This window comes from Bos indicus x Bos taurus, chromosome 2, assembly GCF_003369695.1.
Source record: "Bos indicus x Bos taurus breed Angus x Brahman F1 hybrid chromosome 2, Bos_hybrid_MaternalHap_v2.0, whole genome shotgun sequence".
NCBI lineage: Eukaryota > Metazoa > Chordata > Mammalia > Artiodactyla > Bovidae > Bos > Bos indicus x Bos taurus.
Genome location: NC_040077.1, coordinates 25,344,859 through 25,414,125, shown reverse-complemented (window position 1 = coordinate 25,414,125; position 69,267 = coordinate 25,344,859). Strand labels below are relative to the sequence as shown.

General features: G+C 41.6%; 2 protein-coding genes across 3 annotated transcripts; both read left to right on the top strand.

Annotated features, from left to right (window-relative positions):
* The first annotated feature begins 27,158 nt into the window (after positions 1 to 27,158).
* On the top strand, positions 27,159 to 60,459 carry GORASP2 (golgi reassembly stacking protein 2). 2 transcript variants are annotated; one of them, XM_027557954.1, is made up of 10 exons: positions 27,159 to 27,459; positions 41,223 to 41,303; positions 42,783 to 42,986; positions 43,673 to 43,759; positions 44,423 to 44,553; positions 48,939 to 49,071; positions 50,741 to 50,864; positions 54,214 to 54,300; positions 57,437 to 57,547; positions 59,112 to 60,459. In XM_027557954.1, the coding sequence occupies exons 1-10, from the start codon at positions 27,397 to 27,399 to the stop codon at positions 59,456 to 59,458; spliced, it is 1,368 nt and encodes a 455-aa protein (XP_027413755.1). In that variant the 5' UTR covers positions 27,159 to 27,396; the 3' UTR covers positions 59,459 to 60,459. The 2 variants fall into 2 exon arrangements, with proteins under 2 accessions (XP_027413755.1, XP_027413747.1); XM_027557946.1 differs by lacking the exon at positions 27,159 to 27,459 and adding an exon at positions 27,739 to 27,998.
* Positions 54,307 to 56,140, top strand: LOC113902557 (small integral membrane protein 10-like protein 1). Its single transcript, XM_027557964.1, has one exon. The coding sequence runs from the start codon at positions 55,124 to 55,126 to the stop codon at positions 55,346 to 55,348; it is 225 nt and encodes a 74-aa protein (XP_027413765.1). The 5' UTR covers positions 54,307 to 55,123; the 3' UTR covers positions 55,349 to 56,140.
* Positions 60,460 to 69,267: the final 8,808 nt, after the last annotated feature.

Genomic DNA, 69,267 nt, shown 5'->3' with positions numbered 1-69,267 from the left:
ATTTACAGCTTCAGTAAGTATCTTTAGGGTCACCCACAGGTAAGGTGGCTTTTCGTCACAAGTAGTTGGTGGCTCAGATGGTAAAGAATCTGCCTGGTTCCATCCCTGGGTTGGGAAGATCCCCTGGAGAAGGAAATGGCAACCCACTCCAGTATTCTCACCTGGAGAATCCCATGGACAGAGGAGCCTGGCAGGCTACAGTTCATGGGGTCCCAAGAGTCGAACATGGCTGAGTGACTAGCACTTTCACTTTCAGCCAGGACATACAGCAGGGCCTAAGCCCGAGGAGGACACGGATGACCTCAAAAAGCATGGCCGCTTCACGGGCAGACCCCATGGAGTATGCGGATGAATAGATAGCCACAGCTACCCCTCATCCTCTGTCTTTCTCTGCCCCTCACTTTCCCAAGACCACTGGTCTCATGCTCCCTCTGTCTCTCTTTTTCATTCTCAGCCAACTTCCTCTGTTTCCCTAAGTTCTACAAGGCTCAGTCTGTACCTCATTTCTACAGGAGCAAATACCACAGCACCCACAGCTCACTGACATTTCAGCTCTAGTTTTCCAGACAGTTTGTGTGAGAATTCAGATCATATTTTCAAGCCAAGTTATGCCAATCAGGGAGCAGTGGATCATCTCCACACGGAGGCATCTGGGGCCATCAGGGGCTGGGGGCAGGGTCCTCCGCAGGCTGTGGGCAAGTGTTCTTCCAGAAGGGTGAGGGGTGGGCAGGCCTCCTTTAATGTCATTTCTCCACCAAGACCTGCCTCTCAAGAGGGAAAGTGTGATTTGAGGGTCACCCAACAGCCTAAATATCTACCCCATCAATCTTTGGAATTCAGGGAATTTTCTCCAGAAAAAAAATCCTGATACTGGAGGATGTGTTACACAAGCACAGTTTAGTGTCTAGCAAAATGGGACTTTGGAGGCCAGGGATATCTAACCTCACTCATCTCGTCAGCTTGACAGCACTGTATTATGAAGAACTGTGCCCTCATCATTCTGTGAGGTTTAGTTGTGAGGATGTGCTGGCTATCTACCTGGATGTGTTGAGTCACTCAGCATCATTTCTTTGGGGAAACCTACCCTTTTCTAGTCAGTGCAGGACTGGGGTGTCCCTTCTGGTGACCTGTCCCTTCATCCTCAGAGGTGAATATACAGTTGTGACTGAATCTATTCTAGCCTGTCCTCAGTGATTGGTGCAGAGGTGGATAAGCGACCCCCGCAGGACCACTCAGAGTCCTTTCTCTGATAGATATGTCCTGTTAAACTAACAAACCCTGAGGCTGCCAGATGCCCTCTTCCCCATGGCATGAGAAAGACTGCAGGGCTGAAGACAAGGGTGGTCCTGTAGAACAGGGGTCCCCAATATCTGGGATCTAATGTCTGATAATCTAAGGTGGAGCTGATGCAATAATAATAATAAAGTGTGCAATGAATGTAATGCACTTGAACCATTCCAAAACCACCCCCCTCCCCATCCATGGAAAAATTGTCTTCCAAGAAACTGATCCCTGGTGCCAAAAAGGTTGGGAACAGCTGCTGTAGAGCACAGAGATGGAAGAAGAAGGAGACAAGGAGGCAGAACCTTAATAATACAGTTTGACCTACTGGATCTAACTATGCCCAAAGAAGCCTTTTTTCCTTTTTTCCCCTCAAACTACCATACCCCCACCCCATTATCCACAGTTTCTCTGTCTGCAGTTTCAGTTACCCATGTTCAACCTCAGTCTGAAAATATTAAATGGAAAAGTCAAGAAATAAACAATTCATAAGGTTTAAGTTGTGTGCCTTTCTGAGTAGTATGATGAAGTCATGCTGTCTTGCTCCATCTGCCTGGGGTGGGAATTCTCCCTTTCTCCAGCGTATCCTGCTCAGTAGCCACTTAGCCATCTCTGTTTTCACTGTGTCTATGTTCAAGTCACTCTTATTTTACTTATAAGTTCCCAAGCACAAGGGTAGTAATACTAGCAGTTTGGATCTGCCAAAGAAAAGCCTGCAAAGTGCTTCAAGTGAAAAGGTGAAAATTATCCACTTCATAAGGAAAGAAGAAAAATTATTATATGCTAAGGCTGCTAAGATCTAGGTAAAAACCAACCTTTTCTCCATGAAATCATGACAAGGGAGAAAAAATGTAGGCAGTTTTGCTGTTATACCTCAGATTGCAAAAGTTATGGCCATCATGCATGATAAATGTTGTTAAAATGGGAAAGGCATTAAATTAGTACAGTAAGATATTTAGAGAGAGACCATATTTGCATAGCTTTTATTACAGTATATCATTGTAATTGCTCTATTTTTATTTAGTTATTAATCTCTCTACCTAATTTATAAATTAAACTTTATCACTGGTGTGTGTACATAGGGAAATACATAGTATTGTATATAGGATTGGGTACTATCTGTGGTTTCAGGCATGCACTGGGGTTCTTGGAATGTGTTAATATCCCTCAGAGATGAGAGACTACTGTAGTTTGAGCTGAATTTCCTGTCACATGCAACTTACAGAATTCAAACTAATAATCGCATTCATTTTACAGAGGAGACTGGGAGCCAAGAGAGTAAATGATTTGCCTACGATCACTTATCTAGTTAGTTATATGGCCAGTCAGAAAGTAGGTTCTAAAAGAATGTGATATGAGCCATCTCTCCTTGCTGGGTCAGAGAAAAAGACCCTGTTTAAAGCTATTTGGCTTCAGTCATTAGCTCTCTCATTTCATATCATTAGAAAATTTGATAAGCATCCTATAAATGTCTAAAAGTGAAGTTGCTCAGTCGTGTCCGACTCTTTGCGACCCCATGGACTGTACCCTACCAGGCTCCTCCATCCATGGGATTTTCCAGACAAGAATACTGGAGTGGGTTGCCATTTCCTTCTTCAGGGGATCTTCCTGACCCAGGGATCAAACCCAGGTCTCCTGCATTGTAGGCAGACGCTTTACCATCTGAGCCAAGTCTAAGCCACTGTTAGTATTCTTAAATAAAACAAGATCCTAACCACAGAAAACTCCCCCCATAATGACAATGACCCATTGGCCAATCTTCTTTTGAGACAGTTATTTAATTGCTTACTAACCCACAAAGTATACTATTTCGCAGTCTGCACCCTTGCTGCTTAAGAAGTAGAGTCAGGACTTGGACACCACAGTGGAGCCCGTGAAAATGCAGATTCTCAGGCCACTCCAGACCTTCAGAATCTGTGTTTTAGCAAGATCCTCAGGGAGTTCACTGCACAACAAAGCTTGAGAAACATGGATCTTCCATACCTGAGGATCCTTACCTTAACACACACACACACACTTTTGCCATATGCCTTTTAAAATTTAATGAACTTATACACACACACCCTTTGTCTGAAAATCAGGCAGCCCTTTTGCAATAAGGAATTAGTTTGGTGCATCATTTTCTTGCTGAACCTGTGTAAGCACATATTGGAGCCTTCCAATAAACCATAATTTTAATAGAAAGAAATATTGTTGAGGCTTAATGCCAAGATGCCAGGACTACAGATTAGAGCATCTTCTTTTTTTGACTTTTTGAAAAATGGAATCATATTTGCTCATCTCAGACCTTTCCAAAACCATCCCTAATATTCCTCCAAAACATTCTTCACAGTTCCTTAAAGATGGTCAGAGGGGTTCAGTGATTTCATTTGTGTTTTCAATACTCGTGCACTCCTCCAGGTCAGGTCATTCAGGCTCATTTAGAGTGTCTAGGTCAGTGGATTTCAACCGTGGCTGCACATAAGAGTCACCCAAGATAGCTTTAAAACTACCCATGCTTGAGCCCCTCCACAGGCCAATTGAATCAGCTCAGCAGGGCATTTCTTTTTTAAGCACCCCCAGGTAATTCTAATGTGTCACCAAGGTTAAAAGCAATTGAATATAGTGGGTTGTTTTTTTAAAAAAATCTAACACCCAGGGCCTGCAGAATCAGAATCTCTGTGGCTGAAGTTCAAGCATCAGTAGTTTTAAGCCCCCCAGATAACAGTCAGGTAGAGCCAGGATAGAGAACCACTGATGAGAAACTGTTCTCAATTTAAGCCAGATATTATGCATATTCTTCTGTATATGCAGCCTAATCTAATCCAAACTAATGCAAGTAGGGTTCACCATGTGGATAAATTCCCCAGGCATCCTTGAGCCCTCTTAGCCCAAGGTCCCTTGGCTAGCAAGGAAAAATGATCAATTCAAGGAAAAAGCACAGAAGACCAGTTCAGGAAAAATATATAGCTGTCAGATCAACTCAGTAGATTTTATTGTTATTGAGCTGAAATATTCCTCTAGCCAGTGCAAAGATGTTAAGATGGCCCTTTGCCTGACCAGAAGAAGATGATTTTAAATCTGACTGGATTCTGGTCCAAGTCCCTGGAAGAAGCTTAAGGGAGGCTGGGAGTAATAGAAAGAGGCTGGGTGGAGGGACAAGGGGAGGCTGCACCACCTAAGAGCTCTGCCACATGTAGGCTAATTACCCCCTATATAGATATAAAGATGTGAAGATGTAGGGATCAATTCAAAGTGTCACCCCGATCCCAAAGTTGAATTAGTGAGGCCTCTCCATGTCACCTCGAGAACTAACCTCCTGGCAAGGGCAACACACCTCATTGAGAATCTCTAATTACTTTTTTTCTTTTATTGATCTTGGCTGATCTATTCATTGGTTCCAACCTGCATTGAATGGAGACTGGTCCATTTAGTCTCCTCGTGGCTGAGGAGCTTGCTTAATTATTCTTGCTGTCTAGTTCATCACCTTTGAGCATTCTCTATGAAAGATGTCACTGACACCTCAGAGAAAGGAGTCCTTTATAGTACAGCATTTTTCTGGAGAGAATTTCATCTGCCGCATGGTGAAATACAGCTTGTCAGGCAGACTGGTGGAGCATTTTTTCATGCTCTGAGAGTTTTCTTTCAGCTGTTCGGTAGGCTGTGGTCTGGGTCATTTTCAAGATCTACTGAGCGCCAGTGAATGGCTGTGCCCACAGACCCGGCTGCATAAGCCACACAGCCCTCCTGTGGCCGTGGGCCCCCTTCAGAGGTCCTGTGTCGCTTTAAAAAGAGCAGTAAGCTGCCGCCCCGGGTTCAAATTCTGACTGACTCTGCCCCTGTGATATTGTGATGTATAGTAAGAAATATTTATGTTGGTCTCTGCCCCTGGTTCCTGACACAGTACTCCTGAAACCGTTATAATTTCCTGGGTAATAGGAGTGTCTTTTGTTCCAGTGAGTCAGCTCTGGATAGGCTCCTGGATGAATGCTGGTTATTAGACAGACCAAGCCATGATTAGAAGCCTGGAATTATCAGCCCCCACTCCCATTCTCTTGAGAAGCAAAAAGGGATGCCTATGTGATGATACTACCGAGTTCATAGAGTTTCCAGGTTGGTGAACATATCTGCATAAAGAGTTGATGCACTGCAGCTCCATGGGGATACAGACTCCTGTGTGTGGGAACCCCCCAGTCCCCACACTTATGTATCTCTTTATCCGGCTATTCTACTGTATCCTTTATCATCTCCTTTAAGAAAATGGTAAACATGTTTCCCTGAGTTCTATGAGGGCCTCTAGCAAATTAACCAAAGCTGAGGAGAGGGTTATGGGAACCACTTATTTGTAGGCAAACTGGACAGAAGTTGTGAATAACCGGGGACCTACTACTTGCAGTTGATAGGTGGGGTGGCAGCAGGCTCGCAGGACCACACCCTTAAAAACCGGTGGGAACTGATGCTGTTTCCAGCGGATAGTTTCAGAATTTGGTTAAGTTGCTGGACTCCTGGCTCACATTGCAGAGAATTGCTTGGTGTGGGGGAAAACTTCCGCAAATTTGGGGACCAGAAGTGAAGTGTTCTGTGTAAGAGTAAGAAAAAAAAGAAAGAAAGTGAAATCGCTCAGTCGTGTCCAACTCTTTGCAACCCCATGGACTGTAGCCTGCCAGGCTCGTCCGTCCATGGGATTTTTCCAGGCAAGAGTACTGGAGTGGGTTATCATTTCCTTCTCCAGGGGATATTCCTGACCCAGGGATTGAACCTGGGTCTACCTGCATTATAGCCAGACGCTTTACCACCTGAGCCACCAGGGAAAATTGGCAGGAGAGTAAAGAAAGACACAAGAGTAGGGGAGAACTGGGTTTTACCTGAGACAGAAAATTGGGTAGGTTTTTCCTTTTCAGCCCCTCACTCTGACTTGCCCCTCACTTTCGAGCAAGTCAGTTAACATCGCAGGGCCTTAGTCCACTTACTTGTAAAATAAGAAAAGAAAATTTAAGAAAGCTTTCAGCTTTAAAATACTGTTATTTACAGGGCAGCAGTGGAGAAACAGACATAGAGAATAGACTATGGACATGGGGAGAGGGGAGGAGAGGGTGAGATGCATGGAAAGAGTAACACGGAAATGTATATTACCATATGTAAAATAGATAGCCAACGGGAATTTTCTGTATGGCTCAGGAAATTCAAACAGGGGCTCTGTATCAACCTAGAGGGGCTTGGGTGGGGAGGGAGATGGGAGCAAGCTTTAAAAGGGAGGGGATATATGTATACTCATGGCTGATTTATGTCAAGGTTTGACAGAAAACAGCAAAATTCTGTAAAGCAATTATCCTTCAATAAAAAATTAATTTAAAAAACTAATTTTATAGTATTTTATAGTAGATTTTATTTTATTTATGTTCATTTATTTTATAAATGAAAACATCTATTTTTTTCACTGCACATGACCAATTATTTTTTCTTACTTAAATAGCACTCTTTCTTAATTAAATAGTATTTAAATACTAATTAATGTATATATTTTGCCAGAAAGAACACATACACATTAGCAGAAAGATTAAACTGTAAATCTTCCATATTCTCACCACTCTTAATATTTTGTATATATGCTAATAGACTTTTATCTAAGCATAAATATGTTAGAAATATTTTTGCAAAATCTGATCTGTGGTCTAGATCAGATAGATCACATCTGATCAGTGGTCTACTTTTTCACTGAAGACAATATTTAAAACATCTTTACTTCTCAAATATATACACATATATATTTATATGGTAATGATCACATAGTATTCTAAAAAAGTAGCAAATTTTAACCAAATTCCCATTTTTTGCTACTGTAAATATTGTTGTGTTGAACATCCATGGATATACACTTTGTCTCATTTCTTTTTCCTTAGGAAATTTCCTAGGAGTGAAACCCCTGAGTTTAAGAGTAAACTTCTTTTTAGGGATTTTTATACATAAAATATAGTATACATTTTATACATAAAATTATCCTCTAGTAAATTGTATAAATTTACATACCTCAAACAGTAAGAATTCACTTTCCCTCATTCTGTTTACTTTTTGTCTTTCATGCTGTGCTGTGCTGTGCTTAAGTTGCTTTACTCGTTCCAACTCTTTGCAATCCTATGGACTATAGCCCACCTGGCTCCTCTGTACATGGGATTCTCCAGGAAAGAATACTGGAGTGGGTTGCCATTCCCTTCTCCAGGGGATCTTCCCCACCCAGGGTTCGAACCCACACCACTTATGTCTCCTGTGTAGGCAGGCGGGTTCTTTACCGCTAACGCCACCTGGGAAGCCCTTGTCTTTCATAGGTACATCCTATTACTGGTAATTTAGCATTCTTTGATAAACAATAGGATCTGTTCTCTTTGTGTATTTTTCTTGGACATTTGTGTGTTTTCCCTAGAAACCTGTCTGTGTCCTTTGTCCATTTTCCCCTTGAGACTGTCTCTGGACTCTCTTATGCGTAGGCATAACTGCTGCCCCCTTAACATGACAGATGGATAAGACATGACAGGTAAAGGGGTGAACAGGAGGGAGTCACCATGGGAGGTTTGGAGCTAATGGATAGGCCCCTGTGCTCCCCAAAACCTCATCCTGTGCTCTTACCCCCTGGGTAGCCCGCACCAGAACACAGAGAGGGCATACACAAATAATGCCCCTAAAAATGTGGGGGAAACTGAAGCAGTTTTCCAGGTGTCTAATGGAACCTGGGCTGTCACAGCAGGGTCAGGGCACTGGAAGACCCAGAGCAGTTCAGGAGCCATCTTTGCGAAAAAGTCATCAGAAGAAACAATGAGTGATGGCGTGGGGTTGGGTGTCTCCAAAGTATCCAGCTGCATCACTGAGATCCACCATACATTTCTGCTTTTGTCATCTGATAAATGTTTGTTGAGCATTTCCTTTGAGCCAGGGACTGCCCTTGCCAAAATAGATAAGTGTCCAGCAGAACTATCATTACTTATGTAACTGTTTGGTCTTTGTTTCTTCAAAAGCATTCCATTTTCAGCATTCAGCAAACTAGGAGTATTTCGTTTGAAATAGGACCCATAATCAGAACAGTAAATGAAATAGGGTCTGAAATGGATGGAGAGGGACCCCTTCTCCAAAGGGTATGTTGTTTGTATAAAACCAGGTGATTAGACAGGACCTGGAGATGCCAGGAGGATTTGCAACAATGCTTTCAATGGTTTCCTTGGAGCCAGAGGAAGTGATATTACCCTTAGTATAGTGTTGGTTGCTCAGTCGTGTCTGACTCTTTGCGACCCCATGGAAGGTAGCTCGCCAGGCTTCTCTGTCCATGGCATCCTCCAGGCAAGAATTACTGGAGTGGGTTGCCATTCCCAGCCAACTTGCCAGAGGGGAATATGTTTTCGCAAAAGGCAAACTTATCAAGAGTTTGTGCTGACTGGTGATAGAAATAGTGTTAGCAGTGGTTGTGGAACATCTATTGGTTTTTACAGTGATGTGCATTATAACTTTTTAATGTGAAATCTCCAGACTACTGACATGAGAGAGATGGAAACTTGTGGATACTCCTTGTGGCAGCTGTTCAGTAATTCACTATGGCGGACTCAGATTTCAAAATCAGTACAGTTCAGTCCCTCTTTCTTGCCTGCCCCCAAATACCTGGTGCAAAAAAAAAAAAAAAAACAATAATTCAGTTACACGGAGTATCTCAAAGGTATGGAGTAGTGGAGAAGGAAGTGGCAACCCACTCCAGTGTTCTTGCCTGGAGAATGCCAGGGACGGGGGAGCCTGGTGGGCTACCGTCTATGGGGTCGCACAGAGTCGGCCACGACTGAAGCGACTTAGCAGCAGCAGCAGTACAATAAATATGTCCCACATTTCATGTGTCCCTGTGTTTATAAGGCAGGTTTCACCTTTCACCCTGGGCTTGTCACTTGCCAGGCCAGTTCTTCCTTTCTGTGTGTTTTATTCTATACAGGGGTGTGTGTGTTGTCGGTTGTTTCTGACTGTGACTCTGTGGACTGTAACCCGCCAGGCTCTTCTACCCATGGAGTTTTTTAAGTTGGTTGCCATTTGCTCCTCCATGGGGATCTTCCAGTCCCAGGGATTGAACCCACATCGCCTGCATTAGCAGGTGGATTTTTTTACCATTGAGCCACCAGGGCCAGCGGCTGAATGCCACAGCAAGCACCTTCCAGGCCAGGAGGTGGGGGTGGGGAACAGATTTTGCAGTATCTCTTGCCATCTTCCAAATAAATAATTGCCTTTCAGGAACATAGACCTTTGTTTCAGCAGTTCAGGAGAATTCATTCTCGGTAGAGAAAACTCATTTGCTGGTGACAGTGATTCAAGCTGCTAACTTCACAGAGAGTATTGCAGGAGCCAAAATCGTTCTCAGTTATGGAGGTCAGAGGTGAGGCAACTGTGCTTACAGGGCAAAGCTCTTTTATGGATTCCCTTGGCTTCCTGCTTTCTACTTTACAGCAGATTAACACCCAATGGCCATTTCTTAAAAAAAGAAAAAGTCAATTCCTCAGTTTAATTAACTTCCCTAACATAGTATTCACCACCACCTGCCAGAATCCAGATGCCTAACTTGAGATTTCATAATACTTGATTTCAGTTCAAGGTAAATCACGGCTGTAGTTCTCTAAACATTGTCTCAGGGCTGTGGGGTCAGGATCAGGCTTGGACTTAACCCTTGGTGAGCTCATGTAAGCACTCCCTTGTCAGTGAATTTTGGAGAGCCTGAAACTTTTTGTTTTGGTTTGACATTTTGCCTCAATTTCATGGTCAAAGCTTTAGGATCAGTCTTCCTTCCCTCTCCAACACATTTGCTGCCAGCGTGGGTTTTGTTGTTGTTCATCTTAACACACTGTGGGGTACTTCTTCTTGCCTCACTCTTTGAATACCAATAAACAAATGTTTATTGAGAAGCCAGGGAGCATGGTTTGCTTTGTACATTTACTGAGTAGCTGTGGATTTAGACAATCATATGCATTTTTATTCTTTTATTATAGCTCTTCTGTGTTATGTGGTAGAGGTAATAAACTATAATGGCTTGGTGCATGAATGCTACATCAAATTGCCTGGGTTCAAATATAGCTCTGACATCTCACAGGTGTGTGATCCTGGGAAAGTTAATTGACTGCTCTGTGCCTCAGTTTCCCCATATATAAAATAGGAATAATGACAGGATCTACCTTGGGGTTGTTCGTAACTTAGCTGACAAGTGTAAAGCAGTTAGAATAGTGCCCTGGCTTATAGTATACCTTCGTAGTACTCCTCATAGTGAGCATTTATTCAAGACTATCACTACTGAAAGATCAGTATTTCATTGAGAAAGGAGATTGTAAATTGTCTACAACTAATTGTCCTGTCAACTATGATTCATCTATTACTTGTTTTGTGCAAGGTACGATGTGAGTGATGAAGCCACAGAGGTGAATCTTACGTAAACTCTGCCCTCGAGGTGGCTGGGGATTTTGCACGTACGTCAGAATTGTGTGATGCGTCGCTGTGTGAAATCCCGCTGCTGCGCCAGCTAGGCTGGGGCCAGTCAGGACCTGGTGCATCTGTGAAGGGTCACAGGGCTCTGATAGCCAACTTGCTATTTCCTTTAAGACTTTCTAAATTACCTCACCTTTGTTGGTGATATCTGCTCTTGGGGGAAAAAAAAAGGCCTGGGGCACAAGAAAAGAAACAATTCCTACTGACCTTTAAAAGGTGTTATTGTATGTCACAGATTCTAAGGCGAGCATTATTTTTTTAACCTTTTTGTGCTTCTGAAGTCGATGCAGCTAGAAAGCTTTGCCATTGCCTTTTTGTGAGCAAACGTGGTCAGAAGAGCTCAGCTGTCTCTTTAATTGACTTATGTACATTGTCAGTACCATAAGACATGAAATTTATCGTTGTTCAAATGCCTTCAAATAGATTACAGTATGATTTAGATTAAAAGTTACTGTATAAATGGAAAGGCACAGAAACAGAGTACTGTAATATATGATTTTTAAAATTGCACCTAGGGAGAATAAAAGAGAGCTTTCACTGAATACAAAACAAATTCTAAGTGCCAGGAAAGCAAGGGCCATAGTTTAGTTAGCAACATTCTCTGTTTGGCCTTAGAGTACAAAACAAAGCAGGTCAAAGGCTAACACAGTTTTGCAAAGAGAACACACTGGTCATAGCAAACACCTTCTTCCCACAACACAAGAGAAGACTCTGGTCAATACCAAAATCAGATTGATTATATTCTTTGCAGCCAAAGATGAAGAAACTCTATATAGTCAGCAATACCAAGACCAGGAGCTAACTGTGGCACAGACCATGAATTCCTTATTGCCAAATTCAGACTTAAATTGAAGAAAGTAGGGAAAACCACTAGACCATTCAGTTATTACCTAAATCAAATCCTTTACGATTATACAGTGAAAGTGATAAATAGATTCAAGGGATTAGATCTGATAGAATGCCTGAAGAACTATGGACGGATGTTCATGACATTGTACAGGAGGCAATGATCAAGACCATCCCCAAGAAAAAGAAATGCAAAAAGGCAAATGGTTGTCTGAGAAGGCCTTACAAATAGCTGAGAAAAGAACAGAAGAGAAAGGCAAAGGAGAAAAGGAAAGATATACTCATTTCCATACAGAGGTCCAAAGAGTAGCAAGGAGAGATAAGAAAGTCTTCCTCAGTGATCAATGCAAAGAAATAGAGGAAAACAACAGAATGGGAAAGACTAGAGATCTCTTCAAGAAAATTAGAGATACCAAGGGAACATTTCCTGCAAAGATGGGCTCAATAAAGGACAGAAATGGTATGGACCTAACAGAAGCAGAAGATATTAAGAAGAGGTGGTAAGGATACACAGAACACTATACAAAAAAGATCTTCATGACCCAGATAATCATGATGGTGTGATCACTCACCTAGAGCCAGACATCCTGGAATGTGAAGTCAAGCGGGCCTTAGGAAGCATCACTAGGAACAAAGTTAGTGGAGGTAATAGAATCCAGTTGAGCTATTTCAAATCCTGAAAGATGATGCTGTGAAAGTGCTGCACTCAATATGCCAGCAAATTTGGAAAACTCAGCAGTGGCCACAGAACTGGAAAGGGTCAGTTTTCATTCCAATCCCAAAGAAAGGCAATGCCAAAGAATGCTCAAACTACCGCACAATTGCACTCATCTCACACGCTAGCAAAGTAATGCTCAAAATTCTCCAAGCCAGCCTTCAACAGTATGTGAACTGAGAACTTCCAGATATCCAAGCTGGATTTAGAAAAGGCAGAGGAACCAAAGATCAAATTGCCAACATCCGTTGGATCACTGAAAAAGCAAGAGAGTTCCAGAAAAACATCTATTTCTGCTTTATTGACTATGCCAAAGCCTTTGACTGTGTGGATCACAATAAACTGTGGAAAATTCTGAAAGAGATGGGAATACCAGACCACCTGACCTGCCTCTTGAGAAATCTGTATGCAGGTCAGGAAGCAACAGTTAGAACTGGACATGGAACAACAGACTGGTTCCAAATAGGAAAAGGAGTTCATCAAGGCTGTGTATTGTCACCCTGCTTATTTACCTTATATGCAGAGTACATCATGAGAAACGCTGGGCTGGAAGAAGCACAAGCTGGAATCAGGATTGCCGGGAGAATTATCAATAACTTCAGATATGCAGATGACACCACCCTTATGGCAGAAAGCGAAGAACTAAAGAGCCTCTTGATGAAATTGAAAGAGGAGAGTGAAAAAGTCGGCTTAAAATTCAACATTCAAAAAACTAAGATCATGGCATCTGGTCTCATCACTTCATGGCAAATAGATGGGGAAACAATTGAAACAGTGACATACTTTATTTTTTGGAGTTTCAAAATGACTGCAGATGGTGACTACAGCCATGAAATAAAAAGATGCTTGCTCCTTGGAAGAAAAGCTATGACCAACCTAGACAGCATATTTAAAAACAGAGACATTACTTTGCCAACAAAAGTCCATCTAGTCAAGGCTATGGTTTTTCCAGTAGTCATGTATGGATCCTAGAGTTGGACTATAAAGAAAGCTGACTACTGAAGAATTGATGCTTTTGAACTGTGGTGTTGGAGAAGACTCTTGAGAGTCCCTTGGACTGCAAGGAGATCCAACTAGTCCATCCTAAAGGAAATCAGTCCTGAATATTCATTGGAAGGACTGATGCTGAAGCTGAAACTCCAATACTTTTGCCACCTGATGCAAAGAACTGACTCATTTGAAAAGACCCTGATGCTGGGAGGGATTGGGGGCAGGAGGAGAAGGGGACGACAGAGGATGAGATGGCTGGATGGCATCACCGACTCGATGGACGTGAGCCTGAGTGAACTCCGGGAGTTGGTGATAACAGGGAGGTCTGGAGTGCTGAGATTGATGGGGTCGCAAAGAGTCGGACTCGACTGAGAGACTGAACTGAACTGAACTGAAGATAGTTATGTTGAAAATTTCCCCAACGTTCCAAATTTTCAATTTGAGGCAGAACCACATTCCACCTAAATTCCTATTTCATTAATTTTCACACTCGGTCTCATTTTTTTAAACCTAAAAGCATTATTTTGAAATAAAACATACACTATTGTTATAAATATAAAATGAAGGTTTTGATTGCTAGTCAAATGGTTAAATATGACTTACAATAAATTTATAAACATTAAAATGAAAAAAACACATTTGACTTTTTATCACTTAAATTCATCTTAAAATAGAATGAAGGTCCCTTGAGGGAAATCCCACATTTATATGTGATTTTACCTGCTCAGATTCGTTACTTCCTCACAGCCACTAAGCCATTTCCAGACTTCATTTGTATCTCCTTTAAGAAATCCATGCTGAAAAATCCTGCCCAATCTGAACTCAGAGAGAGTGGCTGCCAATTTAGTGTTTGACTCCCCATAATTCCTTTTTATTATCATTATCAAAGGATGGAAAGTCAGTGCCCTACTTTGGCTGTAATGACTGACTCTCTAAGGTTGCCTGACACTTTGCCATGAATCCTTACCAACGTTTTAACACAATGATTTTGGGACTTTTGAGCAGAGGTCTGATTTTAGCCTAGGGACATCATTTCCAAGATTGGTACTTGTTCTTCAATTTACTTCCATTTTGTAAACCTAGTCATACATCTTCTTTGACTCAATAGAGCATCACTTTCACATATGGGCAGGATTCTTGTGTCAACAAGATGAGGATATTCTGTTTATCAGCAAGTGACACTTTCCCACTTTGTGTGTGCTACTAATTATGGCTGGGAGGCTGTGAAGTTTTCAGCATCCTGTCACAGAGAGCAGCTCGTTAACTAATTATTTTTGAAAATCACTGGCTCCAATACACCGAGGCTGGCAGGTGCCAGAGGGTTAGAGTAGCAGAAATTAATTAACAAAGAATGAAAGCTCTTATTAGCTGTAATTTTTTTTGCTATCTTCCTTTTTTCCCCCCATTTAACCAGTTTAGAGTGGGTCTAAGACCTTCAATCTGGACGGAGAGAAAAGTTAGAAACTGAATGTTCAAGACCCAGGAAACCCAAGTGTCAGCCCTCACCTAGGAATGGAGTACTTGGCTTGTTTTCCAAGTAGTATATCACTATCAGTCACATTTAGTGGACCCGCAGGTCAGTGGGATCCCAAACCACCTTTAGCTTTTGTCAATGTTTAGTTGTTTCCAAATAGAAGTTAACCCTTAAAAGCATCACTGGAATCCCTCTGCACAGCAGCCTGTTAGTGCCGGATTTCAGTGGCCTATGGAAGTTCTCTGCTCTGTGAAGATGTGGCTCTTTGCTGTTATTTTTTAAACAGCAAACTAGTTAGAATCAATTGTAGAAGATTCCTCTATTAAATCTATGCCTGGTCTAATTTCTCTCTTAAAGTAACTTCCCGATGTGGTAAAGTGGCACACTCCAACACTACTAAAGGCCGTATCAGTTGGCACAGACTTTCTTTCTTTTGTACAATCTTTCTTGAAAGTGAGATAGCCAAAGGCATAAGATGCCATCAAATGTACATGCAGTATGACCAGTTCAGTTCAGTTCAGTTCAGTCACTCAGTCGTGTCCGACTCTTTGCGACCCCATGAATTGCAGCACGCCAGGCCTCCCTGTCCATCACCAACTCCCAGAGTTCACTCAAACTCATGTCCATCGAGTCGGTGATGCATCCAGCCATCTCATCCTGGGTCGTCCCGTTCTCCTCCTGCCCCCAATCCCTCCCAGCATCAGAGTCTTTTCCAATGAGTTAACTCTTCACATGAGGTGGCCGAAGTACTGGAGTTTCAGCTTTAGCATCATTCCTTCCAAGGAACACGCAGGACTGATCTCCTTTAGAATGGACTGGTTGGATCTCCTTGCAGTCCAAGGGACTCTCAAGAGTCTTCTCCAACACCACAGTTGAAAAGCATCAATTCTTCAGCGCTCAGCTTTCATCACACTTCAACTCTCGCATCCATACATGACCGCTGGAAAAACCATAGCCTTGACTAGATGGACCTTTGTTGGCAAAGTAATGTCTCTGCTTTTCAATATGCTATCTAGGTTGGTCATAACTTTCAAGATTCCCACAAATATTTTGTCCAAGGAAATAATAAGAAATGTGGGCAAAGACTTATCAACAAAGAAGTTTATTACAGTGGTAATTTTAGTTGTGAAGTATTAGAAAAACCCAGCCATCCCAGCCACCTGAATATTATACAGCCAGCAGAAGTGATACCATAGAATATATGAGACTGGAAAATGTTTCCCTTGTGTTGTGAAGTTAAAGAACTGTCAGAGACCTATACAGTGTTGTTCTAATTTTTAAGCACTTAGGAGGGAAAGAACTACCATGGTATTTTAATTTTCATCTCTGTATGTTTCTATATTTTTCAAACTTTCTACACTGAACAGCTATCACTCTGTTTCTTCAGAGAAGAAACATTAAAGGGTTTTAAAAAGAAATAAAAGAAAGCAAGTCACCTCCTTGAGACATAGCACAACTGTTGGAAGTTAAAGTTTATCACAAAGTCAAGTCCTTATTCTTCCTGAAGTTTCAGGAGGAAGGAAACTATGGCCATGTTCTTGGCACTATGCTGGGACATTTTGCATATTATGCCACTTAATCATCACAATAGTCTTGAAAGGTAAATACTATTATCTTTATTCTTTATTCTAGGGGTGAGGATGCAAAGTCTGAGAGAACTTAAGAAGCTTAACTTAGTTCAGATAACTGACAGAATTCAGAGTCAGGTCTCATTCGTTTTCATTCATTCATTTGTTCATACATACATATGTGTTTGGATATATATATAAACACATGTATAAAAGTATGTATATATAAATATATATAAACACTTTACCAGCTGAGCCACAAGGGAAGCCCAAGAATACTGGAGTGGGTAGCCTATCCCTTCTCCAGGGGATCTTCCCAACCCAGGAATCAAACCAGGGTCCCCTGCATTGCAGGCAGATTCTTTACCAACTGAGCTGTCAAAGAAGCCCATATAAGAACATATATATATATATATATATATATATATATATATAAACATATGTATAATTGTGAGGATGACTAAAATAGTCTGGCATATGAAAAAATAGAGAATCATATAACAAACATAGAGAACAAAATACCCATATATTCACTTTCCAGCTTAAGAAGTTAAATATTTCAGATAAGGAAAATGATGCCTATGTACTCGTCCCCTGTTCCATTCTGTTCTCTTCCATCTAGAGGGAGCCATTATCTTGAACAAGGAGTTTATCATTCCCGTGCAAGTTATTGTTCCTTTGCTACATATCTGTATAACCATAAACTATACTGAATCAGTCATTGTGCAGTCAGGAAAACAGAAACCACTCTATGTATTAGACACAAGGGAGATTTAATACTGCGAATTGGTTCAGGAAGGGCTGAAGATGTAAACAGGATGAGGAGGCTATGACCAGTTTCGTCCATTCGCCCTTCCAAGTCAATTCTGTACCTTTCTTTGAGCTCAGAAAGCTGAACTGTACAGACTGCCTCACTGGATTCTTTTCACCTCTGATTTCCGGTTGGTTTTGGCAGGTGGAAAGTGCTGGCAGGAAGTAGGGCAGAAGAGGAAAATGACCTCAGTGTATTTGCTTACTTGGCTTTCCCTGTAGGGATGCTACAAGTTGGCACTACTGCTGCTAGTACAGCCGCTGATGTGACTGAAATGCTTATTTTCAGTCACCTCTTATTACTGCTACTGCCACCAGGGCTGGAAGCACTGCCAGGAATGGAAAGGAAAACTGTGTTTCCCTTCAGTTTTCTAATCTCCTGCACAACCTAACTAGGAGCCAGTAGATAAGGGAACCTGCGACATGTATTAATAGTTCACAGGTTTCTAGCCCTTTGCAATACATAAGGGTGCATAGAAGAACTGGGATGGGGTTGAGACTCAATAGCATAAGCGCACAATATTGTTTCAATCTTAAAACCTTTGTGTAGATAGTGACCCGCTGTACATATCCTTGCTTTTCTGTTTAACTTGATACTTTTGAGGTGCATCTATATCCATACGCATGGCTCTGGTTTATTCATTTTAACTGCAGTATTACATTCCCTAATGGTATTTCTGTAAGCAAATAATTGAAGATAGAAACATAGCATTGATAAAAAGAGATATAAAGATAATATATGGCTAACAACCATCATGTGCTAAGTCGCTTCAGTCACGTCCCACTCTTTGTGACCCTGTGGACTGTAGCCCACCAGGCTCCTCTGTCCATGGGGTTCTCCAGGCAAGAATACTGGAGTGGGTTGCCATGCCCTCCTCCAGGGCATCTTTCCAACCCAGGGATTGAATTTACATCTCCTGCAGCTCCTGCATTGCAGGCAGATTTTTTACTGTCTGAACCAATTAGATGAAAGGAAAATATTTCCAAAAGCCGTTGTGTCCTTCATTCAACACAGATTCATTGCGACTCTACCATGTCCCAGGCATCATGCTTGACACAAAGAACAGAAAATCGAATATGACCTGGTCCCTGCTCTCTACTTGTTGACACATACACAATTAGATAAACAATTTGCATCAGGGTAATAAGCTCTATGATAGAATTATGACTCGTGTGCTATAGAGGCACAGGGCTTGATAAATAGAGAAAAAACTACAGAGCAATTTCAGTTATAGGAATAGATTTTAAATTTCTAAATAAATAAAATACAAATGGAATACAGTAGCATGGTGAAAAATAATACAATATCCAAAAACTACTTATTTCAGAAATGTAAAATGTTTCAACATTTAAAAAAAAAAAAACCTATAACCATAACAAGTTAAATGAGAAAAAACGTGGATTAAGTGGAATTATGTCCAAAGGCATTTGATATAAGCTGACATTCAGCAGTTTTTCCTAACAAAACCCTGAAGTAAAGCGGGCTTATGAAGATTCCAGCTTAACATTAGAAAGATTAGTTAGCAAAAACTGAAAGCAAACATCATGTTAAGTAATAAATTATTAAATACATTTCTATTTAAACCAGGAGTAAGATACCGCTAGTAATCACTTCTTTTTTGGAAGTGTTAAATGGTACAGCAAGTTTGTTGGCTTTTTTAATAGTTTTTTATTGAAGTATGGTTAATTTACAACATTGTGTTAGGTCAAGTGTACAGTAAAGTGACTCTATCCTATATATATATATATATATATATATATATATATATATATATCTTCTATATACACACACACACACATATATTCTTTTTCAGATTATTTTCCATTATAGTTTATTACAAGATATTGAATATAGTTTGCTATACAGTAGGTTCTTGTTTATCTATTTCAAATTTCTATGTCCATGAGTCTTACTATTTCATAAATAAGTTCACTTATATCATTTTTAGATTTCACATATAAGCAATAACATACGATGTTTGTCTTTCTCTGACTCACTTCACTCAGTGTGGTAATATCTAGGTCCATCCATGCTGCTGCAGGTGGCATTATTTCATGCCTTTTTATAGTTAAGTAGTAGTCTTTGCATGTTTCTTCATCCATTCTTCTATTGATGGCCATTTAGGTTGCTTCCATGTCTTAGCTATTGTGAAGAGGGATGCTATAAACACAGGGATGCATATATCTTTTTGAATTAGAGTTTCCTCCAGGAGTGGAATTTCTGGATCATATGGCAACTTTATTTTAATTTTTTTGAGGAATCTCCCTACTGTTCTCCATAGTAGCTGTACCAATTTACATTCCCACAAACGGTGTAGGAGTGTCCCCTTTTCTCCATCCCCTCTCTAGTGTTTATTGTTTGTAGACTTTTTAATGATGACCGTTCTGACTGGTGTGAGGTTATACCCCATTGTAGTTTGATTTCTATTTCTCTAATGATTAATGATGTTGAGTACCTTTTCATGTATATGTTGGCAAGAAAGGCAGATATCAGGAGGTCAATATTGTTCTTATTGAACTAATTACTGGCCCTACGAGCACCTTTCATCTTCAAAGAGCCCATAAGTAATAATTAACCAAAGGACTCATTCCCTAAAATTAGACACCCATAAAATTACTAGAAGGACTCAGATGGAGGAGACAGTTGAAAGAAGTAACCTGGGAAAGCTTTAAGCGAGTTCTTTTATCTGTTAAAACACACACACACACATACATATGCAGGTTATCTCAAGTAATAGAGGTATTAGTTTAAAATACTTGTGGTGATAAAAAGATGATGAAATGTGAAAGAAATACAAGAGCTTTAGTTCATTTGGGGCCTTATTATTGAAATTGTTTGCTGGGAAGATCAGATCCAGCTCTAAAGTTTCTTCTTTGACAAAGGTGCAAAGACAATTCGATGGAGAAAGGATTCTCTTTTTAACACATGGTTCTGGGACAATTGAACATTCCTAAGCAAAAGAAATAAGCCTCAACACACACCTTATACAAAAATTAACTTACAATGCATCATCAACCTAACTATAAGGTGGAAAACTATAAAACTTCAAGAAGAAAACAGGAGAAAGTCTGTGTGACCTTGCATTTCCATGTTGAAAGCAAACTCTGTGAAAAAAAATGAGAAACTGGACTTTGTAAAATTAAAAATGTTTGCCTTTTTTTTTTTTTTTACAGACAACTGTTAAGAGAATGAAAAGACAAGTCAAATCTGGGTGTAAGTCACATATTTTGTAAGGTTTCAAATCCAAAAGACAAAAGAACACTTCAAGCTCAATGATAAGAAAATAAATAACCCAATGTAAACATGGATAAAATATCTGAACACTTTGACAAGAAAGAGATATGGGTGGCATATAAGTATATGGAAAGATGTTCAGTTGCATTTGTCATTAGAGAAATGCTAGTGAAAACCACAATCAGACACCACGATATACCTAAGAGAATGGTTAAAATCCCAAAGTGGACAATACCCAATGCTGGTATGAATGCAGAGCAATAGGAATGCACATTCACTGCTGGTGGGAATGCAGACATTTTGGAAAACAATATGGCAGTTTTTTATAAAGTTAAACAAAAATTTACCATGCAACCCAGTAAATCAATTCCTAGGTGTTTCCTCAAGTGAATTAAAAATTTGTATTCACAGAAAACCTACGTATGAATGTTCATAACAGCTTTTTGATACTCACCAAAATCTGAAACCAACCAAAATGTTTCTTGACAGGTAAATGGAAAAATGAATGATGGTACATCCATACAGTGAAATACTATCATTAAAAGGAGTAGGCTACATGCATGAATATTAAATGAGTTTTTCTTTTTAAAAAAAATTTTTTATGTGTTTATTTGGCTGCACCAAGTCTTTCTTATTTGTGGCATGTGGGATCTTTAGTTGCATCATACAAGCTCTCAGTTACGGCATGCAGACTCTTAATGACAGCATGCATATGTGCTAAGTTGCTTCAGTTGTGTCCACCTCTTTGCAAGACTGTAGACTGTAGCCTGCAAGGCTCCTCTGTCCAAAGGATTCTCCAGGCAAGAATACTAGAGTGGGTCGCCATGCCCTCCTCCAGGTGATCTGCCTGACCCAAGGATCGAACCCACTTCTCTTATGTTTCCTGCATTGGTAGGTGGGTTCTTTACCACTAGCCCCAGCTGGGAAGCCCAGCTGGGAAGCCCAGCTGGGAAGCATGTGGGATCTAGTTCCCTGACTAGGGATCCAGTGCTCACCCCTTGCATTGGGAGCATGGAATCTTAGCCAGTGGACCACCAGGGAAGTCCCCTTAAATGCATTTTTCTAAATGAATGAAAATAGACCCAACATTCTAGATATTGTGTAATTCCATACATATGCCATTCTGGGAAGTGCAAAACTATAAGGATGGAAAACATATTAATGGTTGCCAAGGGGGAATGGCTTATCACAAAGGGGCCATGTAAGGGAAGTTTTAAAGTGATAGAAGTGTTCTATATGGTATTAGGGTGTTGGATACACACATTTGTGAAAATTCATAGAAATACACATCACAAAGAACAAATTATACTGTGTGCAAATGAAAAGAAAATCCTGATGGATCCAGGGTCCCAGCCTGGGACTAATGAATCTAACTGTATTGCACAGGTGAAGATTACCATATATCTTCACTTTGTTGAAGGGGGTCAGGGGGCAGAGGAGCTGACCTACTTTGGGAAATGGTGTTCTGACTGGAAACTGTAAAGCAAAAGATAAAAAACTGTATGTAAATACAATACTGTAGTCGATAAATAGTTTCTCACAGGAGTCCATGTTAACAATTATGAACCTACCTTGTGTATGTACTCAAGTTGAAAAAGTGAGTAAAGAGTTGAAAAAGTGAGTAAAGAGTAAATAAATGATAGGTAATAGGAGATAGGCTTCTCGCTGTCAGGGACAGAAGTTACAAATAAACATAGGGCAGATGCCAGAATGAATCCTGTAGTGCTCAATTCGAGTTGGAGACAGTGTGAACTCATGGTTAGTTTAATATGCACAGATAAATACAGAAATGTTATAAATATGTGTATATACTTAGATCAGTATATAGTGACATGTTTTCTGGGTCTGTCTGCTGAGGAGATCAGAGTGGTGACACCTCAATAGCAAACAGCATACCCAGCACCAACATCTTAGTTTCTAAATACCATTTTCCACTTAAAGGCATCAGAGCTCCTTGGAGGAATGGCTGAGACTAGGACTGAAACAGGAACAATACAAGATAAGCCTGGAGCATTTTGTAGCCATAAAACCATAAAGCACTTTGAGCCATAAAGTACAGAAATGCTCAAATAACAAAAGAATGGCTGCACAACAATGTGACTGTACTTGATACCACTAAGGTTCACACTTAGAAATGCTGAAGATGGTAAATTTTAGGTTATTTGTATTTTAACACACACACAAAAGCCTGTCAAAGGGATACAGAGGCCAACCCAAAAGCAGTCCCAATTAGCAAAGCTGAAACAATTTGAACAACAAAATACACCACTTTGCTTTCCTACCAGCATTGAATAACGTGGTACTGGATTATAGTCAAATAATAAATGTACATGAGCCTAATCATTTTATATAAGTAAAATGATTAAATAAATAGGAGAGAAAAGGCAAAATTTCTTACAGAAGAATTCCAAATTATTTCTGTATATTCCCCCATCTAGGAGGTGGAACTGAAGGGTAAGCTAGACTTGGTAACTTGCTTCCAGGGGAAAGGGAAAAACAGTAACTTCACTCTTAAGGCAGATAGCATCTTAACAAAGGGATCAAAGTTAACATCACCAGTAATGTCATGCTATAGTGAATGATGCAATGATGTAATGATATGATGTAATTAAAAGGGCACTTCACCTCTTGGCCTTGCTCCCCAAATTCCATAAACCAAGTCTAATCATGAAAAAAACATTATTGTTGTTCAGTCGCTAAGCTGTGTGAGCCTCTTTGTGGCCCCATGGACTATAGCACTTCCGGTTCCATGTCTTCCACTGTCTCCTGGAGTTTGCTCAAGAAAACATTAGAGACACCCAAATGCATGTATATTTTGCAAAGTACCTGACTAATGCTCTTTTTTTTTTGCTCCACTGGGTCTTAGTTGTGGCATGTGGACTATCATCTTCACTTCAGCATGCAGAATCTTTAGTTGTGGCACTCGGAGTATTAGTTGCAGCACATGGGATATGGTTCCCTGAGCAGGGATCAAACTTAGGCCTCCTGCATTGAGAGTGTGGAGTCTCAGCCCCTGGACCACTGGGAGGTCCCTGACCAGTGTTCTTTGAAACTGTCAAAGGCAAAGACCTCATGGAGTTTACATTCTAATATGCAAATAAGCATACATTGAGAGAAGGTCTCTGCTTATATTTCTCAGCTCCCAGTGCCCAAAGAGAAAATCTATTGACCTAGCTAGTCACCATCAATTGTTGTTTGTTTTTTGGGGTAGGGTGTGTGGAGGCAGAGCTTTTCTTAATAGCCACCCCACAGGTTATTGGTTAGTGTAGGTATTGGTTGCTGAAAAGTCAGGGGGTCCCCTCTACTCCAGTTAGCTATGACTGGGGTTCTAAGGCATATAACATGACCCCTCCTGAACAAAACAATCCAGGTCAGGAAAGGGTTAGAGATGGAGGCCCTGCTATTTGACTATGCAGAGTGGTTGCCCTCCAAATGCCCTAGGAGCCAACCTTTCCCAGAATAGTCTGGAGGCAAAAATATTAGGCTGTACTAGCCAATATGTCACAAATAACCCTTGTATCATGAACTGCTTATTTATGGAAACTCAGAATTAATGAAACCCAGAATAGACATACAAATTGTATCTCAGATGCTTTTTCTTCCAGAAAAATAGATTTCATCTTATTTGATTTCTTTTAGTCTATAGATATTTGCTTTTGTTGGGCTTTATTTTTCTGTTGCCTGTGATGTTTCAAAATACCAACTTGCCTGCAGCAGATTCCTACTTCAATTGAGACTGATTTGGACAATAATCTCCCAAGTGTTCCCTTCCATCATGACATCAATTTATATTAGTTTTGGCAACATCCTTGGGATTTTATTCTCTGCCCTCTGAACATATTTCCCCAAGTAAAAGAGGAAAATGAATGGCACTAGGAAAATAGGAGCAACGGTTATCACATATTCTCAGGTCCAAATTGGGTGAGCCTTGCACTTCACCGTCTACCAGTTGCCACTAAAGAAATAACACAGGGTTTGATGAGGCACAAACAGGAAGAGCAGAGGTAACTTATTAATTGATCCTGAAAAGGAAAGGTTTGGAAACTCTTCATCACACACATTCAAATCAATGAACATTACTACCATGTTCCCAACGCTCAAACAAGAACTGGGAATCTAAAAGGGAAAAATATGATCTGCAGTCTGAGTGAATAGACTATAAATGGTGGAAGATAGCGGGGTCGTGTTATGATGCTACCAGAAATGAAGGGAGTAATTACTCCAGGAACTCAGAGCACGGAGAGAGTCATACTGAATTTAAGGGTAAATAAGTGACATTTGAGATGGGTCTTAAGGAATTAGTTAGAATTTTTTGAAATAGAAAATGTGGAAAACAGCATCTCAGATGTATGGATGAGCTTAAATAAAGTCAAGAAGGTAAAACACTAAATGGTCTGTATGGGAAATAGCAGGTAGTCACTCGTAGCGCTGAGACATATTACAGCTCTAAGGAAGGGTGGAATTTGCTCATGGGCTACCTTGGGTCTCCACGAACCATGGCTTCATGCTGGACATCTGGGAAACAAAAATTTTGACCGTTGGACATAGCAATAACTTACGACCTCACCACGAAGAGGATTATAATTGCCAAGCAGAACAAGAAAATAATCATCAAATATAGTTCTTATACTTACTCCTTTGCATTAGTTTCATTAATTTGCTGAATTAGCTGACAAACACTCTGCTGAATATTAGGAACACAGAGCTGACTTGACTAGCTTTCCTGTCCTTGAGGAGCCTAATAACTGGAGATTTCATTTCTTTGTGTATGTACTGGTTTCCTAAAAACCTGGTATTGGTCTATTGACAGCCAAGAAAGAAATATTTTGTTTTTCTATTTGAAATACTTTTGTTACAAAAGCAATCTATGAGCATTTTAGAATGTAGAACTGGCCAAAACAAAAAAGAAAACATCTCTGACACTGCCCAGAGATCACCACTCTTACCCTTGGTTGGTATCATGCCACATTTTTATATGGATATTATATATTAACATGTATTTTATTTACAAAAATGTTTCATATTGTTTATAGGCATATTCTGTCTTATAACCTGTTTTTTTCAGTCAATAATTTCCACTTTTCCATGACAGTAAATGCTTTTCTTCAAACAATATTCACATTTTCCCAATTAAGCCCAAAATGTCTTTTACAGCAGATTTCTCCAAATCAGCCCCCAACTCAGCACCTTTCACTGCATGTCCTGGTTATTTCCTTCATATCTCTTAACCCAGTATAAACCCTTTCTTTTTTTAAAAAAAATTTATTAATTTGTTTTGGCTGTGCTGGGTCTTCATTGCTGTGTGAAGGCTTTCTCTAGTTGCTGGAAACGGGCTACTCTCTAGCTGCAGTGCACAGGCTTATCATTACAGTGGCTTCTCTCCTTGCGGAGCATGGGCTGTAGGTCATGGGGCTTTGGTAGTTGTGGCACATGGGCTTAATTGCCCGAAGGCATGTGGAATCTTCCTGGACCAGGGATGGAACCCATGTCCTCTGCATTGGCAGGTGGATTCTTAACCAGTGGACCCTCAGGGAAGTCTAAACTCTTTCTTATTATTCTGACTTGATGAAAAGAACTGGCTAGCTGTTCTAGAGAATAGCCAGTTTCTTTTTTTCTTTCTTTCTTTCTTTTTTTTTGCGTGCTTCCTTCCTTGTGAAGTCATTTTACTTGTTCTTCTATTCTTTATATTCCTGTAAACAGAAACAGGAAGATCTAACTAAAGGCGTGAGAGGAGCAAGTAAACCTTTTGAGCTGGAATACTTCATGGGTACTTAACGTTGCTTCATATTAGAATACATTTGTTCTGATACTTGGTTGATCTTTCGTCGCTGATGGTCAAATTGGCCCGTGGGCAGTAACTGGGGATTTGGGGCGGGGGGAAGGGATAAAAGGAGGAACAGAATAGGAAAAGTGTGACTACAACAACCTAAAGGAAGTGGAATGGGGAACTCAGTCGGCAGTGCAACGCCAAGGTCATCCAACTGGATTTCCCACACTGGCATCGCTCAGGTTGTGACCAACTGATCTTATTTTCACAATGAGGGAAGGCAAAAAACAAAAAGAGAACTTTGACGGGTCCTCCATGACTCTCTAGGACAGGTGTTTTATAAAGGGAACATTCTCCTTTATAAAACTGAGCTGAGCTGAGCGGACGCGGTAGTCCACTCACGGAGAGCCACTACCAGGATCCTCTGTATAACCCGGAGACGTGACCTACATACAAGTTTAGAAACCCCGCGAATAGGGAGCTCCTTGTGTTTGCATCGGGCCTATTCTTTTCGGAGAAGGCAATAGCAACCCATTCCAGTACTCTTGCCTGGAAAATCCCATGGACGTAGGAGCCTGGTAGGCTGCAGTCCATGGGGTCGCTAAGAGTCGGATACGACTGAGCGACTTCACTTTCACTTTTCACTTTCATGCATTGGAGAAGGAAATGGCAACCCACTCCAGTATTCTTGCCTGGAGAATCCCAGGGACGGGGGAGCCTGGTGGGCTGCTGTCTATGGGGTCACACACAGTCGGACATGACTGAAGTGACTTAGCAGTAGCAGCAGCTATTCTTTTCAGCAGGAGCCCCTTTCCGGCCTCTGGCCACCAGGGGGAGCTACAGTCGAGCAACCGTTCTTCGGAACAGCGGGAACGCGTCTAGATGAATCTTGTCAAGCCAAGGGACCCGTAGCAAGGTACCAAGGCCGGATGAACCGTATTTCTGCTCTCTCGCGAGCATAAGTAGGCCTCACCCCGCCCTCCGCTCCAGGCTTCCCTCCTTCCTGGCCCGCGTGGCGCCTCAGACCCCTCCCGGTGACTCGCGGCAGGTGGCGCTGTCTGCGGCGTCGCAGCGGCCCTGGCTGCCGCGGTGACCATCTCCCAGCGGGCAGTGCGGCCCGGCTCTCCGGAGGCAGTGAGTGCCACGTCCCAAGTGCTACGCGGAGGAGCGGAGCGGACGGCGCGCGGGGGGCGGGGAGCAGCGCGGAACCCAGCCCGATCACACTGATCGCCCGCCGCCATGGGCTCCTCGCAGAGCGTCGAGATCCCAGGCGGGGGCACAGAAGGCTACCACGTCCTGCGGGTAAGGGCTTCGACAGCGGCCCGGGGGCCGCGGGCGGGAGGCGGGGCCCGGCCGCGGGGAGGCGGAGGCCCCGACGGACTTCTTCCCGGGGCAGCCAGGCCCGACCCCGCGAAGGAGCGGCGGTCTAGGGCGCATCGTTGGACAAGGCCGGCTCGGGAGGCCGCTCGTATCCTGCCTCCCTGGAGCGCCCGGGGTCCGCCGCTTTGGGAGGACGGGCTAGAAACCGAGGAGGCAGCAGGCGACTTGGCCGGGGGTGGCCCAGGCGAGAGGGCAACCCTGACTCCTTTTTCTCTTCGCGGCCTTCTCAGCCCCCTCCCCTTTATTTTAGCTCTCAAAGTTAGGGAAGGCTCGGGGAGGGGGTGGGAGGAGCAAAGTCTGCAAAAGAGGTGATGGTGAAGGTAGCATTTGAATTTTCCAAGAAAAGGAAACCTGGAACCCGCAGACTAGAGGCGGGGGCTGAGACGGCTCGAGTTAATTCACTTCGGCGCTGCCTGGATGTCCGGAAAAGCCAGTTAGGCAACGAAACGAATTGCCTAGAAGTAGGTTTAACGGACTTAAACCTACTTGAATTTCACTGGATTTCTCTGTCTCCTGTGCCGCTGTTGACCTTCCCAACCCTCCTTTTCCACATTTCCTGGCGGGGGCAACTTCCGTTCTCCTTTTTCCTAAGGCTGCTCAGTGGATTTTAAGATTTAGATCCACAGTGTAAAAGGTAATGGAAAGGAACTTAAAAAAATCCAGGTAAGTAAAGGAAAGCAAGTGCAGTCACCAGGATGCAGAGAAACAGTATTTCGAAAGGCGTTTGCTCAGGCCCAGCTATGAACAGCCTGGGTTGTACAGAGCTGATCCTTTCCTCAAGGAATTGGAAGTCCTTTCCTCAAGGAAGTGGCAGTGTTGGTTGTGTGCTGTGACACCTGCGTGAGTGATAACATGATGGACTGTTAACAAAGTGGCCCCGATCCATGGTGCTATTTCAGGACATAATAGAGTGTAAATAGATACTAGCTCCTCAGCTTCTCACAAGAGCGTTTTTACTGAAAGTGGGAAAGTGCACTTCCTATTGCTGCGCTCATCTTCTGCCTTGGGTCCCATGTTTCAGGTGAGAGAACATCTCTTAAACTAAATTACCAGACATCTGCTTAATGGGGCTGTGATCGGTCACCTCTCTGATCTTCAGGATTATCACAGCTAGTTGTCCCTCCATTCTGCTAAAAATTCCTCTTGAAGCCACACTCTGGGTGTGTGGAAAGGATAATTTTCCCAGAAAATAAGGGGAATCTATATATAAATCATAATACCTTCCTGTTCCCTTTAGCTAAGCCAATCCCCAGGTGCCACACTGATGGGGGAAATGGAAGGAGAATTGTCAGATCCCAGATGTGAAGTGAAAGTTAGTGGCAGTATTTTTCTTTGTATTCTCTGGTTTGATTCCCAGCTCTCTGCTGTGGGGTTTGTTATCCAGTATTACGAGCTGATTGTGGCCGTGAATCTTTGGGGATTCATGATATTTTTATGATAACGTGTTCTAGGTAAAGCACAGTATTAAGGAATCTAAAAGTCTGTATGAAAGCTGTACACATCAAAAGGATTCCAGTTCGGTGACTTCTGTTAATGACTGTGGGATGTTAAACAAGTTGGAGTATTTTTTTTTTCTTCTTTTTTTTTTACATAGGTGCACCTCAGTAAATCAGCATTCGTATTCAGTACTGCAGATATTATTAATCTATAAATATGGTTTTTAGAATTAGTAAGGACAACCTTAGTTTCCAGTCCACATCTGGAGCATAAATGTTGCAAAAGATGAAGTAATTCTTCTTTCATTTGAGTTTTATTAGAGGGAGCTTTAAAAATAGTAATGATCATCTACTTTAGAATTTTTTTAAATGTTTCAGAGTTCCTAACCCACTCTGCCCCATTCTGTAATTGGTTTCTTTATCTTTGTTTTTAGAGGAGGAAAGTACTATGTTAAATCTCAACATATAAAAATCTTATTTCCATTTGTTATTGCCTAAATTGTGGTTGTATATTCTGTCTCTGGATTAGTGAGCTTGTAAACCAGAGTGAATATGACAGGATAATCATGGAATAAAATCACCCATGTTTAATAAGTTCTAGAATGGTTTAATTAAAAGCTAGTTTTCTTTAGTAATTCTTTGGCTGTTTCCTTGCTAGTGATAAAAACTTGTGTAAGTGTTTTGAAATACCAGTTTATAGTGCACACATATCCATTGCTAGTTATTATGTTATTTTTAAATTGTATTCCTACAATTCATAGGTTGAACTTTCTGTTTTTTCCATTATTTTTCTAGATCTGTTGTTAGATTCTGCTTTAAAAAAGTACTTAGGAGACAACTTTGAAGTGATTCCAGATTTTCTGCTATGAATAATTTACTTTTTATCTTTTATGTATTAATGCACATTTTCATGTTGTGATCGTATTACATACCCAACTCTCCATACTTAACCTAGAAGTGACCGATACAGTTTATGTATCCTTTCAAAAGTGCTTTATGCATGTAAAACAATCAACACCCCATCCCCAACTTTTAACTCTGTTTTCTTTTATAACTGTTAGAATCACATGATACATACTGTTAAACATCCTGGTCTTCTTAATGTGGAAGAGCATCGTCTCTGTCTTTCTGTAGCAGCACACAGAGATTGGCTTCTCACTTTCTCTTAGCTCCTTAGTGAATCTGTTGTAATATAGTTTGGTTAAGCACCACCCCCTGGTGTTAGACACTTAGTTTTTCTAGTCTTTTGTTGTTACAGGTATTTATCTACAACCTTAAATGCTACCTTTTATCTTCACTGAATTGTATTTCCCCATATTAGTGAATTCTAATGTCTAGTTATATAAACATTGGTCTCCATTTTAGTAAATTGCTACATTGTTTTCTGATTATCAGCATGTGTATTAGAAATCATTTGGATAAGTTCAAAAAGTTTAACAAAGAACCTCAATTACCTGTAATCTTACCATCTAAAGGTAACTACTGTTAAAATTTTTTCCTATCCTTTTTTTTTTCCTGTGACTAACATTGCCCCTTAGCCATGTTTCACAAAGATTTTGAGTAATTTAACATATTTAAGTATATTACAGTACGGCCAAAAGTTATCATAGGATGTTAGCTTTACAACTTATCCAACAGCTGAGGAACTGTTAAATAAATTCGGGCCTAACTGCAAATTGGAATGCTATGCATTCAGTGAAAACTATGTTTCAAAACACTGTGGGTTCATAGATGTGCCTTCATGTATGTGTATGTGCATATACATTCAAGTGCCCAGGAAAATGGAAAGCTAAAAAGCCAGGATATTAAAAGGATAATTGGTGGATGGCAACATTTTTATTCTTTTATTTTCCCAACATGTTCACAGTGACTGAAATATTTATATATTTTTTTAAAATATAGTTATAAAAATTATTTTTTAAAGTGGACTACCAGTATAAGATTTTAAAATTTGGTGAGAAGCTTCCTTTTAAAAACACCGTTATAGGAAATTTCCTGGCAGACTCCATAAGCCGCGTGGTAAGCCCAAAAGAAAAAGAAAAGAAAAATAACATTATATTTTGGATTTCCATATGGATTGGGTCTGATTCTGTGTTCACCATGCATACCACTTTTATTCCCATTCTCTAATCCTAACATAAAGCAGGAGAAATGTTAGCCAGGACTTCTCAGCCTTGTTAGAAGTTACTACAGTTGAAGTAACTGTATTTAATAGAGAATTCTTGCCTAGATTTTCTGTTATCAAGTGAAACCGTCAAGGCCATTTTCAGAATTTTTGGAGTTGCCTTATGGGTGCCCCTTGTAAGATGTTTCTAAATTAAAATATTCAAATTAATTCTACTCTGCACTTCATACTCTTTGAAATGGGGGATATCTGAGGACATTCTGGAGCCGATGTTCACAACAGTATGGGGACATGGAAAATGTCATGTTCACTATTCCTTATAATTTCCTCCGAGAGAGATTTTGAGATGATGGAAGTTTTGAAGGAAAGGCCATTGAGATGAATTGCGGCTCTAGTGTAATAACAGGCCTCTATCTTCTGAGCCATTTGCTGGATACTGGGCAGTATTAGGTATTCTCCTTAGAGGATAAAGGGACAGTAAGTGAAATTATTTCTATAGAAAACAATACCAAGACCATATCTACTGTTATATAGATGTGCTCTTTCTTAATGGTACCTAAGTAATCTACATTACATCCTGCAAGATTTCAACTTCATTCTTATTTTGAGAAAATGAAATCCCATTATTTCATAGTCATAATTTTTTTTATTCTAACACGGTATTTAACTTTTTTAACTCATACCCCCATTTGAAAAACATAAAAATCTCACTATTAGCCCCTTCTCTTTTCACTCACTCTGAAAACAATGGGTGCAAAAAGAAAACAGTGGGTTATTTGATATTTTCCAAATATGATCTTATAATGAAAAAAGTTTTATAAGCACCATTTAAAGATTTTAACCTGCTCCCAAAATTGACCTCTGCTAGTAAAAGGCTATGAATTGTTTCATAAACATATTTTGCTTTCAAATGTAGAATCAGAATACTTCATTTATTACGAATGTTTTACTTGACTTTTATATTTTTTCCTATCTCCTTTCGAAGAGTTGGGTTGCTTTTCTGGGTGCCTGATGTCCTCTGCCGGCATTCAGGAGTTGTTTTGTGGAATTTACTCGACGTTTAAATGCTCTTTTGATGAATTTGTGGGGGAGAAAGTGTTCTCCCCGTCCTACTCCTCTGCCATCTTGGCTCCTCCCTGAATGTTTTACTTAAGCTTTGGTGACGCTAGTGGTAAGGAACCTGACATAAGAGATGCTGGTTCGATTCCTGGGTCAGGAAGATCCTCTGAAGAAGGAAATGGCAGCCCACTCCAGTATTCCTGCCTGGGAAATTCCATGGCCAGAGGAGCCTGGCGGGCTGCAGTTTATGGGGCCACAGAGAGTCAGACACAACTGAGTGACTGAGCACAGGCACACAGGAGTGTTTTGTTCATTATAAGAAATACAGTGTAGGTGAACCTTAGGACACTTTTAGGAGTTGTCAGTATCATTGACCATAAACTTTTTCCAATATTAAAAAGCCTCAAACAAATTAATACCGTCATGTTGTTTGTATACCCTTATATATTTTTTATGATGAAGAGTATTCTTACATATGGACTTAAGGATCCTCGTTTGGAGAGACCTGTTCTTGGTGGGTGATTATGGTTTCTGGCTCTGGTCATTAAGTAGTAAAGTACACAGAAGTGGCTTTAGTGGCTTTCTGGGTCAAATATTGACAGGGCTTTTAAATAATTACCGTGAAGTTTTCATAAGAATTGAACTTAGAAAAACCACTAACATCAGTATATTCATTTTGTTGGCTTTAATATTCTACCAAAATGGTTAATTATATTGCTTGATAACACTAGTAAAATATCAGGTAGCAATCTAAGTAGAAAATATCCATAAAGATTTGACATGTGCTTTAGAATCTGACTGTAGCTTGCCTTGCGAGCTGTAGATTATCAAGTAAGATCATTTTTTTCTCCACAATATATGCAAAGCTAAAGGACTTACTTTGGGAGACTGTACTTCCTTTTGACATTGCATATAAATTTACTACAGCATGAAGAGAATGGTGCTGGGGTTCTTTGGGTTTTGCTTGTGTGTTTGTTTTTTTTAAGCACTAGTGAGAAGGCATTTAAGCACATTTTCGGCAACAAGGAACCTTGTGGACATGGATGGATACATTGAGAAACTATCCTAACCGACCATTGGAAACCACCCTCACGAATCACTAGATTCTAGTGTCATTCCACCAATTCATTGTTTTTCCTTGGACAAATCGTTGAACTTCTTTGAGCTTTGTTCTTTTTATCTGAAAAGTGGGGAGAGTAGGAATGCCTCCTCCAGTAGTAATGCCTTTTTTAAAAAACTAAAAACCACATCAAATAGTGTATATGAAAATACTTTGGAAAAACATTGAGCACATTGTTTATTAAAACTGTGCCGTCCACCACCTCATTGGTTAATTTGAAGATTAAATGGCATATTCCATGTAAAGCACTTAACATAGGGTCTGGAATGTGATTAAAACTCAATAAATGTTAGCTGGTGCCTTTATGAGCATTTACAGTATTTTGTCACCCATTGAGAACCACTACTGTAGTGACAATACTGTTAAACTTGTAAACATTTTAAATAGTATTTCCACTTAGTCACTCAGCAGCTACTTTTGTCCGTGTACCTAACCATGTACTTTAATGCTGTTCTAAGTTTTGGATCAGATCTGACCCATTCTTTTATAAATGTGCTTAATTTTTGAAGACCCTCGTTCTGGAGGAAATTTTATATCTGTATGTTAAAAGACAGATGAGTGCCAGTGTTCTTTTCATTGCTTTGCCATTTTTGTTACTGAACACGTGAACTAAAATGACTAAAAGTCTATATGATTTAAAACGATCTTGTTGAGTTTGATCTGCACTATAGAATCAGTAGATAGCTTAGCAAGAGATTTCTTTCTTGCTGAGTCATTAGATCTTAAAAACTATCTAGTCAGCCTCCTCACTGTACAGCTAAAGAAAAGGAGCAGGAGAGATTATTGCCTGAGGTCACAAAGCAAGTTTTCTTTCCCTAAGAGACAAGTACCTGAGTTGGTATTTGAAGAGTATAAAAGGAGGTGGCATGTTGTCAGAGTTTTAGTTTCTTTTGGAGCAGACTGATTTCTTTTAATATCGTTTTTCTAACCTACAGATCTATTCTAGAAAGCTATTATATAGTGATGGGTTTTTACTTCATTTAGTTATCCGAATTTTATTTCCAATTGCTCTATATGTTACAAGTTATAGGGTCAGAATCAGGAGAGCAATATCTTTTGAGTTATTTTGGTAGAGCATGTGAGAAGAAATATTTTAACAGGTGAGCCTTGAACTCTTCTAGTCTGTTTCAAAATTATTTACCACACAATTGTGAGTGCATGCATGGGTGCTCAGTCACTTGAGTTGTGTCTGACTCCTTGCAACCCCATGGACTGCAGCCCACCAGGCTCCTTTGGCCGTGGAATTCTCCAGGCAAGAATACTGGAGTGGGGGTTGCCATGCCCTCTTCCAGGGGATCTTCCTGATGCAGGGATCGAACCCACATCTCCTGTATACCAGCCAGAAGCTTGGATATCTTTGCATATAAGCTTATAAAACAGCTCGTCTGGTGATATCCTGGGTTCAGAAAGTAGTGTGTGGTTTCCTTTCCTTGCTTTAAGGTATTAGTTCTGATCCTTTAGATGGAAGTGCAAAGTAAAGAGATGAATACCTCACTGGAAATCAACCCAGTATGGAACGATTAGGTCTGTACACAAAGAAGTCAGTCACAAAGATCACATGTTGAATGATTTTATATGAGATGTCCGGAATAGGCAAATCCATAGAAACAGGAACTAGGATAGTGGTTACCAGGGTCTGGGGCGATGAGGAGCGGCTGTTTAATGGGTACAGACTCTTCCTGGGGTGACCCTTACTAAGGCATGAGTTTTGGGTACTTCTCTATTTTGACATTTGTCAGTTCTGTCATGATTCACTAAATCAATCTCAGAATCCACTGAAACTGCCTGTAGTGATTGAGTGAATCCACATTAGGGATTATTTATGTATAGTTGGTGATTCAGAATCCAGCTTCCAATCACTGGTGCTAATTTATTTTTATGTAGTAGAGATGGCTGCCCCTTCACTATGCAGTTTCTGTCATAAACTCACGTTTTGCTTCTTGGAAGAGTATAAAATGTGTAGCAAATGCCATGTTGCTTATTGTAGCTGTTTTTTCTAGAGTGCTTATGGAGAAGTGTTTCTTTTTATGGTGTTAAAAAGAATGAGTGTTAGAGCAAGTTACTTTGTGGCCTTTACATTGGGCTCAGTCCTTTTAGACTTAATTGCTGGCTTTCAAACTGTGTCCCTTGTAGGTGAGGTGTTAGGTGTATGTGCTTAAGATTGTGATTTCATTTCTACTTTTTGGATAGAAGGACCATATCTTAAGACTTTTTATACGTAAGTGTACTGCTTGATGAATTTTTCAGAAACAACACACTCATGTAACCAGCATTCTTTCCCTTTCTGGTCACACCCTTCAGTTCAGTTCAGTTCAGTTGCTCAGTCGCGTCCTACTCTTTGCGACCCCATGGACTACAGCACGCCAGGCCTCCCTGTCCATCACCAACTCCCGGAGTTTACTCAAAGTCACGTCCATTGAGTCGGTGGTGCCATCCAACCATCTCATCCTCTGTTGTTCCCTTCTCCTCCTGCCCCCAATCCCTCCCAGCATCAGGGTCTTTTCAAATTAGTCAGTTCTTTGCATTAGGTGGCCAAAGTATTGAAGTTTCAGCTTCAACATCAGTCCTTCCAATGAATGTTCAGGACTGATTTCCTTTAGGATGGACTGGTTGGATCTCCTTGCAGTCCAAGGGACTCTCAAGAGTCTTCTCCAGCACCACAGTTCAAAAGCATCAATTCTTCGGCGCTCAGCTTTCCTTATAGTCCAACTCTAGGATCCATACATGACTACTGGAAAAACCATAGTCTTGAGTCGTTGGACCTTTGTTGGCAAAGTAATGTCTCTGCTTTTTAATATGCTGTCTGGGTTGGCCATAACTTTTCTTCCAAGGAGCAAGCGTCTTTTAATTTCATGGCTGCAGTCACCATCTGCAGTGATTTTGAGCCCAAGAAAATGAAATCTGACACTGTTTCCACATTCTCCCCACCTGTTTGCCATGAAGTGATAGGACCAGATGCTGTGATCTTCGTTTTTTGAATGTTGAGTTTTAAGCCAGCTTTTTTACTCTCCTCTTTCACCTTCACAAAGAGATGAGAGTTCCCTCTTCACTTTCTACCATTAAAGTGGTATCATCTGCATATCTGAAGTTGTTATTTCTCCTGGCTGTCTTGATTCCAGGTTGTGATTAATCTGGCCGGGCATTTTGCATGATGTACTTTGCATGTAAGTTAAATAAGCAGGGTGACAATATACAGCCTTGATGTACTCCTTTCCCAATTTTGAACCAGTCCATTGTTCTTTTGTTTAGTATCTGCTAAAACCTTTTCTCCATTTCTTTAAGTTGTCTGTCTTCTTTTTTAAACAGATTTATTGAGCTTATAATTTACATACCTTTAAAATCACGTTTTAAACTTTACAGTACAGTGGTTGTTTAGTATATTCACAGAGTTGTGCAACCATCATTAGTATCTTCATTCAGGACCTTTTTATCACCCCAGAAAGAAACTCCATACCCATTAGCAGCTGCTCTCTGTTCCCCCTGCTCCCATCCCCTGGTCACTAGTAATCTCCTTTCTGTGGATTTGCCTATTCTGGACATTTCTTATAAATGGAATTACATATTATATGATCTTTGTGACTAGCTTCTTTCACTTAGCACAGTGTTTTCAAGGTTCACTCATGTCTTAGCATGTGTTAATACTTAATTTCTTTTTATTGCCAAATCATATTCCATTCTGTAAGTACCACATTTAGTTTATTCATTCATCAGTTGAAGGACATTTGGCTTATTGTCACTTTCTGGCTATTATGAATAGCACAGATATGAAATTTGTGTGCAGGTTTTTACACAGACACGTTTATTTCTCCTGGTTATATACGTAGAAATGAAAATGCTAGGTCACGCAATAAGTCTGTATTTAACATTTTGAGGATCTGCAAAACTGTTTTCCACAGAGGCTGCACCATTTTACATTTCTACCATCAGTGTGTGAGGATTCTAGTTTCTCTACATCCTTACCAATCCTTGTTACTGTCTTTTTACTTTAGCAGTTTTTGTGAACGTGATGTGGTGTCTTATTGTGGTTTCACTCTTCCTTTTTGATTTGTAGTAGTTTGGGATTTGTTCTAAATGCAATTCCTTTGTTGAATACGTAGCATATCTTTTCACTCTCTTAATTGTGTCTTTGATGAGCAGAAGTTCATAGTTTCAGTAAAGTTTGTCAAGTTTAAAAAAAAATTATGGTTAGCTTTTTGTGTTCGGTTTAAGAAGTCTTCATACTTGATGATCCAAAAGATGTTCTCTTGTTTTTCTCTAAAAGCTTCTTTGTTTTACCTTTTATGTTTAGATCTGCTGTCCATACAGATTTGAGTTTTGAGAGACAACATTAAGAAAATGATTTGTCTCCTCTTAGCTAACTAATGTTCTGTGTCTTTTCCTCTTTTTATTTTTTTTTTAAGGAGTGAGAGAATTAGTACATAGCCAGAAAAATAATGCAGTGTCCAGGAATTAATAGCTTAAAAAAATTTGCCCTCAGGTGGTAGTTTGTGGAGATAGGAAGTTGAACTTAAGATTTGTATGACTCTTATCATATGTCAGAGACTTCACTAGGCATTTCATGAAGTTAAACTCACTCAATCTCTACATTATTCTTCCAAAGTAGATGTTGTTCTCTCTTCCTTGCAAATGAGGAAATTGAGACCCAGGATGGTAAACTTTTCCCAGCTCAAAAAGCTATTAAGTAGGCAAACCATGACTCAAAATCAAGAGGGTTTTTGTTCTAAAACTCTTTTATCTTTTCACTGTACATTTTTTCAAAGTCATGTAAAATCTTAATTATTAAACTTTCAGATTTAATTTATCCATCTTAAACTTGCATGATATTTGGCCCATGGTATTTAGCCCATGGAGCCAGGTATATGTATTTTTTCTTTTCTTTTTTCTTTTGTAATTAAGATGGTTCAGGAAGCTGGCGATGAATCAACAGTCAAGAGATCTCTCACAGGGGACAAGGTAGTGGAGTGATAATCTAATGCTTGAGAGATTAAATGCCTGAAAGAGTCTCATCAGTGGATAATATTGCCAGAGAAACTTGCCTGTGTGGATGTTTAGTTTGCGGTGTTGTAGAGTTTATTTTCCATGCTATAAAATGTAGGAAGTTCTGCTTTAAACAGGGTCAAAGAGAGCATTTTCTAGGGCTCCCTCTGCTGGCTTCCTAGCCATAGTTAAGTAAAATACCTCATTGCCAGAGTTGTACTAACAATGTAAATAAATTTAGGAAAGAAATTAATTTCAGGGTCCATTAGAAACAGATTGATGTTTGTCGTAGATGAAAATGAAAACTAGGGAAAGGATTATCTTGGTTTATTTATGTTAGAATCCAAATTTAGCTATTGAATCTTTTGAATTCTGGGGAAGAATAATCCTAATGGTATTGGAGACTTTCTGTTTCAAACAGATAGTGGTAAAACTTGATACTTAGAGGGTGGCACGATAAGAATCAGTGTGTGGGATCACCTTTCTAGGCTGATGACATTACAAAGGTACTGGTAAAGGTAAACTGTTGGCAGCCTCAGCGGGGAAGTCTGAAATTGATCAACGGACTACTTGGTTTCTTTAAAAAAAAAAAAAGTGGTAATTTGGAAACACTCTGAATCAGAGAATTATTTGATTAGATGTGGACCCTATTACATGAGAAATTCCTCTCTGAGGGGGCTTCTAGGGTCTACAGTAGCTATCTTCTTTTCACACCTCAGGCATTTCACACCTAAATGATAGGAACCTAACAGACAGGCATTTTACACCTAGAGGATCGTGACCTTTTGCCAGCTAGCTGTGACTCAACCTCTCGGTTCTTATAGCAGCTCTAGGCAGCCACCCTTTCCCTTTTTGAGTTGCCATTTAAGGAGAAATCTGTGTGCCATTTTGGGTTCTAGACATTTTGCTTGATAAAATATGGAATATAAAATAAGCCCCATTTAAGAAAAGGGTATAAAGAAAATTAGCAGGTATGTACTGATTATTAGAACCAACACCTTTAAATAATAAATCTTTTTGATATTTAACTTGTTTAATTTACAAAAATGGTTTTAGTCCCACATTTGCAGGAAATTTTACTTAAAGCAAGATCAGTTTTAGTAAGTTAAACATTGAGCCATTTTTATAACTATTCCTTACTATGACAAATGAAGAAAATCTAGTTTTTACTTCTTTGGAGGCAATAATAGTATAATTTGGCTTTAAATGAATAAAAGGTAGTATTAATTCAAAAATAATGAATGTATCATCAGTTCAAGATTAAGTCTCATTTGTGAAGTCTGGTATTAGAAGAACATATTCTGGGAACAACTTGGGTTCTGTTTTGAAAGTATTCATATGATTTGTTACTGTGTGAATAGCTGCAGATTTGTGTGTGGATGGATGTGAATCTTTTATTTGCATTAGCCTCAGAATTGATTATTAAAACTGGGCTATTACAGAGGATCAGCCTACAAATATCAATGCAAACTCTCTTCATGGGATAGTTTTGACAGTATTTAGTAACATCAAGCAGAATAAAAATTCTTAAAACATTTTGAAAATATTTTAGAGGAAATGCAAAATTGTTTCTATTAAGTTTTTGCTCTTTTGTCATATCACTGCCATTACTAGCTCCTGATATTTGTGTTATTGCGGATTTAGGAAGTTTAATAGTTTATTTTAATGCATTTCAAATTTGAGATGCTAAACATTTGAGTTGTTGAGAAGCTAGGTAAATCTTAATCTTCCAAGTAAAATCCTCTGTAAGTCTAGCTCCATTCTTTCTTTCCATCCTTCTTACTGGACTAATGGTTAATAAGATAAACTTTTGAATTTCATCCCTACCATTTCCCTACTTTGAGACCATGCTGCTGCTGCTGCTGCTAAGTCGCTTCAGTCATGTCCGACCCTGTGCGACCCCATAGACGGCAGCCCACCAGGCTCCCCCTGGGATTCTCCAGGCAAGAACACTGGAGTGGGTTGCCATTTCCTTCTCCAATGCATGAAAGTGAAAAGGGAAAGTGAAGTCGCTTAGTCGTGTCCGACTCTTTGCGACCGCATGGACTGCAACCTACCAGGCTCCTCCGTCCATAGGCAAGTCCTAAAATGATTTCTTCACCTGTAAAATAAAAGAATTGCAAAAATCCATTGTTTTAACACTTTATTTGGGTCATGGAGACACCCTTTAAGAATCTGATGAAAGCCTGAAAACTGCTGATTCGCACAGAATGTTGCACATAGTTCATTTCTGTCCCCTCCCACCTTGTTGTCTCCAGCTAGCTACAGTATCCTCATTTTTCATTCTTTTGGGTTTTTACTCATATTGTTCTTTCAGCTTTCAGGTGTTTTTTCTCATCCCCCTTATCCTTCCTTAGTTCTACCCTCCTTTTAAAGCACAATTCAAATGTCATTTTTTTCCCTAGGAAACTTCTTCACTCAGATTTAATCTCTCCCTTAGAACTTTGTGCGTGTGACTCTCAACCTGTTGGCTTTCGTATTACAGTTATTAGAGGTCCGTGTGTCCTCTGTCTCCCCTTCTTCTTGCCTGTTGCTCAGCAGATAAATGTTTTCCTAACAGTAGCTGTGTTCCTACATTAGTTTTGTAACCAAATGGTACCTTGCTAGTAGTAGTCATGCGATAAATAGAATAAATTAATTTGAATTTGCCACTTGGTTGTGATGGTTAACTGTCTGCTATGTCGTGTGCTAAATGCTGGGAGCATTGTCTCCTCCCACCCCCTAAAAAGTGGAAAGTATGTGAAATAGAACCAGAGGGAAAACCTCATACATGAGATGAGTTTAAAGAATGAGTAGAATTTAGGGAGCTGCAGAGACATTATCTGGAAGATAAGAGAAATGAGAAAACTACTGAGTACCTATATTTTCTCTTAAATGAGATTAATCTGTTTTAACTGAAGTGATAGATATTAAACTTTAGCTTTTAATTCATAATTAAGCTTTGCATTTTTCATTTTTGTTTTCACAGGTACAAGAAAATTCCCCAGGACATAGAGCTGGACTGGAGCCATTCTTTGATTTTATTGTTTCTATTAATGGTTCAAGATTAGTAAGTTCAGCTTTTTGTAGTTTCACCTATGATATTTTGTCATCTTTTGAAAATAGAGTTTTTCAGATTATCTGAGATGGATATTTATTTATTCATTAGTTACAAACAGTACATAGAGTATGATATCAATAAAATAACCATGTGTTAGTAAAGGTGAGAATGTCAAATATATTGATAGAATACTACACCTCACACTCCAGTGATTAGTTTAGGGGGAGGAAGAAAGACACTGGAGACTTCTATTTATTTATTTTTTAAGCAGAAAGATGTGATTTTGTTGCTTTTTCAAAAATGTCAGACTTTTGTAGGTTATTGACAAATGATTTAGTAAAGACTCATTCTCAAATAACTTGCCAATTTTCTTGTCACTCAGTCCCCTCATATAGAAATAGTGTTATAAAACTAGACAGAGATGTGTTCCAAAAGTGCAGACTTAAAACCAGTTTTAAAAGTTGCTTTAGTTTACATGTAGGAAAGTCCAATAGGAAGGAAACTGTATTATAATTTCAGTAGATTCTTATGACAGTAGATTCTGTTTGGTTGGTTTTTCACAACAGTCTAAGTTTTTGTTCATTACTTACTGACATCTCTTACACAATGGCCTTTATTCATTTACATAGTGAAATATTTAACATACTATTTCCTACCAGTTTGTACTAAGTGTATATGTGAGGAGTAAAGTCCAAAATTAAACTTTAACTCCAGCAATGTTTTAGATTTTAAAATCAGTCACTCCAACTCTGTTAGTAATATGTCTTCTTGTGGAGTATTTAGAGTTTTTTATCGTTGAAGCCCTGGATCATTTCAAATAATGCTGGGCTGCAAATTCCATAATTCTATTAGAAAAAAGTCAGAAGCTGTTGCTAATGTTACTGAGCACAAGTTTGTGTGCCTGACACACAGTGAGGCCAAACAACACCGAAATGTTAAGAGTGTACAGCAAAGAAAGGTTTATTCCAGGACCAAGCAAGGAAAACTGGTGGTTCCTGCTCAGAAAAACCCAGACTCCCTGAAGGGTTTCAGCAAAGCATTTTTGAAGTCAAGGTGAGGGAGGGGTATCCCAGGGTTGTGGTCAACTCATGCACAGTTCCCTGATTGGTTGGTGGTTGAAGGTCTGTGGCTACCTGCTTATAATCTTCAAGTCGTTGTTTCTTGCTTTTGGTGGTAGTTTTTAGCATCTGAAAAACTTAGGAAATATGCATGAGATCCTATAATCTGGGTACTTGAGAGAGGAGCTACAGCAGAGGATATGGAGGAAGGCCTGTCCAGAGGCCCTGTAGAGTCCTACTCGGTTACACTAACATAAGTTCCTAATTTCTTGACATTCTTTTACTTTGAGGAATATTTGAGTGTTAATGAAACCTCTACTTATTGAATATTTTATTTACATTAGTTATTATTTCTCCAATAGGGCCATTGTATGCTTAAGCTAATTAGCATTAGATTTTTATTTATTAAGAAAAATTTCTATGTTTACAGAATAAAGACAATGATACTCTTAAAGATCTACTGAAAGCAAATGTTGAAAAACCTGTGAAGATGCTTATCTACAGTAGTAAAACACTGGAGCTGCGAGAGACCTCAGTTACACCAAGTAACATGTGGGGTGGCCAGGGCTTGTTGGGAGTCAGCATTCGTTTCTGCAGCTTTGATGGGGCAAATGAAAACGTTTGGCATGTGTTGGTATGTATCAACTGTGAGCTGTTAGCAGTTTAAGAAACAGTGTAGAAAGGTGTTTTAATAGTGGTTGTTTCCAATTTGGGAGACTGTAGGGCTATTATTATTATTAGGCTACTTTTAGTTTCTGAAAATCAAAATTGCTTTTAAAATATTTCTTAATAAAAAAGAAAAACAGCTTGAGAAAGAAAAGCAAATATAATGCCTAAAATTTTTTTCTAATGATTTATCCATTAGAAGAAGTTAAATTAAAGCAAATAGCTGCAGAAATATTTTAAATATTTATAAAAATATTGTTGGGTTTTTTTATGTTTGGGAGATTTAAATAGGTGTATCCTATAGCTTCTGATCTGACATTGTCTCTAATAAGACAAATATAGAGTTTAAATTACTCTAATGAAGGACTGAACTATACAGTTTGGAAGATTATTTTATATACAGTAATTTAATGGGGAAGTTTCGCTAGTGGCTCAGCAATAAAGAACCCTCCTGCCAATGCTGGGGACATGGGTTCGGTCCCTGGGTCAGGGAGATCCCCTGGAAGAGGAAATGGCAACCCACTCCAGTATTCATGCCTAGCAAATCTCATGGACAAAGGAGCCTGTCCGGCTACAGTCCATGGGGTCACAAAAGAGTTGAACAAGACCTAGTGACTAAACAATAACAACAGGTTTTATTCCACTTCATCCTAGGAAGTGGAATCAAATTCTCCTGCAGCACTGGCTGGTCTTAGACCTCACAGTGATTATATCATTGGAGCAGATACAGTCATGAATGAGGTAATTAATTTGTTTATTAATACTAAAAATAATTTAACATTTTCTCATTAATGTATAAATTCAAGTATATTTGCATATTTTACATTCAGAGTTGAAATTTAGGTCTTTGCTAATCAAGATAGCTTATGCTCCAGGGTGTTAAACAGAAATATGGAAGATGTCTCTTGTACCTCAAGATTAAATTAAATCCTCATTTTGATTATTGATTTCATTTTCTCTTTTTCTAAGGTAGCAAAATTGGCTTAGTTCTATTAGTTGGATCCTTTTCCTTGTCTGTTAGCTAATGGAAATATGTATTACTCAATTACAAATGACAGGAAAAAAAGGTGCCCAGATAACCAGCTCTTAATAATAGGAAGAAAGCAGAATATGTTGAATTTGGGTGTGGAAAACTTTTACTCAATTACTGACTAGGTCTTACAGAACTGAACATGAGGCCTTGCGTTGTATAGGTAGGCATTAATAATACTGATTTAAGAAATGCTTTTTATGCCTAGGGGCGGGGCCCAGGATCTGGTTTTTGTGTGTGTTTTGTTGTTGTTGTTCTTTTAAGTGTGTGTTTGTTTGTTTTAAATATTAACTAGGTTTGATATCTACTATTTGAGACCTACTTATTCAAAAATTCAGGAACAAAAACATTTTTCTTCTGTAATGCTTTTGCAGTCTGAAGATCTGTTCAGCCTTATTGAAACACATGAAGCAAAACCATTGAAACTTTATGTGTATAATACAGACACTGATAACTGTCGAGAAGTGATTATTACACCAAATTCTGCATGGGGTGGAGAAGGCAGGTAAGGTCACTTTTTTTAGACTAAGTTACAACTGCTTAAATTTACCAGTCAGATATGTTGTAAGCATTGTTTTTAGTTTGAAATAAGTTACTGGTTTATAGTAAAACTTCTCGAGAAAAGGAAAGAGCCAACCACAATTTAGTGAGCATGGTACACAAACTCTAGTCCTTTTTTTTTTTTTAACTCATAAGCACAGAATAGGAAAGACTAGAGATCTCTTCAAGAAAATTAGAGATGCCAAGGGGACATTTCATGCAAAGATGGGCTCCATAAAGGACAGAAATGGTATGGACCTAACAGAAGAAGAAGATATTAAGAAGAGGTGGCAATAATACACAGAAGAACTGTACAAAAAAGATCTCACAACCCAGATAATCATGATGGTGTGATCACTCACCTAGAGCCAGACATATTAGAATGTGAAGTCAAGTGGGCCTTAGAAAGCATCACTATGAACAAAGCTAGTGGAGGTGATGGAATCCAGTTGAGCTATTTCAAATCCTGAAAGATGATGCTGTGAAAGTACTACACTCAGCATGTGAGCAAATTTGGAAAACTCAGCAGTGGCCACAGGACTGGAAAAGGTCAGTGTTCACTCCAATCCCAAAGAAAGGCAATGCCAGAGAATGCTCAAACTACCGTACAATTGCACTCATCTCACACACTAGTAAAGTAATGCTCAAAATTCCCCAAGCCAGGCTTCAGCAATACATGAACCGTGAACTTCCAGATGCTCAAGCTGGTTTTAGAAAAGGCAGAGGAACCAGAGATCAAATTGCCAACATCCACTGGATCATGGAAAAAGCAACAGAATTCCAGAAAAAGATCTATTTCTGCTTTATTGACTATGCAAAAGCCTTTGACTGTGTGGATCACAATAAACTGTGGAAAATTCTGAAAGAGATGGGAATACCAGACCACCTGACCTGCCTCTTGAGAAACCTATATGCAGGTCAGGAAGCAACAGTTAGAACTGGACATGGAACAACAGACTGGCTCCAAATAGGAAAAGGAGTTCGTCAAGGCTGTGTATTGTCACCCTGCTTATTTACCTTATATGCAGAGTACATCATGAGAAATGCTGGACTGGAAGAAGCACAAGCTGGAATCAAGATTGCCGGGAGAAATATCAATAACCTCAGATATGCAGATGACACCACCCTTATGGAAGAAAGTGACAAAGAACTAAAGAGCCTCTTGATGAAAGCGAAAGCGGAGAGTGAAAAAGTTGGCTTAAAGCTCAACATTCAGAAAACGAAGATCATGGCATCTAATCCCATCATTTCATGGGAAATAGATGGGGAAACGGTGGAAACAGTGTCAGATTTTATTTTTTTGGGCTCCAAAATCACTGCAGATGGTGATTGCAGCCATGAAATTAAAAGATGCTTACTCCTTGAAAGGAAAGTTATAACCAACCTAGATAGCATCTTCAAAAGCAGAGACATTACTTTGCCAACAAAGGTCCATCTAGTCAAGGCTATGGTTTTCCCAGTGGACATGTATGGATGTGAGAGTTGGACTGTGAAGAAAGCTGAGCGCCAAAGAATTGATGCTTTTGAACTGTGTTGTTAGAGAAGACTCTTGAGAGTCCCTTGGACTGCAAGGCGATCCAACCAGTCCATCCTAAAGGAGATCAGTCCTGGGTGTTCTTTGGAAGGAATGATGCTGAAGCTGAAACTCCAGTACTTTGGCCACCTCATGCGAAGAGTTGACTCATTGGAAAAGACTGGGAGGGATTGGGGGCAGGAGGAGAAGGGGACGACAGAGGATGAGATGGCTGAATGGCATCACCGACTCGATGGACATGAGTTTAAGTAAACTCCAGGAGTTGGTGATGGACAGGGAGGCCTGGTGTGCTGCAATTCATGGGGTCGCAAAGAGTCGGACACGACTGAGCAACTGAACTGAACTGAAGCACAAACCAACTTTTTCATTTTGTTATTTTAGTAAAATAGTTTTCAGTTTTATTTTCCCAGGTCTCTCCTCAGCAGTGGGACAATACAGTGTAACTTTCTCTAGCTGCTGGGAAAATTTCTTAGCACTTGAAGGAAACTGTTGGCTTTCAGAAATGAACAGACCAATTTCCACTAAAATGTAGACAAAATTGAAACAGCAAAAAGCAGTTTAGAAGAGGGTCAAGCCAAACAGAAAAGCAAATTTTATAAAATCAGTTTTCTGGGACTTTTCTTCAAGTCAGTTTCCTAATTTCAAAAAGTCAAAGCACAGCATTCCTACTTAATATTATATCTGTAGGTCTTTTATTGTTTAAATTGTACAAATTTTTCATTATTTCGAAAGTTCTAAGAACCTTTTTAAATTTGAGGAGTTGTTGAGCATAAGCTAGATTTATAAGAAAGGCTAGGATTTGGCAACTTCTTCCAGTGTTTTGTAAAAGTTGTAGTACTTGCCAGGTAAAGGATGACCTTAGTTGATGCAGACAGAGAAGGCCTCCATTTGCTCACAGTACCCTAACCCACAAACCTGAGATTCTCCAGCTGAATGTATTCCGCCACCAGAATGCTGACTTACTGCAATTTAAGAAAATGGAACAGAGAATCTGGCCTGTCTGGGGCCCATACTTGATCAAGTTACGGTGTTCCAATGTCCAGGTTTGTCAAAAAGGTGGTCTTCTCAAGGTATTCCAAAATGATTTCATTCTAGAGGGACTGTATCATATAAACTAAATTTGCAAATAAACTACTGTATTTATAAATGGTGGATTTTCAGTTTATGATAGAAAAATGCCTCCTCTCCAGTTAGAATTCTTAGATCCCATTACTAACTCCACCTTGCTTGGTGTGCATGAAATCGTGTCCTAAGCAAGAGATTCTAGATGAAGTTCAACAACAAAAAACATTACTAGTTTGTTTATTTTTAGTTATGCTGACTAAATACTGCTACATGCTTGTTCTTGGCACCCTTCTTTTCTAGACTAGCAGTTTCTCTTTTTCTGTGGAAGACATTTCTCCTTTTGACATGGTTTTGTGCCGTTGATCAGCTTTAGGACAGGCCCATATACACCTCCTTCCTCAGTCTGCCACCATTTGGTATATGTGTGTCTCTGGTTTTCATTCCTTCCTCAGAGGCTGACCATGTTGCATTCACTACAGCACAGAATTTTTCTTAGCTTCATTCTTCGGCTGTCTTTAAATTTTTGGAGGGCCTCCCTCTTGCCTCAAGTGCCTTCTCTACCACCACTTAGTTCTTTTGATTGATAAGTAAATTTTAAATGCATTTTAAATGTTTTTAAATGCATCTACCTCTGAAAGGCTTTTATTGATCGGTATATTTCATCTTTCTTCGAAATCAGTCTGAGATCCAGTTGAGTAAAAATTGCAGCTTGATGGTATAAGGGAGACAAAGTGAGGAAACAAGTAGTTTTGTAATGTGAAGCACTGTTATGGAATCAGATTCAGATAAGAAACTGCTTTCTCTCTCAGCTTTTGGTGGTGGTGGTAGTAGCCATGGAAATAATAGATGTCTTAATGGGATAGGCACAGAGGTATCTGTACATGTCCTACTCAGAACAAGTACTTGGGAAAGTATAAGCAACTGTGATGGAAACATAAGTTGAAACCTAGTTGTGAAAAGTCTTAAATAGGGCCTTAGAAAGGAAGAACTAATTGGCAGTTTCATCCGTATTCTAGTGAAGGGATATAGCCATTTGTTTTTTCTGTCACTCCTAAGGTTTGCGGTCCTGAGCAAGATGGGTAGATTGGCCTGGCTCTGGTCATGAGACACGCCTAATTTGGGGCAGGACAGGCGCTGATTGACGACGGTCCCACCAGCATTGCACAGTGACTGGGGAGGAGTTCTCCAAAGGGAAAAGGGAAGCAAGAATTGGGGGAATCAGTGGATTGGAAAGAAGCACTGTGATTGTATCTAGTTAGAAAAATGTCACTGGCAGCCTTAGGGTGCTGAATTAGAAGAAATCTGGATTCATTTGGATTGATGTGTGTTGGTTCTAAAGTAGACCTATGGGATGTGTGAATGTCATTAGCATGCACGAGTGTTTGGAGCTCTTGAATAGAAAGACTATGTCATTCATTCAGCAAATAATCAGTAAGTGTCTGCCATGTTCCAGGAACCGTTAAGACAGTAAACATAACAAGGTCTCTGCCCCTTTAACATTTTACTGGAGGAGACAGAAAATAAATATACAGTGTGCTGGATAGAGATAAATACTTGAAGGGAAATAAAGGAGAGTAAAGTTAGTTTCTGTGGTAGAGGGAAGCGTGCTTTTCATAAAGGGTGGTCAGATGAGACCTCTGATAAGAGATAGTATTTAAAAGAATGGAGATGTGTTTTTTTGTTTCAAAACCTTAAAGAAACATAAGCTGTGATTGATAACAATAACTTCAAAGAAAAAATTATTTTCTCAGCCTAGGATGTGGCATTGGATATGGTTATTTGCATCGAATACCTACACGCCCATTTGAAGAAGGAAAGAAAATTTCTCTTCCAGGACAGATGACCGGTACACCGATTACTCCTCTTAAAGATGGGTTTACAGAGGTAAGGTAACTTTACTGCCTGGTTATGTCATAACTTTCCACCGAGATGAGTTGATGTGTGTGGTGATAGCACTTACTGAAACTGGGCAGATGAGTTAAATACTGACGTGTAGGATTTGAAGTTCTTGTAGGATACCTAGATGGGTATCCTCTGATTCTAGATTTCAGGAAAGAGGGCAGGGCTAGAGATACAGATTTGGGAATCATCAACATAGAGAGGGTAATTTACCCAATGGACATTGATTCAAAAAAAAAAAACCAAACAACGGACTGGGCTTGGGTGGGTTAGAGGAACAAGGCTGGAATCCTGACCGTTCCTAGTATTTAAATGGACAGGCAGAGACAGGAGATTTAGCAAAGGATGGTCAGGAGACGCCCAAAGGGAGAAAGCAGAGTGTCAGGAAAGCGGGCTCGGGCAGCTGTGTGAGGAACTGCGGAGAAGTCGGGTGAGGGGAGGAGTGAACAAACATGTCCTGGGCTGGGGCAGGGATGCAGATGCCGACCTGCTGGTGAGAGAGGGTGACTGTTGTGGGATACAGTGATGACAGGTGGTGCTTACGATTTCAAGAGACCTGATTGAGAACGCAAGGAGAGCTAGGGGTATGGGAGCAATTACATGATCAACGTGAGGCTATTTAAGGAGTACGAGAGGTATTTGTACAGGCTTAGGGGCTTTTAAAATGTTTCCTGTGCAGGCCTTACAGGACAGTTAACTCTTGCCTGCATGACTAAATAAAAACCAAACAATCAGAAAGAAGATGCTGTGGTTGTAAAGAAAGGGCTGCTGTCATTTTATGGTTTATGGTTGGGCCATCCCTAATTCTAGAGGAAGTGAAAAGGAGCCGTGGGAATGTGTAACCTCTCCTCACCCCACCCCTTGGCTCACGGCCAGAGCCAGTGTCGTTACATATTCAGACTCCTACCATCATACATGCCGCCCCAGTCAGTGCTCTCTGCCCCGTAAGGCTCCACAGGCAGTCAGGAAACCAGATGGTGAAATGGCAGGTGGGGAGAAGGACCGTAATACAGGTCGTGTTGAAAAGTGCCGGAGGACACTGGAGCTGGAGGAAGACGGAGGATTCAGGGGTGAAATCTGAAAATCACCCATCCACCCGTTTGTAGAGTCCATATAGATTCATTCATACCCCTACCCCATGCTCCCGAAGGTAGAGATCTAGTTCCCACATTCATTCATTGATGAGAAAAGATAAGGGGGACTCGTGACGTTAGACATCATACGAAATTTCTAAGGAATCATTCATGGTATTAAGACTTCAGCTGACTTCTTCCATGAACAATGAAAATTAAAAATCTGGCTGAGAAATCAGAGAAGAAGAAAAAAGTGGTGTTTTAAGGGTTGAGTGTAATCATTTTGGCTAGGAAGGAGAAGAAAGAATCTCCTGGTGTTGAAGTGGCTAAAACAGTGTGTGTGACGGGCTAGATGCCATGTGTTAAGAGACCAGAAGTGACAGGATGGGGAGATGTCTACAGCGTGACATCCTCAGCGCCTTTCAAAATTATGAAGGAGTATCTGAAAGCCAAAGTGCCAGGTGAAAACTTTTGACGGTTTGTACATGATCAAAAAAGTATCAGTAGGACCAGTGAGAGCCAATATGTATATTTTAAGTAAACTTGAGTAATTTTCCTTTTTTCTTTCTATTTTTTGGAAGGTCCAGCTGTCCTCAGTTAATCCCCCGTCTTTGTCACCACCAGGAACTACAGAAATTGAACAGAGTCTGTCTGGACTTTCTATTAGTTCAACTCCACCAGCTGTCAGTAATGTTCTCAGTACAGGTATGCAGAAAATAAGATTTCTGTTTTCAGTCTGCTTTGTTTTACATGATATTCTTTTCTGCCTCAAGCTGTAGAATTTTAAAAATTAATTCCAGTGGGCTTTGAAAACTGTAACCATGCTCTGCATTGACAGGCCCTGTCTGAAAGCTGGTGGGTACTAAATTATCACATGGTTTAAACCTCTTCTCAGCCAGTTTTAGACCTTGGACTTCTCCGTGTTCTACCTTTAAATTCTGTTTAATTGCTCTATTTACTCAGCAGACGATTGCATATCCCCTAACTAGTGTACCCTGGGGATACAAAAGTGAGCAGTTTACCATTCCCTTCCTAGGGGCTCAGTCTTGCTCAGGGGACATGTTCCTGTCTCTTCTTTTTCTGTACTCCTTGTTCTACCTGCTATACTCCATTTTTGCATGTTTTAGGTTTTTTTCAACAACTTTATTGAGATGTAATTCACATAGCATGTAGTTTACCCATTTCAAACTGTACAATTTAGTGGGGTTTTGAATATATTTGCAGAGTTTTGCAACCATCACCTTAGCTTAGAACATTTCACTGCCCCAAGGGAAATCCTGTACGCAGTCACTCGTTTCCCCCAGTCCCCCAAGGCCTAGGCACTTGCTAATCTACTTTCTCCTTCTAGTCTAAATAGTTCATAAAATTTGTGTGGTCGTCTGTGACCTTTCTCTGTGGCTTCTTTTACCTTGAATAGTGTTCTGTTTTCCAAGTTCATTGATGTCACAGCATATGTTAATACTTTATCTTTTTATGTTTAAATAATGTTCCATTGCATGGGTATGCCACATTTTGTTGATGGACATTTGGGTGGTTTCTGCTTTTTGGCTATTATTGAATAATGCAGCTATGAACATTTGTGTACAAGTTTTTGCATAGACATATGTTTTCATTTTTCTTGATTATATACCCAGAAATTAGAATTGCTTGGTCACATGATACAGTTCTTAACTTGGTATGTTGACATAGTTTATTTTTCCCTTTCCTTTTTTTAAATATCTTCATCATACCAAGAGTATATTGTATACTCAATCAGTGTTGAATAAGTGGATAAAACACTGCCATGGTTTCATTTTATTTTATAGTATCCGTTTATTCTTGAGCTCTTTTGTTTAATATTTGTCTCCAGATCTGCTCATATTCCACTCTGTTCTGGAATGGACGTAAAACCACCCATCAAGATGCAGTTAAGGTCAACAATGGTCCCTAGAGCTTGTCCCCTCGGTTGAAATCCCAAATCTTTTCAGAGTCTTTGTTTTCCAAGATAAGTTTGAAATTTTTATTTTTTATAAAAAATTAAAAAGTTGAAACATACTCAAAAATAGATGAATGTTAATAAATACAGATATTCATTTGTGTAAAGAGAAGTACAACAGACCCCCACCACCCACCTTCACCAATTATCAGTATGATGACATTCATCCCTACCCCCTACTCTTTGCTGAATTTTTTCCCAGCTTTATCAAGGTATAATTTGTGTACTATAAAATTTACTTACTGAAAGTATAGAACTCAATGATTTTTAGTAAATTTATGGAGTTGTGCAGGTATCACCACAGTCTAGTTTTAGAATATTTCCTAAATGAAATTAAATATTAATGTCATCAGTATCATGTCATAGATATATCTGGAAGAGATTTTAAAGTTTATTTCATCAAGTAATGTTTGAGTCCTTTTTGTGAGATTGAGTTTTTTCACTTATATCCCATCAGATATAAGAAATGGTCCTTTAGTTTATTCTTGAATAGACTTCCCAAGGCGGCAACCAAGTCTGTGTCTGATGGCTCTCACCTGGCTTTACAGTGAGGTTCCAGTGCGCATGAGAGCGCTTCTGGCTTCAGGAGATAGCTGATGTGTCTTCAAGTTGCAGTTTCTATTTTAAATCTGCCCTCATACATGACAGTTACACTTGTGTTGTCTTATAAGCACATGTACTGAGATTCCTGGTCTTATTACATTGTAGAGAAATGGGTTATTGAATAGTAAAAGAGGTATCAATAAATCAGAAATTCCTAAAGGAGATTGAAAGAAATCAGCATTTTCACTTTGAGTAAGTAAATTTAGCATTGTGACATGAGAAACCACTTTTTGTTAGGTATTTATTTTTCAATCTTTGCTTTGATTATATTGCTGAAAAGTAGCCCAAACAGTAACTGTAGAAACATAAAAGTATGTGTTTTTTAAAAAAAACTTCACTGTGGATTTGAAAAATTTGGATTTTCAGAAAATGAATATATCATTTTGAAATGGCATTAATCGATATGACCTCCTCACACTTCCTGTCTCCCTTTCTTTTTCTGCACTTCATCAGAATGTAAATTTACTGGGGGTAGTGATTTTTTTATTTTCTTTATTCTGTAAGTTCCTTGGTGCCTAGAACAATGTCTTGACATATAACAGGTGCCCACCCTGCCCCCAAACTTGAAAGACTTAAACATACCAACCAACCATCCAACACCTTTGAGAATCAAATAAAACAAAGAACTCCCTTCGGATTTTTCATGCCTCCAGTTTCCGCAGAAAAGTAAATATGTGACTAACTAAATTTATAAAACTGTCTGAAAATAGTTGCTTCATACTTTTAGGCACAGTTCATTCTGGCTTTAAGCAGATCTCTGTAAGACAAAATCAAAATCCATGTGCAGTATTACTGTTGTTTGGATATCAGTGAAACTTCGCACTTGAGTAGCTGGTAAGCGTTAATAGATAGCCTTTATTAGGTGGTATCCTAAGAGGTACTTGAATATAAAGAACATAAACTCCTCAAGCTAACATCAGTAGAAATGGAAATGTACTAGGCTTCAAAGGCATGTCACAGAACCAAGGCCAGAAGGAAACGGAGGTTCAGGAAGGTCATTCTCCCCATCTCTGGAGCTCCACATGCTCTTGTCTCTTTCAGGCTATCTACATCATTCTCTCTCACAGACCAGCATTCACTGTTTCATGGGGCATATAGGGTTACATGACCTTTTAGGTCAGGAGCCCAGTAAAGATTGACTGGAATCTTTGTATCTCATTTCCAAAATTCCAAAAGTTTTCCAATCCAGCCCTTCTCAGGGGTGAAACTCATACCTGGTGTTACTTAGCTGGGGTGGGCTCTGTAAAGAGCCCCCCGCCCCCTTGGCCCATGCTCTACTAACAGCCCTTGCAAAGAGCAGAGGGCAGAACAGGTGGATGAGCTGTGGAGTGACACAGCTAGAGACCAGCTGACTAAATGAAGTCTCACTGAGGGAAGACCTGACCGTGGTGGGAGGGAAGGGACTGAAGACTGTCCACGATGGTCTGCTCGTTCTTTATCAACTGAAATGTTTCAAAGGCTGTGCTTTTATTTTAGGTGTACCAACGGTACCATTATTGCCACCACAAGTAAACCAGTCCCTCACATCTATGCCGCCAATGAACCCAACTACTACATTACCAGGTAAGCTGCAGGAGACATACATGTAACATAATAATAGCTTTACTGGTATTTTACATCTTAGAAACAATGAAAAAAATTTATCCCTATGTGGTGACTTTTTACTTGTTTCATTCTCATTTTATCTCTACTGTAAGTTCATGATAAGTGAGAGCAATTGGCAATGAGCTGCAGTCACCAGCTAGTCAGCTGCTGAGCCCTGGGCTCCTTAAACCTAGCCCACCATCCTCTTTGCGTCCAAGCAGCCTGAGGCCAGAATAAGGAGTGTGTAGATGTTCCATTCATCAGCACTTCCTTACTTAGGGCATTCTGGTCAGTGCTTAATGAATACGACATTGTATCTTAGAGACGAGCACTCCTTGCTTGGGTCCTCAGTAACTCTAATGTTAGGTGAGATTTTTGTTTATTTCGCTTATTGTTCCCAGTGAAGACCAAGTCCTTTATCTCTCAGGTAGGGATCAGATATTATTTCAGTAATCAAGTATAGTTGGCTTCTGATAGCCTTTAATTGTATGGCTAAAGATGCTGTTACACAGACATACTAAGCCATTAACCAAATGTGAGCACACACAGAATGATAAAGCAAGTGTGATAAAATGTTAATATTTGAGAAATTTGAGTGACAAACATACATAGGGATTCTCTATTAGCAACTGTGAGTCCGAAATTAAAAAGGGAAAAGGGGTCTGCGTGAGGCGGGAGTGCTAGCCCGGAGGCCGCTAAGCCCCCAGCCCCTCCAGGTCATCGCCATCAGTTGGGGGTCCGCGGGGTCTGCGGTCACCCTTGGTTCCAGGCACCGCACCGGGCTAGCGGCAACATCGCGTCCATGGCCACCACAGCGGCTCCGTCATCTTTGGCCCTCAGGGCCTCGAGCCCGGCCGTGACCCCCAGCTCGTACGGGGTCTTCTGCAAGGGGCTTTCCCGCACCCTGCTCGCCTTCTTCGAGCTGGCCTGGCAGCTGCACATGAACTTCCCGTATTTCTACATTGCGGGCTCCGTCTACATTGCGGGCTCCGTCGTTCTCAACATCCGCTTGCAGGTACATTTTTAGAGCCCTGGGGATGCCGCCGGCCGGCGTTCTGGGCCTGCATTATGGCCGACTCCCAGGAGGCGCAGGGGCACCATGGAGCTTGGGGCGAGCAGTCCCGCTGTCTTGCGAGAGTGCTTGGTCTCCCTCCACCGCTGCGCTCTCGCCTCTCTGCCGTCTGCTCTCCTCCGATCCCCTGAACTGGCACCGAGACCTCCTGAGTGTAGGAAGAGGAAATACGCGATTCCGGGAACCGAGAACTTCAGTTAAAACCCACTACAATATTTAAGAAGCTGTGCATCCTTAAAAACGGGACGAACAGGATGTATTATAACAAGGGAAGGCTGTCAAAACTTTCAGGACAGAAATGTACAAGCTCATGGTCCGTGTTCATAAATAGTAAATTTCGGGAAGATGAGACTGGATTATAAACAGGATCAGTCAGAAGCTGAAGATCTTAAGGATATGCAGTGGAAGGCAAACATCTCTTCATTCCACAACAGAAAACTATGACGATCAGAAACTTTAAGTGGAAAAAAAAAAAAAAAAAAACAACGTTGTAAGAGGAACACATCCTTCAGATAACCAAACAATGTAAAATACTGCAGGGTTTTGACCGAGGGTTGGAGTGTAAGAAGGTGGACTCAATTTCAGTGTCGCTCTAATTCGCATTGTGGTTCAGAATCTTGGAGCCAAAAAAAAGGAAATCTAATCATAGCACAAAGCTTGGTGGTTTATTGAATAACATTTAAATAATCATAATGGAAATGCTGTTTATGGTTTTCATCTTTTTAAGAGAATGCTTAATTACGGTTACAGAGTTGAGTGTCAATATTATCAGCCTTGATGGCATAAAAGTGCAATTTACAAGGTAGGATGGCAGGGCGGGTGCCTGGAAAAGTAATGGTGTCTTTTAAAGTGGGAAGTCGACAGGTAGAGTCTGTTGTCGATGGGGGAAGAGGTCATTTTATTTTACTTAAAGAGTGATGATAAAGTTCTAAAATATAACCATGTAACAGAGAAGAAGGGAGAACAGCCTGAGGTCAACAAGAAATGCCTAAAGATGATAGTTCAGGTGGAATGTCTTAGAAAGGAAAATGGATACATTGTCATGTATTTATAAATATAGGGTCAAGAGGTTTTTAGGTGTTAGAGAGTCTGGAGATGAATTAGTGGTCTGCATATTTTTTTTCTAATTAAGGAAGCAAAATTGAGGCAATTATGAGCCTCAGGAAAAAGAAAAGTTTTCAGAAGTTACACTGCATTAAGTCAACTGTGAATAATGTTAGTCATCATATAAAGTCAGTCATATTTATGTAAACACTGAATACAAACAATAACAAATTATTAGGTAACCCTAGCAGAATTGGAAAGGAGTATATATGTAATGGAGAATACATCAAGATCTGATACAGAAATGTCGGTTTAAAAAAAAAGCAGTATAACTTGTCACTTAGAAAGAAGTACAATAACAAATAGCTGAAGAGTTAAAATTGGTAGTCTCTGGTGAAGGAAAATCAGGGATGGGCAGAGAAAAAGTGGAGAATTGCTGTGTTTTACTACTGGTCTAACAGTAACAGTGTTTTTTTTCTTAGCCCTGTGTGTATGTGTATATCAGACACACCTCTGTTAAAATACAAACTAATTTTGTGGTCCAGATGAGCCCAACAGTCTGCCTAAATCCCTGTTTTCTCAAACCTATTAAATGAGAATAAACATACCCAATGGATAAAAAAAAATAAAAAATAAAAAGGGAAAAGGAAAAAAAAAAAGGCTGAGAGGGTGTAAACCTCAACCATCAAAGAAAATCAGTCCCATATTTGCTGAGATAAATCAGCTTCTTCTCTAAGACACTTGGGCCGGCATCATTCTTGCCCTTGGGTTCAGAGGTTTGTTTTAACCCTTACTCGCTTAGCCATGTAATCACTTAGGTACAGAAAGATGCTTCACTGGGGAGAGGTTTTTGTTATTGTTGTTACTGTAGTTATGGTACAAAACTGCCACAGGGTAAGTGGACTTCTGGTATTTTCACTTCGAAGTGGGTGGTATTTTTTTCAATATGCAAGGGTTTATCATTGGCACTTTATCTTTTGTTCTCTGCCTTCTCTTCAGGTCTGATGCCTTTACCAGCCGGTCTCCCGAGCCTGCCTGTCCTCCCCAATCTCAACCTACCCACCCCGCCTGTCGTCCCAGGCGTCAGCTTACCAGAACTCGTGAACCCGGGTATGTTGCCCATCTTGCCATAGGACTCTGTCTAATAAAAAGTTTTATCCAGGAAAGGCAGTCCTCTATTTCAGTCTTTTTCTTGCAAGGGCAGATTCTTTAACAAACTTCAGCTGCTTCAGATATAAATTAATCTTTTTTATTTAAAAGGGTTGAAAAAGAAGAGGAGAAATGTCTTTGTGATGCTCCTCTGCCTGGCTGCCTGTCCCTCCCTTCCTCTCCCTCCTGCCCCTGACAGCTCAGGCTCTGTAAAGGCCAGTTGTAGAAATAAAGAGCAGCGGTATGGCCTCGCTGAGCTGAGTGGGATGGGAGGTGTGCAGTTCGCCCGGTGGCAGTGAATGAACTCCCTGTGATTCTCCCTGTATTTTGGGCAGCTGCCATCCAGGGACTGGTGGTTCCTGTGTTTTGCGTGGCTCTGGCTGGCTGGGCTTGCTGCGCTTGCTACTTGATAAATATTCTTCATTTTTTAAATTGAAGGATAATTGCTTTATAGAAATATTCATTATTAATGTTTTTATAATAAAAACTGCAAGGTTTTAGCTACAAGTAGTTAAGTTCACAGATATTCAAAGTATTTACAGTCAGATTTTATGCACTGATGAAACTGAAGCGGCAGAGTGTCCCCACGAGTCTGCTTTTCTGGTTAATGATTACCCAGAGTAGTTTTAGCTTTGCGATGGCCACACATCAGGGTTGACTTTTCATTGCTGTTCTCAAGAATTGGGCCCATCAGTGATGTCAGTGAATGATCTTATTACATCATGGTATACATTGTCATGTTTCTGTTTAGATCGTAACAGCCCCTGTTGTAACACTTATCATCTGTATTTATTCATTACTTGTCCTCATTAACCTGTTTTTTGCTTTTTGGCACAATGGGTTAAAAAACAAATGAAGTCAGTAAATTCAGGCTAATGTTACTGTCTTAACATTCCCTTTGTCTTTTTGGGGGGGTAGCCCTGTATTCTTAGACTTTCGGCTTTGCCCTTTCCCCAGGTTGACAGACTGGGCCACAGGTTGCCCAAAACCTGTTTTACAACCTGCCTTCCTTTTGTTTCTTGAAGATATAATAGTCTCCCTTCATTCTGCATTTTAAAATTCTTAACTCTACCAAGTATACTATAAATAGTTATCAATCAGAGGGCTTGAAAAAAGGCCGAGTACTTCAGGCTTCAGGCCTGGCCCCGGTGTCTCCTGTTCCTCTTGTCTGTCCAGAGTGCAGCTGAGAGTCAACCTACAGTTTGCTTGAAGAGCAGAGTTCTGCTCAGCACTCCGTGTGTTGCCTTGCAGGCAGATGGGTTCCTGCCCATCCTGGCTGGGAGAATCATTTCTTCCCTGAGCTGGGCTGAGTCACATGAAGGAACCTTTCCTCTGGCCAGCTGGTCCTGTGGTGAATATTTAACTCTGTCCGAGCCTCCAGCCAAGGATAATCAGAGGTGGTGATTTGTGTTGTTGCTCCTCAGCTTCCATTTTCTTAGTGAAAGGCAAATGCAGATGATTGTGTGACTGTGGCTGTTGCCCTTCTGTGCCGGGAGGATGTGTGATCTCTGCCTTTTTGTCCTAGGTTTGCCACCTCTTCCTTCCCTGCCTCCCCGAAATTTACCAGGCCTTGCACCTCTCCCCATGCCGTCCGAGTTCCTCCCGTCATTCCCTCTGGTTCCAGAGGTCTCTCCCGCAGCAGGCTCCGCAGACCTGCTGTCCTCCGTCCCACCTGCCAGCAGCCCACCCTCCGACCCCGTCCCGACCACTGCACGGGCAGACACCGCCTCCGCACTCACTGTGGACGTGACACCCCCCCCTCCCAAGGCCCCGGCCACGGTGGAGGACAGAGTCAGCGACTCCGCCACAGCCAGCGAGAAGCCCATCTCAGCGGTTACGGTTACAGATGCATCTGCTTCTGAGTCACCTTAGCTTTGGACCGGTCTTCAGAATTGGCGTGGTGTGCTTGTTTCACCACAGGAGCGTGTCTGGAAATGCAAACTCTCTTTAATTTCTTACTAGTTTGTACCGTTTCTGTAGGCATCCTGTAAATAATTCTAAGGGAAAACTCAGCAAGAGGATGTGGGCTTGTATTCTGCCAAGTGGGAGTGCGGCTCACGGGCCGGGGAGGGAAACGTCAGGAAGTGCTTGTATTTTAAAACAACCAAAAAGAATTGTAAGGGTGGCTTGCTGCCAGGTTTCCACTGCCATTCTTGGGGGTGTAGCTCTTTGGGAAAGGTGGTGACAGGGTGTTCTCTAGGCTCCCTGTCTTCCTGCTGCTCCTTCTGTAAGGAAATGTAATATTTTATGCCTAATACCCACTCGCAACATTTCTTGTATTTTGTAAATCATTTGCAAGAATGCAGACCACCTCACTAAGCCGTGAAACGAAAAGATATTTTACTTTTGGTCTCTGTGAGTCACATCTCTATTAAGGTTTACACGAAAATTCCAACAGAAGATGTTAATTAAAGTTAACACAATGTGCACTATTAATTGAACATCTTTTTATTCAGCCTATACACAGATCTTTGTTTTGAGCTCTCAGAAGTACTCAGACAACATTTTATAACTGCTGCTGTTGCTTTATACATCCACTAAAAAATGGCATTTAAAAAGAAATAAAGGAGATGTTACACAGTTTTAAACCAGAAGGTGGCACTTTGTAGCTGCTTACAATATTACAGCTGTACTGGGAAGCATAGACACAGCAATAAATTACAGTACTTTTGCTTTTCTTCTTGTGGTACATTTAAATTACAACTCCTGATTGCCATGGCGCAGTCATTAATCTCCAGTGCATCACAATGCATTCATGTAATTCCATGTCTGACCTTTGCTTTCTCCTAAATTTTCTAAGAGATGGTTAAGTTATGTGGCATTGATTTATTGAATGAAATTAAATGCATATTATGTCTCTGCTTCTTAAATAAGATGAAAGCGATCCGTCAGTTATTGACCTGGCACTGGCATGAATGTTGCCAAGGAGCAGCGAGTAGAACAGGGCTGCTAAAACCCACCTGGAAACTAGAGTTATCAGTGACCACCGGTTTTTAGGATAGATCCATCTCCAGGGCCAGGTTTATATTTCAAGTAAATGACAAAAGAAGGCTCCAGCTCAGGTAAAGTTGAGCAAGTTGTTATTTTTAAAAGATATTCCTGTGTTTTAAAAATGTTAAGGAGCTACCTTAATGGGAAGCAAGTAAGTAATTTTTGAGCTTTAAAGACAAATTTTTTAACTGTAGTTTTTCCAGAGCAGCGATTCTGAACTCTTGTGAGGTCATCTGAGGATGGCAGCAGCCCTGGACCATCTTCCCAGGACAGGGTCTCTAAGCACAGGAAGCACACTGAGCTTTGGGGAGAGGGGGACTCTCAGTGTTCACCTGGAAGATGGGCACAGAATTGGCCCAGACAGGCTCATCGGGCCTTCCTGAGATGGAAAACACTTATTTTAGATATTCTCTTCTTCCTTCAGCTATGGGTGTTTTTTTTACACCGCGTATTCTATTTCAGGGGCCAGAAACACAGATGTGAAAGAGAGTCGCTGCCATGAGACCACTCACCGTGACCTTTTAGAGGGGATGGTGTCTCGGTCAGTCCTCTGGGCACTTGAGATGAGCCCTCAGTGAGGATGACAGTCGAATCATCTTTGAACCCCTGGGTCACTCAGGGTGTGAGGCATGAGGCAGAAATGGGGAGAACAGAGAATGCTGGTTCGAATAGGCTTGGTTATCAGAACAACTCTCAAAATACAGTGGCTTAAGCACAGTCTGTCTTCTCTTCCATGGTTGGTTTTGTTGGTGTTTTTTTTGTTGTTCTTTGTTAGGGTGCATGGTCTTTCTCTAGTTGCAGGGGGGTGAGCGGGGTGCTTCTCTCCAGTTGTAGCATGGAAGCGTCTCCTGTTGAGGCACAGAGGCTTAGCTGCCCTGTGGGATTTTAATTCCCCAACCAGGGATCAAATCCATGTCCCCTGCATTGGAAGGCAGATTCTTAACCACTGGACCACCAGGACCATTGCTCTCGTTCAGAGTTGGAGATGGTCAGGCTGAGGCAGGACCGACCTTTGGTAACGTCAGAGACTGCAGCTCCAGTCCTGTAGTGCTGCTTAGCGTGGTTTTCATTTCCACGGTCATCACATGGGCCCAGATGGCAGCCAGAACCCCTGCCATCCCCTCCTCCTTCTAGCCAGAAGAAAAGGGCCAGCCCCCTTCTTTGGGGGACAGTTAAGAGATTTCACGCAGCACCTTGGCTTACATTCTTCAGGCTATTGTGGAGTAACATGGCTGAAAGGCTGAAGCGTGAAGGCTGTGCTGCAGGAACTGAGGAGGAAGCAGTGACTAGTGAGGCCCCATGCGCATCCCCCACACAGTGCCACCGTTTGCTGAAGATTCGATGGAGGCACTCTGCCAGGGTGCTGGGCAGGAGCAGGGAGATTTCTGAGCGAGGACGTGACTTGAAGAACCGTGCAGGCAAAGGAGGGGCAGAGAGCATTTGAGGCTAGAAGAACGGTGAGGAGTGGAGCACACGGGGGCTGGGTCCTGAGTGCCAGCCTAGGGGGTTGGGGCTTTGTCTTAAAAACAGGAGTCACTGGGGGATTTCCTTGAGGACAAGCTCATCTGCATTTGAGGAAGCCTCTCTAGTAGTGGAGGATGGAGGAGCGGCCAGCCCTGAAATGAGTGGACAGAGGAGACTGAGGAGGCAGTGTCATCTGAAGGCCGTGTTGGTAGCTGGCAGTAAGGCTGTGATGATGACTGTATCTTTCTTGTGTTCCTGTTTTATGCTTAGTCCCTTACTAAATTTGCTTGCTTTAGAACAGTCAGCTTTAGATCATTTCCTAAAAACTGAAAAAGACCTTCCCCATTTGTGAGGCTGAAGTAAAATGGCTCTGCCTGGGCCTGAGGGTAAAGGCCTCCTGTTTAATTATCTGACCACCCAGCAAGGGGGTCAAATTAGAACCACCTCTCAGAGTATGGATTCCTGGGCCCCTGAGTTCTGAAAAGCTTTCCAGGGGATGAGAATCACTACACACTGACATTTGTCTCCTTCACTGTACCTGCCCCTGCCCAGCTCCAGTTAGCAGCAGGCCCTGAACCATATCCTAGGTGATCATTGAGACAGGCTGGTCTGTAATCTGAAGTAATAAGGCAATCAGTTCAGTTCAGTCGCTCAGTTGTGTCAGATTCTGCGACCCCATGAACCACAGCACACCAGGCCTCCCTGTCCATTACCAACTCCTGGAGTCCACCCAAACCCATGTCCATCAAGTTGGTGATGCCATCCAACCATCTCACCCTCTGTCGTTCCCTTCTGCCTTCAATCTTTCCCAGCATCAGGGTTTTTTCAAATGAGTCAGCTCTTCGCATCAGGTGGCCAAAGTATTGGAGTTTCAGCTTCAGCATCAGTCCTTCCAGTGAACACACAGGACCAATCTCCTTTAAGATGGACTGGTTGGATTTCCTCGCAGTCCAAGGGAAATAAGGCAATAGAAAGTCCGTTGTCTACTGAGACATTTTCACCACCTAGCAAAGTGCACACGTTGGAAAAGGGGTCTTTTATCAATGATACCGTTTGCAGTGGATCTTGGAAGAACAGTTTCTGGTCTTGCTAACCAAGTGTGTTCCTTTATAAGCTCCTTGCATATGAGCCAATAACTACAAGAATGGGGAAATAACACCAAAGCCACAGGCCAGCGGAATGGTAGGTGAAACTGCTTCCTGGCTTGCAGCGCTCTGGGAGCTGGAGAGGGACGGAGAGATGTTCTCAGGGATGGGGCTGGGGACAGAGTTCTTATCCATTAAAGAGCAGTTCAGGACTGACCAGTGTAGGAAAAGCTGCCTGGTCGGGGAGTTACACAAGCACAGTGCCCTCTGGCCAGCCATCTTTGCCAGCGCAAACAACAAGAGCACATGCCGTCATGTGGGCCCGGGGACTTCGTGTTATCAGAGTTAAGGTTGCACCATGTTTCCTGGCACTCCTGGATGGGAACAGGCCCCGGCGTGTGGGGTGAATACTGTAACGGGGAGCTGAGCCAGCCCTGTCCCAAGCCCTCTGTAGGGTAGTCTACCCAGGGAACAAGAGGTAGCAAACTGAGTTCCCGCAGACACCCTTGAGCCACCCTGTACCTTTTTAAATGTGAATTAATTGCCAACATTCCCAAACCAGAAAATTTCACAGAAGTCCAGATGTCTGGTTTCTCTTTCCCATTATCTGGCAACACTAGGTCCTCAGCCCCACAAGGAAGCAAGCCCCCTTGAGCCGACACCACCAGGTTGCCACCTGGCCTGCTGGTTTCTGCCACTTGCCTGGTCCACAGGCATCTGAAGTCACAATGTATCAAGTATTGTCCTGGTGGAGATGGGTGGGAAGCCTGGGCTTCAAAAAGCTGGAGGGTCCAGAACGTAGGGAACCCAGGATCAGAAAACAAGAATTTTCATGGACTTCATTATTTTCGACCCATGAATCATGGTGAAATGGTTGCTAAGGTTGACAGAAGTTGAAGCAGTCACTTAAACTCTAAACCTTGGGGAGAAATAGGTCTCTGGACCGTGACCAAGATGATGACAGGGATTTGGGTTTCCCCAGCCTCTCCCGGAAGCCAAGTCTGGGACAAAAACCCATTAGTTGAATTTACCTTGACAACCAAATCTATTGAATTATGTCATCAGTTCTCTTTTTTTAGGGACCAAGGAGTATGTAAAGAGAGGCCCTGCCTGAATTCCCAAGTGGCTTCCTTGCCCTCCATGCCGTGGCCTCGAATCCCGGTGAGAGGGAAGCCGCTTAGAGTCCAGCTCTGGCCACTCTGGCCCGGTGTGAGACTGGAATAAGTAGTGTTCACCTGAGGTTGGGTGTGTGGGGGAAGCATCTTCAGGGAACGCCTGCATTAGAGTGGCTCGGGTGAGGGGACTTCTCATTTCTTATGCACTTTTATATCAGCATAATTTAAAAAATGTATTTGAATTACTTTTCAGTCAACAAAAACAACGGTTATTTTTCATGTAAAGGACAAATGGGACTTAAAAGAGCCAGGACTGCCTAGCCTGGGGGAGGGGAAGGTGCTGGCCTTGTCCAGTGGCATTTAAAAGCTCCCTGCTAAGAAATCCCTAACACTGGCCCTAGGTGAGAATTATTAGTGATGTTTGCTTTAGTAGACCTGTACTTTGATGATCTGCAACATTATTTTGTGTTTGTAAATCAGTTTGGCCAGAAATGTCCCTGTGTGGTTCAGACAGCTCTACTGAGCACAGACACGATGGCGAGTTCACATCGTCTCTAGGGCTCCCTTCTGGCATTTAGATCTCCGGAAATCACGTTAGCGGTCAGGTACATGAACTATTCGCAGTTCTAACATTGTTTAATTTGAGATCAGCAACTGAACAACCTGTGTGCTTTGGGGTGGTGGAGAACATAAATGTGAGAGCAAATTCCATCTGTCTTTAGTTGCGGAGCTGAATAAAAATGAGAAACGGGTTCCTATTGCCTAAATTGAGGGGCTTGGAGCTCAGTCTGATTTTAATAAACAAAGCCAAACTTGGTCTCTGCAAAGTTTTTGTTTTTCTTTTCCTGGAATGACCAGAAATAAAAAGGGCATGTAGCCTCAGAGATAGTGAAATATATTTTTCCAAATTCAGATCTCTACTAGGCAAATGGGGTCACCTGAGGTGAAAACCCCACCAGCTGGGGGTCTTCTGGAGAGGACAGATGAGGGGTGACAGTAGACATGGAGGAGGCAGAAGAGAGAGAGAAGAGGGGCCCTGGGCAGCACAGGTTCTGGGCTTGATCCCATGGACTGGTGTTGCCAAATGTACATGGAAGACATTTTTGTTTTCTAATTTTATTACCTATATATTTATTTTAACATGTGTTGAAAAAATAGATCTGCTTTGTAGGATGAGGCTAAAGTAGCTTCCTTTATCAACTTTATTGACAAAAAGGAATCAACTTAAAGAGAAGTACTGAGTTGACAGCAGGTGTCAAGCAGGGCAATTTTTTCTTCAACCTTCCCTGGCCTCCCAGTAGGTGGTACTGATATCTCCATTTGCCAAATAAGTAACTTCCAGTTCACACAGTGGAAGCTTTAGGATAGGAGCTGACTGCTGTAGGTCTGTCTCCTCCCACGTCTCAGTTCTGTTACCACACACCGATTAGGAGCCGTAGAACCCAAAACTGACTTTCATCCAGCAACTTCTGTTGTCTCCAAGGCCACGTGGAGCCGGAGCCCGGCCGGCAGCGCGCGCCGCGACCACCAGGTGGCGCAGCGAGCCTGGGAAAGCCGCGCCCCGTCGGAGGCCGCGGGGTCTCCGGGCCAACCTCGCAGGGCCCTTGGGCGGGGCTGGGACGTCGCAGGAGCGGCCGCGAGGGTGGGGACGTGTTTTTTTTTCCTTTGGAAAAGGGCTAGCTGGGACTTAGTCCCTTACTTCCCTTCCACCGCAGACAGGTAGCTAGGTAGGGATGCAGAAAAGCCTGGGTGCATTCACCAAAAGGAGTCCCTTTGCAACACAATTTTAAAGTAAATACATCAGCCTGAGGCTTGTTAAGATAGAAATGAAAAGCCCTACAGGTGACAGTGAACCCCTCATACTTCCAAAAACATCATAAAGTCGAGATCCTGATTGGGGGGTGGGGGCGGGTCTTGCTTCCATCATTCCCAGACACATCCTCCCTTACCCTCGACCCCCAACCCCAGGCTCCCCGCCCTGAGGTTAGAGCCTGGCTCTCTGGTAGTGAGTGAACCCCTTGTCCAACAAGCCTCCGCTCATCCGTCCCAGAACTCTGTGAAGGCACACGTTCCTGCCTCACAGGCCCCGGGCACACCTCGTGGAGCAGCCAGGTTGGGCCCAGGTGGTCTGAATTCAAAGGCCTCCCCCTCCCCACGCTGCTGACAACGAGCAATGAGATGCGTGTATAAGGCACAACGAGCACGCACAGGCGGGAGCTCCGCAGACCGAGGCCTGAGCTGGCTTCTAGGGAGGTGCTTCTGCGCCTTGGAGGAAGGAGAGAAGCTCCGGGCCAAGTGGAAGCCTGCTGTAGTCAGAGGCAGCAGCACCCGCAGTGATGTGAAGGTAGGTGGCACTCAGGGTGTTCTGGAACCGCACGTCGCGCCGGGTGGCTGGAATGGGAAGGGCGATGTCTGGAGTGGCGGCAGGTGCGGGTGGGGCTGCAGAAAGGGCCTGGGGAACCCAGGAGTTCAGGCTACATTACTGGGGAGTCGATAAAAGCTGTTTTGTTTTTGCAAGGAAGTAAATAGTTTGCCCCTTAACAAGGATCAGAGGTTTAAAAATCTTACCTTTTAGCAAGCTTTTTAAAAATGAAATATGCGGAACACAGAGTTAAAAACGAAAAATTGGGATGGAACTGCTGGTTGCTGCCCTCTGAGCAGGAGAGAAAGGTGTGGGTGGCATCTCTGAGGAAAGGGTCCCCAACTCCCCCAGAGCTGCACCGCCTAGGGGAAAACTAAGACTTCGTCTTATCCACAAAGAGACTCAAGCCCAGAGAAGTGCTGTGCTGCCCGGGCCTCCTGCCTCCCAGTCCACCCCATTCCCACCCCCAGCGCCTGCTCTCTAGCGGCTGGGGCGTCCCCTCACTGTCTCCTGGTTTGTGGAGGTCTGGTGAAAGCCCAGCGGGGTGAGGCATCTTCATCTTCTGTAGTCCCTCTCCAGGCAAGGCAACCCTCTACACCTGGGCACGGAAAAGCAGTTCCCCACCAGTGCTTTTCAGCCCTGTGTGCCTAAAAAACAAAATACCAGTATGCCTATGGCCCAGAGCCTGGGCAGGGAGGCTCAGAGATCGTCTTCCTCAGTTCCTCATGTTACAGATAAAGCCTGAAATCCGGAGAGGTTAATGACACTCCCTCAGGCTCACAGTTGTAGAGATGGTAGAAAGCTGGGCCTGGTACCCAGGTAGAAATAATCTTGTGTTGTCTTGGCCTGTAGTGGCTAAAGGCAAGGCTTCAGTTCCGTGCCAGCGACTGAGGTTGAGTCGTGGCAGTGAGAGCCGACTCCTAACCGCTAGACCGCTGGTCAGTGATAAGGTCCTAGCCCCTTTGCTTTGCAGAAAACAATTCCTACAAAGACAGTATTTATTAAAAGGAAAAAGTACAGTATGTGTGGATAGATGCACAGGTGGACTCAGAGCTGCTCCCTCTGGTGGTTTGATTCACTTTTGTGGGGCATTTCTTCTGGGTTTCCTTTGGCCAGTCATCCGGATTTGCCTGGTTCTGAGCCGGTACTTGGTGTATCTCAGGATCCTCCCATGGGTGCCTGGGTGTGCATCTCAAGGCCTACGGGTAGACTTCGCACCATTCCCCTTCTGACCTCCAAGGAGCTTTCTAGTTGGGAAGGTTTCCTGGACTTCAAGAATGAAAAATATGTGGTTTCTTATCTGGGCAAGGCCCAACATCCTCTCTTGATTGTCATGCTACTGATATTTTGGAGTTTGTCCACAGATGAACTCCAGTTGCTTATTCTGGAGTCGGGGCAGGGGGCATCTACCTCCTGCCTCAAAAATAGGAATCTTTCATTTGTTCTTCCAGCCGGGCCACAATCTGTGCGGTGAGGGGATGGAGTGGGTGGGGCAGCTCCCAGCCTTTTGAGGCAGCAGGGGAGCTGGGGTAGAGGGGGCAAACTCAAGGTCCCTGCTGGCACAGAGGGGATGCTCTTAGCTCACACCAGAGCTAACGGTACCCTCATTTTTATCCAAATTTAAAATGCCAGTGATTTTGTCAACAATGAGACAGTGTAGTCATCAGGGCTCTTAGTTGAGATAAGAACCCAGTTAGAAGCAGCCTAGTCAATCGGTGGCCATTTAACCCCGGGCTCCTGGAGGAGCTTCTGGGACTAGAGGGGAGCCACATGCCTGGGCAGCTGCTCTCTCTGGGTCCTGGCATCTTTCCACCCCTGCAGACTGGAGGGTGAATGCACGTGGAGGGGATGATTCCTGTGAGAAAGTGCTGCAGCAGTGTGACATTTGAGGCGGGGAGGCCGCCTCTGAGGTTGTACCATCTGTTGTCGCACACTGGTGGCAGGGTTTAATCGCCCTATCTGGTTCAATCGCCTCTGGAACACCTAGCACATCACTGGCTCACAGCAGGCACCTGACCTCTGCTGAATGAGCTACCATCAAGATGTGTCCTCATGTAGCTCAGAGTCTGGCTGCGGGTCCCAGATGAGAGCGAGTCCATGCGGTGAACATTAGAGCAGGACGAGCAGCAGAGGGCACCCACCCCAGGCCGGTACCCTCAACAGGAATGTGAGGTGAGGGCACGCCTTCCTGGAGGAATAACAGAATGGGGGTTACAGTGAAGACCACAGTCCTCCCTGCTTCCGGGGGGAGAGCTGCCAGTGGGGACAAGCGGAGGGTCTGGTGGAGGTGTGCTATTCTAGTGGCCGAGGGCGACAGAAGGGCGAAGCTGCTCTCCACTGCCCTGACACCCAGGTCACAGGTTCTGTGGTCTCTCATTTCCTGTCTAATGGGGGGCGGGGTGCAGAGTTCAAAACAGTGGGTTGGTTTTGATTTATGATTGGGGCTTCCCAGGTGGCTCAGTTGTAAAGAGTCCACCTGCCCATGCAGGAGCTGCAGGAGACACAGGTTTGATTCCTGGGTCAGGAAGATCCCCTGGAGAAGGAAATGGCAACCCACTCCAGTATTCTTGTCTGAAAAATAGGGGACTTCGCTCTTTGCTCAAGAGGAAACAGTAAGTTATGGGAAGGAATTAAATCTAAAGAAAGTCTGATGGGATTCTCACT

What these genes read in the sequence shown, in the direction of transcription:
- GORASP2 (XM_027557946.1), top strand. Translation starts at nt 27,849, where the DNA reads ATGGTGAAGGTAGCATTTGAATTTTCCAAGAAAAGGAAACCTGGAACC. An exon ending in AAAACGTTTGGCATGTGTTG is followed by an intron (nt 42,987 to 43,672) that starts GTATGTATCAAC and finishes ACTTCATCCTAG; the next exon opens with GAAGTGGAATCAAATTCTCC. An exon ending in TTAAAGATGGGTTTACAGAG is followed by an intron (nt 49,072 to 50,740) that starts GTAAGGTAACTT and finishes ATTTTTTGGAAG; the next exon opens with GTCCAGCTGTCCTCAGTTAA.
- LOC113902557 (XM_027557964.1), top strand. Translation starts at nt 55,124, where the DNA reads ATGGCCACCACAGCGGCTCCGTCATCTTTGGCCCTCAGGGCCTCGAGC.